At 35.0% G+C, this 72,089-nt stretch overlaps 3 protein-coding genes and 2 long non-coding RNA genes across 24 annotated transcripts in view; 3 read left to right on the top strand and 2 right to left on the bottom strand.

The window, feature by feature from the left end:
* Positions 1-12,773: 12,773 nt before the first annotated feature.
* Positions 12,774-16,638, bottom strand: LOC112703582 (uncharacterized). Its single transcript, XM_025755105.3, is given in 11 exon segments — positions 12,774-13,108; positions 13,111-13,135; positions 13,528-13,614; positions 13,688-13,864; positions 13,945-14,025; positions 14,129-14,266; positions 14,367-14,415; positions 14,713-14,855; positions 15,442-15,508; positions 15,630-15,715; positions 15,814-16,638. Coding segments are annotated over 11 exon segments (1,158 nt in total). The 5' UTR covers positions 16,084-16,638; the 3' UTR covers positions 12,774-13,073.
* On the top strand, positions 16,382-29,929 carry LOC112703584 (protein HEAT INTOLERANT 4). Of its 11 annotated transcripts, none has more exons than XM_072199747.1 (16): positions 16,382-16,519; positions 17,203-17,241; positions 17,347-17,400; positions 17,501-17,564; positions 17,693-17,751; positions 18,100-18,224; positions 21,825-21,883; positions 22,078-22,157; positions 22,355-22,393; positions 22,811-22,873; positions 22,950-22,997; positions 23,081-23,206; positions 23,678-23,694; positions 23,785-23,851; positions 25,285-27,950; positions 28,277-29,929. In XM_072199747.1, the coding sequence occupies exons 1-14, from the start codon at positions 16,382-16,384 to the stop codon at positions 23,786-23,788; spliced, it is 915 nt and encodes a 304-aa protein (XP_072055848.1). In that variant the 3' UTR covers positions 23,789-23,851; positions 25,285-27,950; positions 28,277-29,929. The 11 variants fall into 11 exon arrangements, with proteins under 11 accessions (XP_072055848.1, XP_072055844.1, XP_072055850.1 ...); XM_072199743.1 differs by having other exon boundaries at positions 23,678-23,851; positions 25,285-25,397; positions 25,497-27,950; XM_072199749.1 differs by lacking the exon at positions 25,285-27,950 and having other exon boundaries at positions 29,329-29,929.
* A 2,703-nt stretch (positions 29,930-32,632) lies between these two features.
* Positions 32,633-35,469, top strand: LOC112703581 (uncharacterized). Its single transcript, XR_003154649.3, has 3 exons — positions 32,633-33,036; positions 33,138-34,362; positions 35,123-35,469. It is a non-coding gene; the product is annotated as an uncharacterized lncRNA (long non-coding RNA).
* A 21,397-nt stretch (positions 35,470-56,866) lies between these two features.
* LOC140174253 (uncharacterized) lies at positions 56,867-58,580 on the bottom strand. The gene is made up of 2 exons (XR_011863525.1): positions 58,386-58,580; positions 56,867-57,673 (listed from the first exon to the last, which is right to left on the bottom strand). It is a non-coding gene; the product is annotated as an uncharacterized lncRNA (long non-coding RNA).
* A 4,066-nt stretch (positions 58,581-62,646) lies between these two features.
* The window catches only part of LOC112703580 (1-acyl-sn-glycerol-3-phosphate acyltransferase BAT2, chloroplastic), a 9,589-nt gene continuing 146 nt past the window's right edge, over positions 62,647-72,089 (top strand). Inside the window, exons 1-9 of one of the 10 annotated variants that reach the window (XM_025755095.2) lie at positions 62,647-63,038; positions 64,529-64,601; positions 66,890-67,149; positions 68,189-68,540; positions 69,270-69,327; positions 69,763-69,948; positions 70,038-70,447; positions 70,590-70,691; positions 71,846-72,089. The exon at positions 71,846-72,089 is cut by the window's right edge and continues 146 nt beyond it. In XM_025755095.2, the coding sequence (XP_025610880.1) occupies positions 68,445-68,540; positions 69,270-69,327; positions 69,763-69,948; positions 70,038-70,447; positions 70,590-70,691; positions 71,846-72,049 (1,056 nt within the window). In that variant the 5' untranslated portion in view covers positions 62,647-63,038; positions 64,529-64,601; positions 66,890-67,149; positions 68,189-68,444 and the 3' untranslated portion in view covers positions 72,050-72,089. Of the gene's footprint in view, positions 63,039-63,978; positions 64,602-64,773; positions 67,150-68,188; positions 68,541-69,269; positions 69,328-69,762; positions 69,949-70,037; positions 70,448-70,589; positions 70,692-71,845 lie in introns of those variants that run through there. The other 9 variants (XM_072199733.1, XM_025755100.3, XM_072199734.1 and 6 more) reach the window with 9 other exon arrangements.

The following is a 72,089-nucleotide window of genomic DNA, read 5'->3' as shown; positions in this document are numbered from 1 at the left end:
AGGAGGCTTGATGTGGAATTTGATATATTTAGATTGATTTCAAAGAAAAGGGATGAAAATGGCATGTTTTGATTGATTTTGAAAAGAGTTGGAAATGACTTGTTTTGAAAATGGCACTTTGTGGTTTTTATGAAAAACATGGTTTTTGGGTATACTTTGACGGGACATAACTTGGACTACGGATCTCTGTTTTGTGCCAAATCTATTTAGAAATGAAATTGGATCCGGGATGTCCATGCCGTTCGAAGAACGGGAGAAAAATGATTTAAAATGAGGAAGTTATGTTCGTCGGAAGATTGGGGTCTAAATCTGTGAATTTTGCAGATTTTAACTTAGAAAATTTTTAGCAGAATGACCCCTTGCGCGTGGGCGCACCTGGCGCGTACGCGCCGATCTTCCAGAAAGCGTCACCCACGCGAGCGCGTGATATGCGCGGGCGCGCCGATGGTGCTGCACCCAATGCCCAGCCATTTTCCAGAGAGTCATGCCAGAACTGTGCCAGTGTTGTGCCTGGGGCACGAGAACACCCACGCGTACGCGTGGTTGATGCGTACGCGTCGATTGGCAAATTTTTAATCCACGCGTTAGCGTGCTTGACGCTTGCGCGTCGATGAAGTTTTTGAGGTCATCCGCGCGTGCGCATGGAGTGCGCGTACGCGTGGACCTGTTTTCATCCCAAAGTTGATTTTTGAGTTTTAAAAGCCAAATCTCATACTTCTAAGCCTCCGATCTCACCACTTATATCTTAAATCATTATGATATGCCTAGCTATGAGAGAAGGAGCTAGTGGATGTGGTAACCTGCGAGTGAAGCAAGGGAAAATGAATAATCAATGAGGATCATTGATGATTATGTGAGATGTGGAGGATGGTGGTGGAAGTGCTTGTTATGCCATGAGCCGAAAGGCCGTATTTGTTTATGAATTGGCTGGTTCTGGATTGAACCGTGAGCCGGAATAGCTGTGTATGCTATGAATATTGGCTGGTTATGGATTTAACCGTGAGCCGGATGGCTGATATGGATGTTGATCCATGGATGAGAATTCATGCATGTTTATGCTGAATTATTGATAATTGTGATTTGCACTTCCACTATCTGAGATACGAGTTTCCCTGGGTAGTAGCAGTGGCTAGCCACCACGTGCTCCAGGTTGAGACTTGATACTCTGCTGACCCTATGTCGTAAGTGTGGCCGGGCACTGTGAAAGACCCGGATGAGCTCGCCCCCGTATATATTCACCAGTGAGGGTGATGGATATAGATCATGATTATGATCAAGTTTATGACGAGTATAACTCGAGTTGGGGATGCATGACAGAGGGACAGTCCAATGGTTAGCGACCAGGACTTGTCGGGTTGGCTCTATAACCAACAAGATGATATCATCAGCCACTAGGGACAGGCATTCATCATATGCATACTATATGAATTGTTTGAGATTGCCTATTTGACTGCATAATACTTGCTAATTGTCTAAATGCCTTAACTGTTCCTATTTGCATATTCTTCGTTGATATAACTGTGTTTGCTACTTTATACTCCTGCTGGTGGTTGGGAGGTCTGAAGGAATTGGAAAGGGAAGCGTTAGTTAGACTGAAGTATCCTTAGTCAGATGCCCTTTACGGTTTAGCTTGTTTATAAGCTTTGATATTATCTGGAGGAAGTTCTAGGATTGCCTTTGGCTTTCCTCCATTATTATGTATTATATATGTGGAAGCTGTTACCATGCTGGGGACCTCTGGTTCTCACCCATGCGGATTTTGTGGTTTTCAGATGCAGTACGTGAGGTTTCTCGCTGAGGCATGCTGGAGACTTCTAGATTTGCGAAGATCTTTTGTTCTCGGGGCTATGTTTTGGTTTATATGTTTCGCTTAGATACTTTTATCTCCATTAAATAATACAAACTGTGATGACTCCTCTTATGGGAAAATTTTGGAGAATATGTTTTATGTATTTGTGTCCCTTTGGGTTTCCTTTGGGGTTTTCCTTATTTTATCATATGTATATATTGCTATGCTCGGACCAGTTATCTTCGCAGCCGGATCTTGAGTCTTGATATTCCTGTTTTTGACACTCCTTTGTATATATATAATCACGCGTTGGTTATCCTTGTTCGTTACGTTTTCGATCGGAGTGTTACGCTTTCGAGTTGCGGTTTTTGTTTACCCTTTTTTTTTACAAAGGCTCCTAGTTATAATCAATCATTTATACTACTATATGTACTAAACTTTTATTTTAGAGGTCGTAATACCTTGCCATCTTTGAATTATGACTTAAGCATAAGACTCTGTATGGTAGGGTGTTACATGGTGTACTGAGGTTTCCTTGGGATACTAGTAGTGTCCAGTAGCATATCAATTACCTACAAAATTTAAGCAGTGAAGTGTTTAGCTCAAAGTACTAAAAAGGATGAACATTCCTAGGATCTAAAATTGGCTTCGTCAAGTAAAATTGGAAAATGTCATAATACACATGCGGCCATCAGTCATCAGACAGGAATGACTTTACCGGACCGTCTTAAACGACGAACAAGGCAACAGCAAAACAAAATTTTAAAGTGATCTAGTTGAGAGTTTTAGGCACCCACATTTGGAGATTCCAGGCCTTTGCCAATCATGAATAGAACAGCAACCATGCAGCAAACCTGGTGCCATAGGAAAGCACTACCTCTAATTTTAATCACCCAAAGTTCAATACCACCATACCTGCAGATAAACATGAAAATGATACACAAGCTTCAAGCCCAAAAACACTGAATTCTGAAATGAAACAGCTTTGGGGCTTCACTCCTCATATTACATAGGATTTACCAATTGCCAACAAAAAAAGTCTCGGCTTGATTATAACATGTGATTTCTATTTAGAATTTTGAAAGGTTCCATTTTAAAAAAACTTATAAACTTAGATTCTTGCTTAATGTGCACCATGTACAACATAATATGAAGTTAGTTTGTCCTTAGAATGAGCAACTAAGCATCTATCTACCTTATATGCCCTGTTTTGAATATTATATAACATGGACATGATAGTATAGGGCTTGATAATACAAAATTGGATTAGTAATACAATGTATATGCTTTAATACTAAATGTTTGATGCACTACTTATGCAGTTGCGTAAAACGTAATCTACAAGCGCATCACACCATAGATGCCACCAAGGGGCTACTTTACAGAACAAACCCAATGAAATATAAATACAATAAACCTAATGTACATAGGAGAAAGAAAGTAAATATCTAACCCCTCCAACTCCAGCTGCCATTGCAGGAGCAACAAGAATATTAGCTTTTCGTAGATCTTGAATTGGCTCCGGGGTACAAGGCATGTTTCAACCTAGGATTTACCAACAAGTGGCTTCCATAAGTATACAACAAGTGGCTCCATGAGTATATATTATTAATAATATTACATTACATATGAGAATGAGAAAAAGAGGTAAAGACCCAAAAATATATTATAAAAATAACTACCTTTTACTAGTAAACAACAACCTGAATTAACAAAATTCATGGCATCGAATGGATTAATTTCATTCTGTGAAGCACGTGCAAATGCAAGATTGTTCCTTTCATTCTAAGGTTTTACTTCATCATAGTATTTGGACCGAGCATATGTCTTTGAATAGTCTTTATAAACAAAATCCATAAAAATATGTACAGTTTTAAAAAATGAAGCACAAATGAATGAATGATAGAATTAATACAAACCTCAAACTTCTCTGTTGAGCTTTGATGTCTCCCAAAAATTGTATTCTCATGTAGTCAAATTCATCCTCATCAACCAAATATCCTTTAGAATCTGAAAAATGCTTTTGATAAGAAATATTCATATTTCTTGACAATAATGAAATGGAGTTAACTAAGGATTCTTAATTATGATTGGTATTAAGATGAAATATATCAAGAAATAGTGAGGTAAATGGTTATGTTCTTGTTAGAATGAAAGAATTCATGCAGCCTCACAGCCAGTGCAGTAGCCTCCTAACATCATAACACAGAAAATCACCTGATACGGAAACAGGAAGAGCACCATAAGCAATTAGCTTCTCCAAAACATGCATTGCAATCTTTCCGGAACGACTCACCACGCATCTGCAAGAAATAACAAATTAGATAAGTATTCTAGAATCAAGAAAGCATTAAATCAGTTTAAAAAAAATCGAATCTTAATCCTTTGAGTTCTTTATTCATGTCAGAAAGCATGAGCTGCGCAAAGAAAACCTGCAGTTGAATCACAAAGTTGTCTGAAATAATAGTTTTAGAGAAAACTATCTTTAATTCTTGATCATAATTAGGAATAATGGATGAGCATTTTTTTCCTTGAAATGATAAGCTGGCAGATCTACATATAAGCAATAAAATATTTCAAATCTCATTAAGAAGAAGCATATGAAGAAATTTGATATGAACTACCACAAAAGGAACAAACATAACAAAGCCTAAAATCAGAAACAACAAGGCTGCAGGAGAGCGGTGATAACAACAACTACTACAGTGACGGTGCTTGAACGACGTCATCAAGGGCTGAGAGAAAGCAGAAACAGAGATCGAGTGAGAATGAGTTAAACCTCAAAGTGATCCCTGAACTTGCACTTGACCCTCAAAGTGGTCCTTTTACTTGCAATGGCCCCAATATTATCCCCGAATTTAACACATGTGGCTCACGATCGTCCTTGAAGCCTTTTTCGGTGATGGAAAGATGACTTGGATTGATGGATGCCACGCTGGACGCCAGGCTGGACTCCCAAAACGACGTCGTTTTTAATTTGGCGCCCAAATTGCCTTGAAACGTCATCGGTTAGTGTTTGTAGAAGGGATTTAACATGCAGTGACTACTTCTCTCTCAATCCAACACAGTCTCTTCCTCTCCTCCTTATTTTCTTCAATGGTGCCACTTTGAGAGGGATTTTCGCTGGCCTTCTCTCTCAAGGAAATCAAGCATATTGTGATTATCTCGTCTCTATCCCACACGTAGTGGTCTGACGGAAAGCACTTTTATTGTTAGAGGTAACCAAAATAGAAAGGATAAACAAAATAGCTATCATCTACTCCTCTGTTTTTGTTGATCATGACTTTTTGTACATTGTTAAGTCGTTATATATTCATTCGTTCATCGTTTTGTTATGTGGTTTTTTTTTTGGAAATTTTTGTTAGGATTTTCTCCGTATGTTGTGGTTGCATTTTTATTGATTATTTTTTGCTGTAACGATGGTAGCTATGGATTGTAATGTGCTAAAAATAGAAGTATGTAGGTTGTTTATGCATGCAGTTTATGTGTGTTCATGGATGGTTAGGGATTGAGGTTATTGTGCTTTCCTGGTTGATGGCAATTTTGATGATCATTTGTTATTTGCAGATGGGTCTCATAACTATTGTGTGTCACCATGGGATATCCTTTGTGAGGAGTGAAGACGATGTCGTGTCACACATGAACCATATTTCAGAGATTCCGAAGCTTGACCCTGATAGGCTAGATGTCTTATTCATCAGGAATTACTACAAAGAGCTTGGGTATGATAAGACGAAACACTGTTGGTGGCTGGTTCCAAACAGACCTTTAGAGACTGACCTAAGGAAACTTAATTCTGATGTTGAGCTCCTGGAGATGTGCTTCCTCGCTAAAAGCAACCACGGAGAGGTGCATGTGTACAATGAATATGGGGGTATCTATTCCAACGTACTTGGAAGAACCACCATTCAAAAAGGACAAGAAGGAGGTGGTGGTTGAAGTCCTTACCCAACCAGTTTTGCTGAGAACAGGACCAAGCTCCAGGGCTATTCCTCCAGACCCAGTTCCAACCTCATGTATCAACCGTCCGAGTACTACCGAACCCACCCAGGAGGCAACCTCTACGAAAACTACCCCTGCCCTACCCAACCAAGACATGGACCAAACTGAAGTACCAGCTGCAACCACCAAATCAACCCCAAATCCCAAATCCACCATTCTGACCCCAATTTATATGGCTGCTACCCCTGCCCACCCAACCAAGACATGGGTCATACTCAAGAACCAGCTGCAACCACCAATCAACACCAATTCCCAAAAGTACTCCAACACTGGTGCCTAAGCCAAAACAGGGTAAGATTTTCCAACCGAAAGTGCGCTCAAAGAATGGGACAGAAAAGAAAGGTGCTGCTTTGAAAAAAACTGCAAAGAAAGGCGAACCAAGAACAATATTGAATAGGAGATTTATAACTAGGGGTCTAGCCAAAGGTCATGTGGCGAGGCAAACAACTAGGGCAAGGGAAAGCAAGCTGATACGGTTGTGTTATCAAAATCAGACTCTTCGGACAGTTATGAAAGTGCAAAGGATAGTGCTTACAAGCCCAGAGCTGAGGAAAGTTCCAGTGATGAAGAGGTCACCAATACAATACTGCAAGGTAAAAGGAAAGAGGTAAACAGGAAGCATCCTAAAAAAGTTAAACTCCGTAAATTGTGGAAGGAGATACTAGAACCTAATGATGGACTAGTACCTAAGGATGATTCCGGTGAATATGATGAGTTCTTTTTTGGAAAACCGACAAACCATAGTCCTGATATTGGGGGTTATGATGCTCATGATGAATATCATGATGAGTCAGATGGGGCAGATTCTTGGCATTCCGATGAAATGAAGACACTTCCTAACTCAGAGGATGAATTTGCTGAAGTTGAGGATGACGACGCATTTCCTGTTTTCAGAGAAGGAACAAGGTTTGGAGAACTCCGATTAGAAATGGGGATGAAATTTAACACGAAGATGGATTTTAAGGAGGCTGTGAGGGAGTATTGCATCCAGGAAGGTAGGAGAGTTAGATTCAAGAAAAATGATAAAATACGATGTAGGACTTTATGTAAGGGTGAGGACTGTCCATGGGTTATCTATGCCTCTAAGGATAGTGAGAGTGTTTGCTGGAAAGTTAAAACCTTCAATGATGATCATACCTGCCCAAGGGAGACAAAAAATAGATTAGCTAATAGAGGGTGGTTACCTAGCAAGTTGGTGAAGAAGCTTAGGAAATTTCCGAATCTAAAGCACTCTGAAGCTTTAACATACTTTAAAAGTAAATGTGACTTGGAGTTGAACAAGTCTTCCCTGACAAGAGCACTCGGAGATGCAAGACACATTGTGTATGGTGATGCTGCTGCACAATATGGGATGGTGAGAGATTATGGTGAGACTCTCCTGAAGTACAACCCTGGTTCTACTGTGCGCATCACAATAATTCCTCATCCCAACCACCCAGAAGAGCCCACTTTTGACAAGATGTATATTTGTCTCGATGGATGCAAGAAGGGGTTTAAGGCGGGATGCAGACCTCTAATAGGGCTTGATGGAGCATTCCTGAAAACTATATTTGATGGACGAATCTTGGCAGCCATTGGACAAGATGCCAATAATCACATTTACGTAATTGCATATGCCATTGTACCATGGAGAACACAGATAATTGGAGGTGGTTCCTTGAGCTGCTGCATGATGATCTAGGGAGCTACACCCAAAATGGATGCTATTTCATTTTGGACATGCAAAAGGTAACGACGAATTTGTTATTTACTAGTTATTGTAATTTAGAAATGGTTGAACTCTTTAGGTTGATGTATTTTTTGTTGCCATGTTTTTCTTTCATGATTCTGTTTCAATATGCACTAGTTTGTTTCAAACATTGTTGTTGCCATATTTTACTTTCATGATTCTGTTTCAATATGCCTGTATTAATAGAATGGGATAGAAGTAGAACTTACTATCTCGTCGGAACGAGTTTACTGTCACTTATGTATGTGTAGGGAATAATTTTATATCACTTATGTATATGTAAGGACTAAGTTTATGTCACTTATGTAAGTTGAGGGACCATGTTGGGTCCCGATATTATAAGTCAATAATTTTTGTGGTTTCCTGCAGGGACTAATCACAGCTGTGCAGGAGGTCTTCCCTGCTGTCCACCATAGATTTTGTGTATGACACTTGTGGAGAAACTTCAATAAGCAGTGGAAAGACAACGAACTCAGAAGATTACTGTGGGAGTGTGCAAGATCTACCACTCAAGAGGGATTTGTTGAGGGGATGATGAAAATTTAGAGAGCTAAGAAGGAAGCCTGGGAGTACCTTGCCAAATGGCGAAGAGATGCATGGAGTCAGGCCTTCTTCCCTACCCAACCAAAATGTGACAACATCTGTAACAATGCTTGCGAAGTATTCAATGCAAGAATCAAGGAAGCAAGGGCTAAACCAATTATCACACTACTCGAGGAAGTTAGAATGTATATCATGAGGACGATAGCCCGAAACAAAATGAAATTCAAGAACCATGTTGGGTTACTACTCCCTATTCAACGTAGCCGCTTAGAAAAGATCAGGAATGCTTCAAAGAATTGGGTGCCAATGTGGTCCGGAGATGCGGACTATGAACAATTCGAGGTACATGGGTGGCCAACAAACATGATAGTGGACTTGGGAAAGGGAATATGCACCTGTGGACTTTGGCAACTGAGTGGTATTACTTTAATTGTCATTACCGTTCTAATACTTATTCTGATATTGTAATTGTTTTTCTTAATTTATTGTGATTGCATACTGGAACTGGAATTGGTTACTTAGTAACTTGGATGCATTTTATTGATTTGAAACAGGGATGCCCTATGTCCATGCTTTTGCTGCAATGGCTAGGGCAGGCAGGCAATCCGAAAACTTATGTCATAGATGGTTGACAATGGATGCATACAATGACACATATGCATTCCATATCAATCCTATTCCTGGCCAGAAACTATAGGAGAAGTCACTTTACAACATACCACAAGCACCCAAATTTAAGAAGATGCCAGGGGCACCCAAGAAGAAAAGAAGAAAGGGAGTTGATGAAGGCCCGGTTGGAGGCAAGAAGCATAAGATCACCAAGATGAAGAGGATATATAAAGAGGGTTCATACCGTCATTGTGGTGGCAAGGGTCACGCCAAGAGAAATTGTGCTAAGAAGAAGGCTGACGACGAGGCTGCAGCTGTTGCAGCTGCTGCAACTGCTGCTGCCAGTGAAGCTAATACATGAAATTAGCAACAACCTCTCCCTACTGCACCTGAAGTCCCAGATGAGGGCAATGCTACTGAGATTGAGGTAGGCATGAGTCAACCAACGGTGTCAGAAAATAAAAATGAAGAATCCCACCAGGTAAATTAGCCCGAAGCAAGGCCACCAAAGCTCCCTCAAAAATGAAGACAACCTCCACCAGCTGCAACAGCTTCGATTCCTCCAATAGCAACCACTACTCCTCCACCAAGTGTTTCAAATGCTCCTCCACCAGCCACTGTTCCAATTTCAAATACTCCACCTCCAACAAGTGCTCGTATCGATCCAATGGTTGGTGCATCAGCAGCTACAACTTCAAGGTTGCATAACGCCATGCATTTTGTTCCAACTCCGGGGTTCAAACCACCAAGAAAATTTAACAAATGAATATTTTGCTATTTTTCTGTTAAGATATTTTGCTTTTAAACATTGAACTTTATGGTTTCTGAGTTCCATGTGTCAGGGTGTATGTGTTTTGGATCATGGTAGTTAAATACTCTATGTTGTCTTTTGATCGTGTCTAGTTTGACACAGACAACTTTGGAAAATAATTAACAATGTGGGAATGTTATTGTTGAATGTTTCAAATTTTATTACACTTCCTTAGCTACATAAAATAGAATTACACAAATCTATTCATTTGTTCATCATAAGGTACAGCAATTACAACTTTTGTTTTACACAATATTCAACTGGAAATCACTGCTTCCATACTACACAAACAACAATTACAATTACTGTAACAACAACCAACAACAAACAAAATGCTAGTTTTAGAGCCCTAACTTTAGACTCCAAGCTTCCAAGCTTCCAAGCAAATTTCATTCTCCACTCCTCCATTTCAAAGCCAGAATTACCTCTGTCACTTTCTTCTTCTTCATCAGCAACTTTTTCAGCCCACATAAAGAGACCACACCACCTCTTGCCAACACTCTGCAACCACATTTCATGCCCATGGAGAAGAAATGTTACAAATTGAATAAGCAACGACGCTAGGTATATTCATTAATAAAAATCACTTACATTGTAGTTAGGACAACCATAAAATGATCTCTCTGGATTCACTTCTGTTCCTGACCACTTCAGGACGGGTCGGCTACCACACCCACACCTATCTAGAAGTCATTCGTGACTACTTCTGGTGGTTCTCCTCCCACAGCTTCTCTCGGATCATCGGTTACTGGAGCTACTAATATGGTTGCTGCCTCCACCCATCATGACCCACTCAAATCAAGCTCAACGGTGCCAGAAAAGATGAAGGAGAGAAGAGAAGAAGAAACAGTCTGGTTTCTAGTGATAAATTGGGGATTAGGGTTATAAATGATTTCAGGGACTAAATTGAGTTAAATAAAGATAACAACCACGTCAGATAACCGTTACCTCTCCAACGTGGCGCCTCTCCATACACGTCAGCGCGCCGTTAAGGAATATTCCTCGAAAAATATTTTAGGGATGACCGTGAACCACATGTTTCAAATTCGGGGATAATATTGGGGCCATTGCAAGTAAAAAGATCACTTTGAGGGTCGAGTACAAGTTCAGGGACCACTCTGAGATTTAACTCGAAGGATACCTGAGGACGGCGACGCTGCTTGTGACGACAGCAGCGGCAATGCTTTGGAGATCAGCGACGGCACGACAGACAGAGAGAACGGGACACCTAACGAGGCAGTTATGCTCGGGTGGCGCGACGGCGGCGACAGAATGGAGGAGGAGCTACAGAGAATTAGGGTTCAATTTGGGAAAGAAGCAAATATTCAATTTTTAATATTTTAGTAAATTATATAATTATCTATTTTGGACTATAATTTAATTATAAAATAATTTAACCATAGTTAACATAACAACTAATTAAAGAGTGATATGTCATGAAAGGTAATGTACATACTATTATAAGAAGGATAGAGTAGAATTTATCGATATATATATTATCTGAAAATATTATACATTAAAAAGTTAATAATAATAATAATAATAATAATAATAATAATAATAATAATAATAATAATAATTGCACATTAGAAATTTATAGCCAAATTAGGATTCCAATAGATATTTCTATGCGTTTTTGTTTTTCTTTAGAAAAAAGTTTACCGATTTCATCCTTTCCAAACAAGATGTCCAAGAGATTACAAATTTGGGTTGGATCACCTTCCATCCACACTCCTCCACAATAATTTGCTTGTAGTTTTGATGTTATATAGTGCACCTTATTATGTTGTTGGAAAGAAACCACTTTAATAAGCTAATGGGCTTATTCATTTCAAAAATCATAAAAATACTAGTCATTTTGGATCTAATTAATTTGGGTTATCACAAAAAAATCCTAATCAAAGCAAAATTCCCAATATTTTTCTAGCCGAATTTATGCCAATGATTTATTGAACTTAGCCAAGTCAACTAATAAACATTATTGTTTCATTCTTGTTATGCAGTTTACACTCATCTTGCTTGTAAGACATCTTTTTGCAGCGCTTACAAGTGGCATGGAAGATTATCCTTTTACTATTCATACTGTAAGTACTTGGTTTCCACCATTATTTATTTATTTTGAAAAGAAACTTAAATAAATATCTGTTTTTTGAATAATGTGTCTAACTTCTTTTTTTATTTTTATTTTTTTAGGTGTTTATATTAAGGGCAAGTGGAATTATTGTGCCCATGTACATAATAATTAGGACAATTGGAGGCATACATAGTAGTATTCACCGCCACTATCATCAGGTTTGAACAAACCACCTTTATTTTTATTTGGGAAAATAATACAAATAAAATAACCCCCTAAGTCCCTAACTTAGCTTTAGTTTTTGAAATGTGCAATTTAACACATTAAAGTAGTCAAATGATGCAACACATCTTTAAAACTTTGGATTCAACTTTGCACATGAACCAAAGTTCAAGAGTTATCTAAAACATTCCACTTATTACTTAAAAGTTAAAACGATACTTTAAGATATTTTAAAGATATTTAGGCATGCAAGAAAACATTTAGAGAATGATTTGTTCTGTGTTTTTTAGGATTCTGACGATGATGACACATCGACAATATCTGATGGAGATGATGAAGAAAACGAGACAAGCCAGGATGAAGATTTAGAATATTCATAGTTATGGTTGTCATGGTATGCTTTAATTGTATCGGAGCATTGTGCTAATGCTCGTCAAATTGCACGTTTTGGTGTGCCACAAATTCTTTGTTATAATCAAAAGAATGAAACTTAGATAGAAATGCAATTTATCTGCTGCCATAGTTTTTACCGTCTCAAGTTTTATCCTAGTGTCTATTAATCCAACAACAACAATAATTTAAAAGAAAAATATTAAGTATCAATATTTTTAATGTAAAAAAAATTATTTAGTATTAGTTCAAAATATATGCCAAAAAAATGTTAATCACTTAATATCTCTCTATTTAAACTTAGGATTTAGCTTAAAGACACATATTAACGTTATCAATTTTAAAAAAAAATACGTAAAATAATACAATATTTAAATCTCCAATACATTTATTATTTATGTATTAAAATAAAAATTTAAGAACTTCTATTAGTAATAATCTTTTTTAACTTGTCAATCGAATGAATTTCCTAAGAAGTAAAAAAAAAGTATTGTCACCAAAGCATTTTCTTTATCTCCACCTAACCATCCAATCCTCAACTATGATCTTACTAACAAATGGTTGATCCAATCGAACTGGGAAGCTTAAAAAAAGGAACACCAACTATGACAATGTTTATTAGGTACATATCTTTTAATAAATAAACCCATTATTCAGCAGTCCAACACGTTCATCATGATAGTGTCAATTCTTAAAAGTTAAAACTAAAACTGAACTTTAAAATTGGCATTCAAATCCAACTGTACCTACTCTATGTTTACAAAATTCCCAAGCTCCATGTTCTCTTGATTTGGGGATGCAACCTTTTCTCCCACATTGTACGAGACAAAATGCTGGTTTACTATTGGGTTGATTGGAATTTGGAAGTCACAGAAGGAGCAAGGTTTCACTGCCTTCTCACTTCTCAGACAGCTATATTCTCAATATCAGCACCTTTTCCACTCTCTTGATAATACCAGCAATTACCTGAGAAGAGAACAACAAAACAAATGTTAGCAGATTTATAAAAATCAGGTTTAGTTGTACTTTACTTCCAGTCCTTCACATCATGTGAACTTTCCATCAACTTTCCTAAATATGGAATTTTGATGCTCTAAATTTTGTTAAATGTGTTAATTTTGTTAATTTCTGGGAAAAGAACCAACATGGTTAATCCACACATTTAGAAAAATTCAAAACTCAAAAGGTTGATTTTCACATTTTTAAAATCCAGTGGCTTAAGTGGACATCGTGTGGTCATGGAGATAAAGTGTACTTAACCCTAAGAACTACAGGACTCCACCTTTGAAATGCTAATACCGGTTCCCCCATTGCAGTATTTGTTTACCATAACAGTATTTGTTATCTATGTATCCTACCTTTCCAGGTCCTAGTTCATAACTTTTCTTCAGCCCCTTGTTTAGAAGAGTCTTCACTGTTTTTTCCCATTGAACAGGGGAAGTAACCTGCAAATTATAGTATAGAATGCAATTATTTCCCGTTCATGTATTTCTGCATGATGGAGTTTCAGCAGCATACCTGACGTGCCAATATCTTCTTGATAGTGTCGGGATCTGCATGTGGTTGTGCATCCACATTGGAGATGACTGGTATTCTTGGTGTTCTGATTTCTGTTGCTGCCAATGTTGCTTCCAACCTTGACACAGCTGGTTCCATAAAACTAGTGTGGAATGCACCCGCAACAGCTAAGCGAACCTGCAGAATAGAGTGAAAGGCATTAAAACTTTTTAGGAAAGTTAGCATTGCAAAGATAAGATTTGGGGATATGTTCATACAGTCATTCGAGCCTTGAAAGACTTTGCCTTAGATTCCAGCACTTCTACTCCTTTTAAACCCCCCGAGACAGCATAGTTACCCTAAGAAAACAAAAAAACATCAAAAAGAAGCTAGTGATGAGAAATTTAGACACTAAATTTTGTCTGCTAAGCTTGTTAAAAATCAGATCCATAAGAACCTTACCGGACAAAGGTAATTGGCAATTTGAACCTTCTCAGCTTCGGGAACTTCCTGATTCGCTGCATCACACAATTGTTGGACCTTCTCTGAGTCCAGTCCTATGACACTAACCATGGCACTTTTAGCAGCATCAGCAGCATCCTAGATAAAGGACGTAAGTTATTTCTGTGAATAAAAATTACGAGCTTCTATCCAAACAAGTTGATGTAAGTCAGACAAGAAATTGGAACACATTGTTTACCTGCATGGCTTCTCCCCTCAATTTGACCAACTTAAGTCCATCTTCAAAGCTTACAATTCAAATAAATACATGGGTTGATCGCAAGTCAATTAAAGAACAAAGTTGAACTCCAAACAAAATCATACTTTATTGATGGTTCATAAATAATGGTTCTAACAGATGGTATTTTTATGACAGAATAGGTCACTATGACCAAAAAGAAGGGGGCATATATGTCGTACTTGCTATTCCTTTGGTTTTACAGTGATTTCTTGATACATGGGAATAATATGAAGAAAAGAGGGTCATAAGGGTAAAGCATTACAAAATCCAGTTATATATTAATTACTAATACTTGGCAAATCACCTGAAAGCCCCAGCAAAAGCAAGAGCAGTGTATTCTCCCAAACTTAGACCACATGTAACATCAACAGAATCAATAATCTGTTGTCCTCCATCTCGTGCACGGAGTAGCTCCACAGCAGCGAGACTTGTGACATAAATAGCAGGCTGAAGAAGTAGAAAAAAATTGGTTAACATTATGCCCATGTAAATCTTTATATGCGACAAAAATAAACATGGAGAACAGACTGGTGGATAACTATGTATGGACTCACTAATATAATACCATAATCATAAAAGATCTCTATTAAAGGCGAATTTGTTTATTACTTCACTAATTCTTTTATTTTATTCTTGAATATAAATAAAGACACAATGAGGAGGAGAAAAATTCTTGGTGGGATTTGACCCAGGAATGAATTAACTGCCAAAGTTATTTAGTATTTGCACATTATAAAAATGTTGAATGAAATACACATGCTGGAGGCACAAGTTAACAACAGCAATCTGTGAATTGACTGTAAAAATATCCATCCAACCAAAACTAATTACCCTCCTCATGACAAGCAATCATTTAACTAAAGTTGCCTAGCTCAATTATTTGCACATAAACCAACTCCATAATACTCCACTAATTATTTTAACGATAAAACTAAGATGAATGTACCCTATATTCTAAATTCATGTTCAATAGATTGTTAAAAAAACAACCACGACTACCCAAAAAGAAGTAAAAAAAGATTTACCACTTTACCTGGCTAAGAACAGTTGAATCTAACTTATCCTTTGGGCCATTGATGCATATATCAAGAAGATCATACCTGAAGGCAGAGAATACACAATATCAGTTACAACAAGGAACCCAGAATCATAGAATTTAAATAAATAAATAAAAAGACAAAGATGAGAAAATAATTATTATAAAACGAAATCAGCAACTACCCCAATATCTCATTTGCCTTCTTATACAGAAGAGCAGCAGCAGGCACATTCTGAGCTTCTTTTCCCATTCCAACGGCTTGTGCACCCTGCAATCAATCAATACAGAAATTCATAAATCGAATAAAAAAATATATTATATTCATAAAAATGAAATAAAAAATGCGGATCAGAATTGTCCGTTTACCTGACCGGGGAAAAGAAAAGCGTTGGAGGGTTTGTAATCGGAGAAGGGAGCATCGTTGAGAACGGAGACCTGAGATCCGGAAGCGACGTTCATGAAAACCGTAGATCGAAGGAGGGGAAGGTTGAAGGTTCTAGAATGTGCATTTGATGAGGAAGAAGGGAAGTTGTTGAGAGAGAGAGAAGGGAGAGTGAGGGAAGAAGAAGAAGCCATAGCTGAGAAGGAAGAATGTGAGGTTCGGATAAGAGGGGAATGGTGAAGCAAAGCTTGCATTCGGTTGCAGAAATAAGAAAAAATGTTGCTTGGGGGTATTATAGTGAGACGGAGATTTCAAAGATGTTGGATTGTTCCTCTTCAAAACCAAAGAAACCACAAACCAGGGTGTCAATCTCTCAACTACTTCACTCCCTAGTCCCTATTGAAAGTTCAGTAGAGAATTTAGTGAATTCGATTGTGAATTGGAGTGAGCACCCAACTCAAATAGGGGCATATTCTCTGTACCGTTTTTCCTTCGTTCATCTCCTCATCTATCAATACAATTCATCTTTAGTTCAATTGCATTGCTTCTACAATGAGGAATGCAACCAAGAGGAAGAGAGAACCCCAACATGGCCCACAACAAAACAAGAAACATTCCACGAAATCACCTTCTCGATCTCCAGCTAACCCTAAGCCCCACGAGGAGTACTTCGAGGAGAAGCGCAACTTGGTAACCACGCTTTACTTGCTTCTGCTTCCACAATGTAGCTTTTATTTTTATTGGGAAAGATATATTGTATATGCTCAACATTTGATGATGATTTCAATTTTAATTTTTAAGTTTTATTTCGATTCAATTTTACCCCTAATGTTCTATTTTGTTTCAATTTTTTATGGTCAAAGATTAGTCAATTTTGTTTTTCATTTTTACCGTTATTCTTCATCATCATCCGGCCCCACCGCCATTAAGTCCCCTATCAAGTCCTTTCCTTTCCCCAACCACCAGGCACCAGCATTGCCACCACTACCATTTCTGCCACTGCTACAACCCCAATGCCACCAACAATACTGTTTCTTCTCCACCTCAACGTTGAGGAGCAGATATTGAGGAAGAAGATGGGGTGTTCTTCAATGCACAGAAGACAAAATTGAAGGAAAAGGTATAATTGAAACGAAATAAAACATTAAGAGTAAAATTGAAGCGAAATGAAGCTTATGGGTGAAAGTGAATCAGTTTTTAAGATATAACTCCTAAAGTGAGCACCACTTGCATTATCAGCTTGTTGAGAGACTCGTAGATTTGATATATAGTAAAATTCCAAATAGTAGATAAATGATTCTCTTGAATTTATCCATCAGTATACATGTATGCTTCTACTGATAAATAAATATTTGTTGATTTGTGTTTTATAGGAAGATTTGTGGAGAGAAGTTTTCCTTGTTGGAACAGAGGTTTGTTCATTTGTTTAGATTTACTAGTTTCTTAAGTTGATTATTGAATTGTCCTCCTTTTTTGCCTTTTTCTTTCTTACCTCCTCCATCGTATTATCATGCCAGTGGGACCAATTGGATTCTGTATATCAGTACAAGTGGAATTTCTCTAATCTGGAAGTGAGTTTAGTTGTCAAATACAAGTTTTCCTTTGATTTTGTAGTTCTGTATTTGGTCTTAAGAATTTAGCTTACTAATTTGATCTCTAAATTGTTTTCAGGATGCATTTGAAGAGGGCGGTGTTCTACATGGGAAAAGGGTTTACCTTTTTGGTTGCACTGAGCGTAAGTATTTCTAGCCTTTTATTTGTTTCGTTTCATTACTTTGCATCCCTATTGACGATATTTATGTAGGTTAACATTGTCACTTATTTTGGGCATTCATCTATATATGCTTTTGACATGGTATGCAGCTCAACAAGTCTGCTTTAAAGATGTAGAAAAAGTTATCTTCGTACCTATTATTGTCGCTGTAAGTTTCCTACTCAAACTGAGCTCTGTCTTACATTAAAATCTTCTAGCTAAGTTGATCATTGCTTGAGGTATCTTTTATTTATTCTTTTATCATGAAAAATTAAATTCTTTATTAGGCAAATATCGATAGCTTGATTCGTGACTTGTGATTTGATCCAGGTATTGGGCATAATATGAAATACTTATGTTTAACTATGTCTAGATTTGCTGTAGAAATTCCTGTGCACCTATTGTTGGTTAAAAAAATTGGGATTATTTTTGTAACTATATCAACTTTGATAATTACAAATGTAATTTTCACTTTTGTTTTAATTTTAAAAATGCTCCAACTTCCTTGTGTAAATAGGTAGTATCACCTTTCCCACCATCTGATAAAATTGGGATTACCTCTGTTCAAAGAGAGAATGAAGAGATTATTCCCATGAAACAAATGAAAATGGATTGGATCCCATATATGCCCTCAAAGGACCGGTAATTTGTCTACCCTTGGTGTTTTATTTAATTTTGTTGCTTGTCTTTATATATTGTATTCAATGGTGATAGATTGAAGTCGCAAATATTTAGCTTGAGGTCTTCGGCAACCAACGTAAAAATATAGCCGAACCCCCCATGACATGAATCAAAGACATTATTGCGCTAAAGCTAGGTCGTTACCCGGAAGTAACGCGCCGTATGGCTCGAGTACGGTGTCAAAGCAAGAGCTGCTGCATCGGTGCCCGGATGTAGTGTTAAATGAGCAAGGGTTCTCGCGTTTTCGTGAACGGACGAGGGTAAATAAGCTAGTTCACAAAGGAAAAGGTAAAGGTCGAAGCGACAAAAGGTTGAGATTTGGGACATGGAACATAGGCACTCTAACAGGAAAGTCCATGGAGATGGTGGACACCATGACAAGGAGGAAGATTAACATTATGTGCCTACAAGAAACGAAATGGGTTGGTGCAAAGGCTAGGGAGTTGGATTCTTCTGGTTTCAAACTTTGGCATACAGGAAAGGTGAAGAATAGGAATGGAGTTGGAATAATTGTGGATAAGCAGTGGAAGAAGGATGTAGTTGATGTCAAGAGGGTGGGAGATCGGATCATCTCTATCAAACTTGTGGTGGAGGGAGGTGCTTTCCATGTGATTAGCGCCTATGCACCGCAAGTGGGTTCGGACGAACAACACAAGATAAGGTTTTGGGAGGATCTAGAGAGTTTGGTTCAAGGCATATCTTTGGGAGATAAGATTTTCTTAGGAGGAGATTTAAATGGCCATGTTGGGAGAGAAGTGACTGGATATGGGAGTATTCACGGAGGCCATGGTTTCGGGGTGATCAATGCCGAGGGTAAAACTATTTTGGACTTTTCCTCAACTTTTGATCTTCTCATCGCAAATACATGTTTTAAAAAGAGAGATGAACATCTTATAACCTATAAGAGTGGCATGACAAGCTCTCAAATCGACTTCTTCTTATTGAGGAGAGTCGACCGGAAATTTTGCATTAACTGTAAAATTATCCCGGGAGAGAGTTTGACAACACAACATAGGGTGCTCGTCATGGATTTTCACGTTGAGCAAAAGTTGAGGAAAAGACATCATACGAAGAACCCAAGGACGAGGTGGTGGCGGATGAAAGGTGAGGAACAAAGAAGCTTCCTAAGACGGGTAGGAGAAGAGGCAAAGTGGGATGGGAATGGAAGCGCGGAAGAAATGTGGAGGGAGATGGCAGAAGTTATTAGAAGAACAGCAAAAGAAAGTTTTGGTGAATCTAAAGGAATAGGACCAAGAGACAAGGAGTCCTGGTGGTGGAATGCGAGTATACAAGAAAAGATAAAGATAAAAAGAGAATGCTTTAAAGAGTGGTCTTTATGCCGCAATGCAGATAACTGGGAAAAATATAAGGCGGCTAAGAAAGAGACAAAAGTGGCTGTAAGTGAAGCAAGAACAAGAGCATATGAGGGTCTCTACCAGTCTTTAGGCACGAAAGAAGGAGAAAAAGGTATATATAGAATTGCAAAGAGCCGGGAAAGAAGAACGAGAGATTTAGATCAGGTTAAGTGCATAAAGGATAAGGATGGAGAGGTGTTGGCTCAAGAGGAGAAGATTAATGAAAGGTGGAAGAGCTACTTCTACGAGTTATTTAATGAGGGACAGAAGACTCTTCCGAGCCTTGGTCGATTATGCACAAGCGAAGAAGATCAAAACTTTGACTACTATCGAAGGATTCGAGACTTCGAGGTAAAAGAGGCTCTAAAGCAGATGAAAAATGGCAGGGCAGTAGGACCTGATAATATCCCGATTGAAGTTTGGAAGGGTCTTGAAGGAAAAGGCATCAACTGGTTAACCAAGCTTTTTAATGAGATTTTAAGGTCAAAGAAGATGCTTGATGAGTGGAGAAAGAGCACCTTGGTACCTATCTACAAGAATAAGGGGGATATACAAGGTTGCGAAAATTATAGAGGGATTAAGCTTATGAGTCATACTATGAAGTTATGGGAAAGGGTGATAGAACGGAGGTTGAGAAAAGAGACACAAGTAACAGAGAACCAATTTGGATTTATGCCAGGCAGATCTACCACTGAAGCGATATACCTATTAAGAAGGATGATGGAGAGGTATCGTAGTAATAAAAGGGATCTACACATGGTGTTTATTGATTTGGAAAAAGCGTATGATAGGGTACCAAGGGAGGTCTTATGGAAGGTTTTAGAAAAGAGGAGAGTAAGGATCGCATATATTCGGGCAATTAAAGACATGTATGATGAGGCCACAACTAGTGTGAAGACTCAAGGTGGTGTGACAGAGGAATTCCCTATTGGTATAGGATTACACCAGGGATCATCCTTAAGTCCATACCTTTTCACATTAGTCTTGGAAGTACTCACAGAGCACATCCAAGAGCCTGTGCCATGGTGCATGCTTTTTGCCGATGATATCGTCCTTATGGGAGAGTCAAGGGAAGACCTAAATAAGAAGTTGGAGTTATGGAGAGAAGCTCTAGAAGTGTATGGTCTGCGCATAAGCCGTAGCAAGACGGAATATATGGAATGTAAGTTCAGTCTGAGAAGGGAAAACTCCAATATAGAGGTGAAAATTGGAGAGAACACCCTACGAAAAGTTAAAAGTTTTAAGTATCTCGGGTGCATCATACAGGATAATGGGGAGATTGAACATGATGTAAATCATAGGATCCAAGCAGGTTGGTCAAAATGGCGGAGTGCATCTGGTTTTATATGCGACAATAAAGTGCCTTTAAAACTTAAAGGTAAATTCTATCGCACCGCTATAAGACCGGCGATGCTGTATGGTACGGAGTGTTGGGCGGCTAAAGGGGAGCACGAACATAAGCTGAGTGTGGCAAAGATGAAGATGTTGAGATGGATGAGTGGTCATACGCGATTGGATAAAATAAGGAATGAAGATATAAGGGAGAGAGTTGGAGTAGCACCCATTGTGGAAAAGATGGTTGAATCGCGTCTCAGGTGGTTTGGACATGTGAGAAGAAGACCGATAGAACATCCAGTCAGGAGGGTGGATGAGATGGAAGATGGACAAAGGGCGAAAGGCAGAGGAAGACTTAAGAAGACCATCCATGAGGTGGTCAGACGAGATCTACATGTAAACGGTCTCACTGTAGACATGATACATGACAGAGCACAATGGCGTCGTTTGATTCATGTAGCCGACCCCACTTAGTGGGACAAGGCTTTGTTGTTGTAGTTGCACTCAAAGGAGGTACGGCACTATCTTCTCTATTCCCCCCCGGTATCAATAGCTTGCTTCACAATTTCAGGTTGCAAAATGAGTATGGTATATCCATTGAAAGTGAGTGTGTTAGGATGAATATGTTACTCTGGTAAAATGCAGTAGTGGAGCACAAGTTTTTATGTTCTCTGTTGTTTTATGATGTACCTTCCATCACTTGTTTTCTTGTTTAACTGACTGGACCCCAATCTGAAAGCCATAACGTTATTATGTGCCTAATACAGATATCCTATATTTTAAATGAGATACTTATCTCTCCCATAAAATTATTCATCTGGTATGAAAATGTTGATGACTTTTATTTTGTGTGATATACTCTCTGTTTCAGGTCTGCTTCAAAACATCTAAAGTTGGAACAAGTAAAAAAGTATGAGTACTGCTTGCCATGTGAGTTTCTGGCTTTCCTTTACAGTATCATTGATCACATTAATTTGTTGACCATTTCTATCTGATAGAACAAAGAAGATAAGATGCCGTCTTTCTATTATTATTATTATAAAGAAGATTAAGATGCCGTCTTTTTATTATTCTTGTAAAGAAGATTTGATTAATTGTGTCCTTTAATATCATTCTTTCTGAAGATTTCTACCATCCATTCAAGGAAGACGAACTTGAACAAAGTACCGAGGTTCAAATATTGTTTCCAACAGAGCCGAAGCCGGTAACTGATTGTTGAAACTTTTGTCTATTGAAATGGCAATTTTTGTGATGCTTGAGATCCCCACTTTATATGCATGTTTACATATTGATATCACTGCTAAATTTTGTCAAGAGTATCATTGTATCAAACAGTAGTAGAAAGTTTAGTGCCATATATGGTTTTTGTTCTCCCATACTATTGTTTACTTTTTATCGCAGGTCTTTGGTACATTCGATTGGAAGTTTGACGATCTTGAGGTAACAGATTAACTTTCTGATGTTTATGATTTTGTCGGGTTAAACTTGCTAGAAGATAAATTCTAATGTGGAAACTATAAAAGTTGACATTTCCCCATACAATCATATAATAATAGCCAGTAATCATGATGCCTGGAGTTTTCTTTTAATTTGCAGCGCATTCTTCAATTATATTCTCTTTACAGATAAGAAACATCTATTTTTGAAATTCAGTCTAAAGAATCTTGACATATCTTTATTGAGAGACGGGAAGCTTAAAGCTTGAGGAGAGAAGCTTCTATTTGTCTCTTTTTACCCCGATCCTTTTACTTTCTCTGCATTGAACCTCCTCGTAAAGTAGCATCAAATAGAAGATAGCTGGAAAATAATATGATAATAGACAAATCTTTGAGTGCATACTTGCTTTATAGTTCACAGGAGTTCACTAATGCTGTCATACAAGATGAGGAATTATCAGCAGATCAAAAAGATGCCTTCAAGGTACCTAGTAAATGAGAAAGGTGCATATTTCCAACTTTTCCAGGCAGGATTTTGGCTGATCCGTTCTTTGTTATAGGAATTTGTCAAGGAAAGAGTACGTGAAGCAAAGAAAGCTAATAAAGAGGTAATTTTCTTTGGTTTTGCACACCTTGTTTTGTTGCCATCTGCTTCTGCTTTTTTCATTTTTCACTGATTTTGTCTTCGTAGGCAAGGGAAGCTCGGAGGAAAGCCATTGAGGAAATGAGTGAGGAAACTAAAGCTGCATTTGAAAATATAAGATTTTACAAATTCTATCCTGTGCAAAGTCCAGATGCTCCTGATGTGTCAAAGAAGGTAAGTGGACATGCTAATATGAAGATATTTAAATTCTAAGTTATCTTGCGGACATCCTAATAATTTGACAAGCATCACTTGTGAACATTAAGGAATCAAATTGTGTCCTTAAAACTGGTATTCTTTCATGTAACATACTCTGATAATGAAGATAAAAAAGAGTGGCAAGCAATTTTAGTCAATCTCTTGTGAACTCTATCATTTACATGGATATGTACCTGATAAATTACAATGAAGTTATCAAAGTTAACTGATGGAAATAAAGATTACGTTTCTCTTTAATCTTTCGATTATAAATGTGAAGTAAAGAATTGGTCAAAGATCACTAGTTCTTTCTCCAGATTTATGATGTGTGTGTGTGTTGGCATGTCTTTTTGGTATCCATGAGAAATACTGCTGAATTTATGATACTTTTCTGTCATTAGTTTCTGTCGCATTCAAAATGATGCTCTGTAATTCTTTTATTGGCAGTGTGAAGTCATTAACAGGTATTATGGAAAGGCTCATGAGTATCTGTGATTTGCTCCCAGACGACGATGTTGACGGCTTAAAACTTTTCATGCTTGTTTTGCGTGTAGCTAGAAGTGGTCTGGTTGTTGTTTACCGTAGTATCATCTCAGTGGCGTAGTTATTAAGATGGAACAGGTAATTAACTCTTATCAGACCATTGGGTTATTGGATTACTAGTGCAACCATTGAATCACTGATTGATCTGTTAGTTCGGTTATAATTAAATAAGCATATATAATTATATTTCATTTTTTTTTCATAATAATTATTTTTTTAATTTTATTTTGGTATTAATTTAACCATTACTTTTTAATTTCAATAATGATTAGACAGTTTATACCTATATAATTTTATATAGGTATTATTCATTTTAACAATTTTATATAATTTATAAAAAATATAGTTAATTGGAGAAAGCATAAGTACAAAACTAAAATTAAATTTTATTTTGGTATTAAATTAACTATTACTTTTTAATTTCAATAATTCATTACGTAGTTTATACTTATTATACTTTAAATATTTATTAAAACAATATCATATAATTATAGAAAGAGAAAATGTATTATGAGTAATAGTGTTTTTGTATTTTTCTTTTAATTTATAAATATTTAATAAAATTTATTATTCATTTTAACAGTTGTATATAATTTATAAAAAAAATTGGTTAATTAGAGAAAGCATTTTGTTTATGGTGAGGGTGTCACATTTTTTTTTTTTTGGGTCGGTGGATTGAACAACCCCCAATTTTAGGTACCCCAATGGATTGGACAACCCCCAATCTTAGGTACACAACTCACCTACACACTCCTTACATATTTATCACATTTTTTTCTCAATTGCATCCTCTAGGGTTTGAACCCTAGACCTTGAGGTGGGGAGGGGGGAGAAATGCCACTAGAGCCAAGGCTCATTGGCGGTGAGGGTGTCACGTTGATGTTGATGTTGATGCGGCTGCTACTTTTATTTTGGGCCAAGCATTTTTAAGCCCAGTGAATAGTTTTCATTTTTCCCTTATTCATAAGATGTGTTTTTGACTTTTTATCCTTTGTTATTATTTATTTACTTATTTTTTGTTTTTATTATACATTAGATTTTTTAAAATACTATTTCTTTGTGGCTATTTTTTATTTTAAAAAATTCATCATCCCATATTAATAACAATCCACCAGATGCACCATTAGATTCAACAAAATCTCAACCCGCACCACTATTTTCCCAAATATTTTTTACATCAAATTTAGTCACTAACTGTCTCTTAATCTCTATCAAACCTAACATGTTTAGTCTAAAAATTCTTCTCAAGTCCTTTATCATTCTAAGCTTTTCATCCCCCCTCAATCCCTTAATATTCCAAGAGCTAAAAATTATTTAAATAATTTATTGCACACCTTTTTATGAGATTTGGGTCTGCTTCGCCTCGATTTTGCCTTTTGTTTTGCCAGCTTTTTTTTCAGAGCAATTTCTTCGTTCTGCTGCTGAAGGATCGCCATAATGTCATCTTCTTCGTTACACAGCATTGCTCCTGATTCCTTTGCTAAGTCCCATGTTCTTTTATTTTCTAACAGCTGTTCTTCCAATGTTAAACCCTCATTGTCACTGGCTTCATCATCAATGGCCTGAGCTACATCCTCCAAGCCACGGTCATCCACGTCATATCCAGCTTCATCATTAGGCTCTGGTAAGTCTCTATTATCCACAGCCTTTAAACCAGGCCTAGTCTCTCCAAGCTCTTCATCATATTCACCATTTCGTTCATCATCATCACTGTGTTAAACAGTGTCTTCCGCGTCCACAACTTCTGGAATCCCATCAGCCCCTCGTCCATGGACTGCCCGTATGCATCCTCCCTCCTCCATCATGCGTGTATCCGGCCGCGTCTCATAAACCCCACCAGCCTGCGCCGAAATTGGCATGTCACAAGGGAAAGTTTGGGCGTTTTTTGACTAGGATACCAACGCCGCCGACGCCCTCACGCTGCCCTGCCCTTCTCGACCTCCTTCTCCCTGGTCTCCTCCAACCGCGTTATCCGAACATTCGTCCCCAACAGTATGAGATGCCCAACGCAGAGCTCCTGACCCGTGGCCGCCATTCGTTCTTCAATGGGGCAGAGTCGTGCTGTTTCAGCCCTAGGATTCACAGCCCCCGTCTCTCGATGCATCCTATGCGCAGACGATTCCTTTCCTGGTAGAGTGTAGCTCTTCCTTCCCCCAATTACCCGACCCGCTGGCTATAGAACTGACCCGGTACCGCCCCGGTTCGAGGTCCCCAACTTTAGCCCATGCTGGACATCCGCTTCACCCAATTCCTTGCTTCCTTCAGCCCATAACCCTTCAAGGCCCAAAACAAAATTATAGCACCTATGACTATAGATGGGCTTCCTTGTCCATACAGCTACATCACGCTTATTTTCCTTTCTGCCTGGCCCATCATGTTTACAACTGTAATCCCATAGAATGGTCATTTCTGAATCCACTTCGTCATATCCCATAAAATTCGCTATCCCTTCATTACCACTTTTATTAGATTGATAAGTTACCAATTTCGAATGATTGTGCCTTAAATTATCATAACTCTATTCATTCAAAATTTTTTCTGAATTTACCAGTCTACCCTCATCTTCAACCTCCTCTCGCATCACTTCGATCATCACTTCTGCTGCCTGATCTGCACTGCCCGTCGAACTCATAGGCCTTGGTGCCGTTGTAACTACGTCATCACTAAGCTTTGTAGTTAAATTCCTGTGCTGTTCACCGCTATCCTCACCATCCCTCGTCATTTCCACCTTAACACCCACTCCATATGTTTCACAACCTACCTCTTTTACCAATATGTCAAAGCCACTAGTGCATATTGTAATATGGACCCATTCTTTGATCACGTCCATTGCACACGTATCAATTTCTACGCGACTAGCACTAAACGAGGAGCACAATTCTGTGGCGTTATCACAGCCAACCACCTCACCCCATTGACTGCCTATTAGCCTGAAAGAATCCCCAGACCATGCATGTAATGGCACCCCGAAGCACTCTAGCCACACCCTTCGAGTTTCACTTCTCTCCGATTCATCCCACCTCCATACACTATGGAAAAACTGCAGTAGGCCATTCATATTGAAGGTGTAAGCCTCTTCTGCATTCAAGAGACTGTCAAAGGTCAACAGTGCTTTATAAGCACCCATCTCTTGCACCTGGGTAACATAGGGGAAAATTCTCGCAATCGATTCCCTCAGCGCTTTGAAGTCAATAGCCTTCGTCGATCCCCCAACCAGACTTTTCTGCAACCAGTCCAGGTTTTCTTTTACCACCATTACTTCCACCTTCTTCGTCCACCCATTATTATGTGGATCCTGTACTGTGTTATCATTCATCAAGACCTTGTTGGGAGAATCTGTGTTCTTCTTAGCCTCTCCTTCTTCTTCTGGTACTTGTCGATCCATAGCATTTCGGTCGTCCCCTCGTGGAGGAATTCTGTTTATGTTTTTCACCTCGGACATTCTTCTGTATTTAGCTTCCTCCACAAAAACAACTTTACCTCTTAACCTCGAATGATTCATCTCCGCTATAGCCTTTGAAGCTCCTCCTTTCGTGGTGTATCGTATGAATGCAAAGATGTATAGTCCACCATTCTTGTGTTTTCTTGATAAGTATATGTCATTTATGTGTCCAGTCCAACTAAACAGTTGGAACAGCTCTCGCTTCGATATGTCTAATGGGAGATTATCCACGAAAATTGAGAAATACTCGCTCTCTAAGCGTCGATACTCATATCGGTTCCAAACTCTAGGATCCTTGACCTGACCTACCGTTCTACCCCTCCCTGTGTTTCTCGCCCACACTCACTCTTCTCTTCAACTTCTTCTGCAATGGCTGCCACTGAAGAATTGCTCCGCATGGGCCTCACCGAAAAGCAATCTGCCTTCGAGGTTCAGGGAAATGCTATCCGTGAACTCAAGGCCGTCGCAGCACCCAAGTCTGACATCGATGCGGCCGTCCAGCCACTCAACGCACTCAAGCTTGAGAAGAACGACGTCGAGTGCCAGCTCCAGTCAATCCTCTTCGCCGACGGTGGACTAAGCAGGGAGGCATTCTGTCAGGCAGCTGTCAACAAGCTCGAGCGCCGCCTTTTCTACATCCCATTGTTCAAGATCTACCATGGTGTGGCCGGCCTCAATGACTACGGCCCTCCCGGATGCACTGTCAAGTCCAATGTTCTCGCCTTCTGGCGCCAGGTATCCACAATTTGTTCAATAACTGATTTGATTTAATTGAAAACTTAGGGCTTTCGAATTTCAGTTTTGGTTATGGAATTTGCATGTTGTGTATTGTAGAAGGAATTGAGTGAGACTTGAGTTATTTCACTTATTTTAGGTTGCTGATTGGCACATGCATGTGGTTACAAAGTTAATCGGTATGGTTACGATATTAGCTTTGTTACTTGAGCTTTCAGATGATTAAGTTCTCGGACGCTTAAAATAGAAATAGAAATGGATGTGCTTATGGTTTCATTGTTAAGTTGAGAGGTTTATGTTTTGTGTTGTGTAATTGTATTTGGCAGCATTTTGTTCTTGAGGAGAATATGTTGGAAGTTGACTGCCCCTACGTGACACCTGAGGTTGTCCTCAAGGCTTCAGGTCATGTGGATAAGTTTACAGACCTCATGGTTAAGGATGAGAAGACGGGGACATTTTACCTGCCGATTACTTGCTCAAGGACTTTTGCAATGCGAAGCTGCAGAATTTTGGTGGACTTTGTGGTTGCCAGGATTTGGAACAAAAACATGCGGGAGAAAAGGAAAGAAATGTATTGGAAATTTAACAGGAAAAAAATTCAATTTGGGGTTTCGAAGGATTTCTACTGGGCGATTGATAGAACCCTTTGGGCCTTTCTCATGGTCTAAAAAAAAAAGAGAAATTTAAAAAGAAAACCTTACTACCCTAAAGTCGACTTACATAATAATTATTAATTTTTTTTAAATGAATAATTCCTTGCGTAGTTGCGTTTACATGAGATATTAGACAATGACACAATGAAAGGAGTGAAACTCATTCTTCGGTGGAAGCAGAGGAGTGATGAGGGAAAGTTGACCACACATCTTGCCATGTCTTGTGGCCTTCAGTTACCTCGCGAACAACAGATGCAACCTTTTCGGCATCAACCTGCACTTGATCCTTGTTGTCCCTCTCCCGAATAGTTACTAAAGATGTTGAATCTACCGTGATTTCCAAGGGCACACCAAGTTCATCTGTTCTTGCATACCATTTTCCTATTGATGTACCTGTTAATATTTTTGACATTAGTCTTAAGCATGTGAACTATGATATAACTTGTATAGTGTCAATCTTATTAGAACTTCTATTTATTGACTAACCCGTAATGTCAATCTTATTTGATATACCCCTGATAAACCCCAATTTTGTGGTTTATCTTGTGTTGAATTTAGGGGATTTTATCAACTTATCTCACATTTATTCAATGAAATAGCATGGTTTTGTAAAATTCTCCTAATTTGTGCTTAAAGTGAAAACACACTTTTTAGGCCTTAAAATTGATAATTTAATTCACTTTAATTCCATTCGATGCCTTGATATGTTTGTTAATTGATTTCAGGTTTAGAAGGCAAAGATTGGGTTGAAGAAATGAAGAAAAAGCATGCAAAAATGGAAAATTCATAAAGAAATGAGATTTTGGTAATCTGCCAGCGATGCGTGTACGTGGCCCATGCGTGCGCGTGGAAAGGAAATATGCCAGCGACGCGTGTACGTGGCCCACATGTGTACGTGACCCACTGGTGCGCGTGGGAAGGAAATCTGCCTGGCGACGCATACGCGTGACCAACTTAAAGGCAATACGCTGGGGGCGATTTCTGAGTTCAAGGAGGCCCAAATCCAACTCATTTCTGATGCTTTTGAACCCAAGAATTGGAAGGGAATCAGGGTGGAGTAGTCCTAGTGTAGTTTTTCACCATGTTTTAGGTTAGAATTCTAGAGAGAAGCTCTCCCTTCTCTCTAGAATTTAGGGTAGTTTAGGTCAAATTTTCTTAGATTCAAGTTTTAATTCTTGTTTTTAGTTCAACTCTCTTTATATTTTATTGTTCTATTGCCTTTATCTTCTTAGTTTTTCTTATTAATTTCTTTATGTTGCCATTTTTGCTTTCATGAACTCTTATAGATTTTAATTCCCTTTTAATGCAATTTCATGTTTTCATGTCTTTTATGTTTATCTTAATTGCTATTGTTGATTTCTTGCTTATGTTAGTAATAGCTCTTATTAATTCTTGCAATTTGTGATGTTTACTTTTATTGCACTCTAAGTGTTTGATAAAATGTTTTCACTAGTGTTAGAGTAGTGTTCCATACTTTTGGCCTAGACTAACGGAATTGGGTGACCTTGAGTCATTGGGTCTAATTGAATTGGTGATTTGAGAACCCTTAGTGGTCAATTTGATACCCATTAACACTAACTTACTACTAAGTCCATTAGTACTAGGTTGGGACTTATGGGTTGATGTTGATCAAGCCTATTTGACTTACTTCAAGCATAGAAGTAGACTTTATGGGTTGATCCCTCATAATCGTCAATATATGATTTGTAGATAAGGATGGTGATCTCAATTTCCATGCCTTAGCTAATAGTTCTTTTCCTTTCCTTTATTTGTTAATTGTCATTTACTTTCTTGTTATTTACTTTTCTTGTCAATCACCAAATCAAACCCCCCTTGTTCCTTTATAGCCAATAATTGAGCACTTCATTGCAATTTCTTGTGAGACGACCCGAAGTTTAAATACTCTCGGTTTTTATTAGGGTTTGTACTTGTAACAAATAAAAATTAAACTTTGATAAAAAAATTATTAGTTGGTTTGGAACTATGCTTACAACGAAGTTCTTTTTCTATTGAGAAATTCTAGACCGACGATAATTCTTACATCAACCCGCAACAGTCAATGACTTAGAAATGTATTTAGCAACATCTTCATACTGTTTATTCTGAACCAGAGGAAAAACTGTGCACTTAATAGAAGCCACAACTGCAGGAAATCGAAATACATTTAACTGTTCATTCCCAACTTTACTTGGCTTCATGTAGAAAGAATGCTCAAAGAGACAATAAATAATCCATCCAATTCCAAAAGATGGTTCAATCACGAATGGTGTAAAAACTCGTTGGTGCTCCTTCTTTTTCTCCTTCTGAATAGTTACCATTTTGTTTGTAACAATCACAGTTTTACCAAGTGTACAAACTTAAAAGTTTACCTCCTCTTTTGATTCAAGACCAGCCTTCATATCCAAAGCTTCTTTCTCCTTCATCGTCTGCAGAAAAAATTAATGTGTCATAAGTAACCCCAATAGCTGTTAAAAAGTGTCACCATATTAAAGGCATTACCTCAAGTGCTTCAACCACATTCTTCTGACTCCCCTTGAATGCCAAACCCAACTCTTTCTTGACTGGAGTTATAACCAATTTCTGGCATCTTACATAAACCATATCAACTAATGGGTACCACAGATTTTAGTGTTGCATATCAAGTTTCAGTGACTATATATATATATATATATATATATATATATATATATATATATATATATATATATAAACACTATTAATGTTAAAACGTACCTCCACTTCCTTAGGCTCTAAAAATTTTTCATGAGCCACCAATGTAACCCCACTTTTATCCTGAAATATCAAATAAAATATTGCAATTAGAATGAAACAAAAACAAACTACAGGCGTGTAATAATATGCTAAAAGATTTATTTAGTGATTATGATACAACAGAGTGTAAAATGTAGTATACAATATGACCCGTTAAGTATAGCCACTTCTAAACTTACTGCCCTTCCAACTTTTTGCGATCATTAAAGCCCCATGTAAGTTGTTTCAAAGTTGAAAGTTTTGCTTTATTAATTAAATGCACAATAAGCACTAGACAGTCAAAAACGAAACTTCAATAGTAGAATAAGTGATAGATCAATCAGTTTATCGTGTAATGGTAAAACAATGGAGGAATGAATTTTTCAATGACAAAAATTTATTTTACTCAACAATATGCCAACGTTAACAAAAGCACATGAATTATAGTTATAGTATACACATCAAATTTCCTTAATCTTATAGTTAACATACACAATTTGAATTATACCAACCACCAAACTTACCATCCTATTAATCTATTATCTTTAATTTAATTAACTTTTGGGTCTAATTTTATTTTTATTGCCAAAAATGTAGTAATTTATCGTTAGAAAAAGACATTGGTAGTCTTCTCTAAAATATTTAGACAATGATACGTATATCTATTTTTAATTAAAATTAGTGAAAAAAAAAGAAAATATATGAATGGTGATAATTGCATTTTGATATAAACATATTTCATGTTTAAATCTTATTTGTGGGTAAAAAACTTTCTTTACCTTTCATGTGATGGTTTTGGTGGTTTGCTTTGCTTTTTCCACAAATCCCTCTTTTGCATATTGCTCAAGGTATTTATAGATTTATGAAGTAAATAGAAATTATCTGAAACACTTTGGTTCTTTGTGCTATGATTGTACAAGTGAGGATGTTTATATTTTTAAAGCTTTACCAACCTTTCTATTTGAGATTCTGATTTACATACAGATGGAATGGTAAATTCGGAAATACATGTTAATATTAATATATTATTATTAGGTTATGCATTTTTTCCAATATGTTATTAGTATGGTTTCATAAATGTTTTTTAAATGCTATTTTGTCCTTATGCAATTAATATTTTTAAAAAATTATATGTTTATATTAATGTTAGTTCTTCTTATTAGTTGTTGTTATAATTACATTAAGTATTTTACATATTGCATTCTCGTGCTTAACACAACTTTGAATCCAACACCTGTCTTTTTTTCTATAGAAATTATAATGTTATCCTACCTATCCATTGTTAATTACAAAACACCTTATAACACACACTTTTCCTACCACCGGTCCATGAGAAGAGCAAAGGAAGCCGCAATTTTTCTCCCAAATTCTGAGATCTCCTTCTATCCGTTGTGTTTAGCACATGTTAGAACATCAGCAATCTTAAAACGATGGGATTAACTAATGATACTTTGCTCTGATTGGTTGAGTCTGCTTAACCCCGGATTGCCAAATAATTTACTCCACTGTGAAATTCAAACACGGGTGGAGAATTGTGAAGCTGAAAGGGTTGAAGAATTGTTTTACCCAACATATTGAAGGAAGATGTTGCTGCAGCAATCCCAATTAATTTTTCCACCTAAATTTAATTCTAAAAGAAGGGGTTGGATATTTGATTGAGCGGTAACTTGCAGAATATTCTGGTAAGTTCAAATTTCAAATCTTACCCTACCAATTCCAAATTGTTCATCTCTCTCTCTCTCTCTCTCTCTCTCTCTCATATCCAATTTTGCTTCTCTCTCAGATTCAAATCTCAACTCGATCACTACATGTCGCCGACGATTCTCCCTCTTCTGCTGCTGTCGGAATGTTTCGGACCCCATCGATCCCTGTGACAACACCTCCACAGACGACACTACTAAAAATGCCCAAGCATCGTCATATAGGGTGGCCGCTACCGCTACCGGCGCGGGGAGGCTAAGGATCTTCATCGTATTTTACTCAATGTATGGGCACGTGGAAGGCCTAGTAAGGAGGCTGAACAAGAGTATGGACGGCATTGAGGGAGTGGAAGGTGTCCTCTATAGGGTGTCGGAGATTTCTTGGCAGAGATTCTGCAGCAGATGAAGACACCGCCCAAAGATGATGGAATACCTGTGATAACGATAGAGGAGCTGGCGGCGTTGAACAAGGTGTTGTTTGGGTTTCTGAAGAGCTACAGGAGCATGGGGGCATAGATAAAGGCTTTCTCTGACTCCACTGATCAGCTGTATGAAAATACTTTTGTTTGCAAGAAAAAAGTAACAGTAAGTGAGTAAGTGGGAAAAAATAATTTGCAAATGATGATGTTGTTGCAACAATTGATGAACTCAAAGAACTTGGAAAGCCACAATATGGATATATTTTCTTTGATTGCATATTTTTTTATTAGTAGTTGAAATCAAGATGATGAAATTGTTTGATTGTGTATAACCTTTTCTATGTATTAAGTGTATATGTCAATTCAAAATTTTTCTTTAATTTTTTTTTCTGCTGCTGGGAATTATGTTTGATTGTTTATAACCTTTTCTTCAATTTCAATATTTTTATTTGCTAGGTTTATTTGATTTTGTAATTTTGAAATGTGTCTTACACAGTAATGCTAAAGTTTGTATCTCTCATGGACGAGATTAATTAATTTCTTTGCGATCAAACTCACAGCAAACAGGAGGACATTATGATATTTGGTATAAGTTGTAACTACAAAACTGCAAGTCTATTTATGAGGGTGATTAATGACCATCTTTATAGTCTCATTTTTTAGGATAGAGAACCATATAATTCTTTGATGGGGGTTCACTAGCTAGGAAAATGAGAAAACACAAACCAGGGTGCTTAGAGATTACAATCAGTCTTCTTAGGTGTTCAAATATGTTCCTATGAATGCCAATTTTCAGAAATTATGAAGTTAAAATCTTTGTACCAGTTTGAAGAGAACTCATATTGAGAAGCAGTGAAATAGCAACCGTTGGTGCCATCTTCAATTTCGGGTAAGCCATTCCTCTATGTTCCTTTTTTTTCTCCTATTTATCATTATCTCCATTGAAAGTTGTTCACTTTTGTTTATAATATTATTATTTTAATGCAAATTTTAAATATCTTAATTTAAGATTTCATATTTTTCATTATTGCATATTTGTGCAGTGGAAAAAAGCCTGATTATCTTGCAGTGTAGAAAAATCCTCCATCTTTAGCTTTGTGTCCAACAACTAAGAAATGCATATCAATATTTGAGAATGTCATTAATATCATCCATGATGCTCCTCTTCGTAAAGTTCCCTTCTTTTTGTTTATGTTAATCAAACCATTGGTTTTCTGGTATTTAATAATAGGAATACTAAAAAATTTCAAATCAGAGATACTTTAAGAAGGTAAAAGCAATAGAGTTGATCAAAAGATAGAAAATATTTGTGATTTATATTACAACCTTTCTTTCACTCATGTTATTATTGGGGACCATAGATGCATAACGCATATTATATATATTGTAATCAGAGTCTGCTGTCAATTTGTTTGCTGGGAACATATTTGCAAATCTAATACTAAAAACAAGTTTTGCTGGCCTGTGATGTGTTTTGCTCAAACTATAACTGAGTTTCTCATTATTATCTCAAATTGATTGGGTTGTTGACATCCATGTTGCAATTGGGGATCTAGATATATTTTTCTTTGAGCAATGTTAGTGAATGCCCTTACAAAAAGTGTGTTGATTTATCTCACATTTCTTTTTATAATTTTTCCTAAAAGCAGCAACTTGCATCGGATTTTCTTTCAAGCTGTGTTGCTGTCTGTTGGAAGAGTTAGTTCAAGCTATGTGTATCTTTACTGTACTTCAAGATGTTATTTTACCATTATAAATTGGTTTACCCATGAGTCTTCAGTAAACAAAGTTCAAAACTGCAAGAATGCACATTTATGTCAGAAGAGGCGGTCAAATTATCAGGTTGGTGTAGCAAAGATACGTGTACTGGGAGAGAAACTAGGAATACAAATTCAGGTAGGAATACAACAATTTTTTCATAAATCTTGGATTATGAATTTATGAAACATAAATGATATGATGGAGTCTAAAACAGAGTACATCATTTTCTGTCAGATACGTTGACTATGTGGCTAATTTACAAGCATGGAGGGTAAAGTTTTTGAAACATAAAATTAAAATTAAATATCAAAATACATAGACCACTCTGATTGCAAAAATATATGGACCACTAAGTTGAACATTAGTATGCCATTGTTGGAGATACCACCAAATTTTTATGAATATTTTGAGCATTTTTTTTCATTTGTTTTAGAATATGTTTTTTGTTTTTGAGATGATGCATGATGATAGGATACTATTTAGTATTTTTGAAGAAATAAATTTATATATAGAGAGAATATGATTTTATATGTGATTTTGCAAAGAAATTTTAAAGACTATAAGGCAAGGTATTAATTAGCCTTTTAATTATATATATCTAACACTGGGACTGATTTGTTTTTCTCCTTTTTTTCTATTCACTTTTCTTTGGATATCTGTTTGATTCTACACAGTGTGATATCAATGCAAGTTTATAGATGGATTAATTTGTAACAATCCATTCAAAATTCTCAAACAATAGGAAAAAGAAAAATAGTTAATATTCAAAATGATTCCTAAAGAGATCATGTATATGATAATGAATTTTTTCAAAAACTATAGTGTCTAAATTTATTTTATCAAATATGTTAATATTAATGTAAATTATGTTTGTCTTTTAATTAACTTTTTATTTATATAAGTATTTTTTATTAAATTGAAAGTTAAAATTTAAAAAATTCAATTAAATTACGTAAATTAGTTTTGTATAGCTATAAGGTTGGTGATATGCAATGATATGGCAACAGATCGGAGAATTTACATATATGAGGGGAAGAAAAAATATCTGTGATTTCTATCTTGGTCAAGGGGAAGAAAAAGTTGCTTGGTGCAATTTCCTACTATGTGGTTTAATAACAAGTTGTGCCCTATAATTCTGTATTTCAAAATTAAAAATAAAAGACAAAACTAATTGAATAGATTGCCAACGAAGTCCAAAGCTTCTTTGTGTCCTTTGTTGTGTTTGTACACGTATGTGATCGTGGTAATGTTTTGGTTTCATGTTTATAACTCAGAAGCTTCAATGACTAGCAATGTATTAACTTGCCTTCTCTCTCTAGAATTTTGTAGAATTTTTTCATTAGTATTTAATTAAGTACAGTCTTCTCCATGAGAAAGATTAGCTATGATTTTTTTCATTGGTATATTAAAATACTTACTTTTAAAAAAAACCCTATAACTAATGACCATGGTTCTCTTCCACCAATTAAATTATTAGATAAATTAAATATTTAGTTAAGCACAAAAAATTATAATGGAATTTTAGTGAGGTTATTGCAATTACAATTTTTTTAGAATCCCGGTAGGGAGCCAATAGAGTATTTATACAATGTGTACAATGGGCTATTTATTTGGCCCAATATGAGTTACAAAATGAACATCCAAAGTAAAATACTACTAATTTCTCAAACACAATACACCCATACTATCCAGAATAACCATCTGGGTATCAAGGACAATAAACATCTGATATCCTACTTATACCCTATTGTACACATTGTATAAATACTTCATTGGCTCCCTATACTTCCTCTTTTTTTATTAGATATTATCCCCGTTCTCGCAGAAGCATAATGAGTATGGTTGTTGCAATTGCTAGAGAGTTACAACAATTTCATGTATTGATGGTTGATGACAACCTCATGGAGAGGAAGCTTATTAACAGACTTTTCTTATCAAGGTACATTCTTTTATGGAGAGTTTTTAGATGGAAAAAGTATTTTTTGGTGTTTAAAGGACCAAGTCCTATAAAAAAAATTGTCAATAATTTTAAGGCTGATTTGTAAACATAGTTTTTTACTACAAATCTCCATAATGGAGCAGATAGCGGTTATTTTTGGAATTTCCGCCACTAATGTTAAATAACAAAAACAACAAATTAAAATAAGTGCAAAAAATTACTCCATTTTTTACTAGTTAAAAGTATAAAAGTAGCTAATTTAATAAAAAAAGAAAATTGGTCGTTCATATTTTTAAGAAAAAATAGTTTTAAAAATTAATTATCTCTTTAACGTATTTAATTTTTTATGTAGTTTAATTTTAGACATGCTTGATTTTTAAAAAATTGTTAAAAATATTTTTGGGTTATATATTTTAAATAAATATTAAAATATTTTTTTGGTAAGAGTATGGAACTATATAGCTCAAAAAGTTTTTTTTGAAAAAAACACTCAAAAAAATACTTAATTTTTGGTATATGATGGGGCCACATTCCCAAAGTAAAGAAAAAATCCTAGAGAGAAAAAAATTGGATGCCTCAGTAGTGCCTCTCTCAGAAAAATATTGCTTCCATATGTCTAGGCCCCGCATCTCAGTGGCGTTCAACATAGCGACGTGTCTAGCTTCTTCGACGTGCCTTGCTTCTTCCGACATCACCTAAATTGGGGCAAGGATGGTCGCCGTCAGCAGCAGTGTCTCATTTAATCCCGCCAACTGAAGCTGTTATCTTCACCTAATTCCTCCTTTGAATTATGCTCAATTCATTCCCCTAATTCTTTGCTAAAACAATCCATCAACTCGTCAAATACGCTTTACTCTTGTTCCGAACACATATAGCATAATAGAGTTGGAGATGATCTGCTGGAGCTACTCCTTACCCTCCTCTCCCAACTCCTTCCTGACTAGAAAAATGAGAAGCCTTGAACAGAGCATGAGTATGCTGACTCTATATAAGATAATGAAAGAATCTAATGTGCATATATGTCATGGAAAAAAAAACCTCCTTTCACGGGAAAGAAATAAATTCTTCGACCTTTTCCTCCTTGCTCTGGGTTGCATTGTTCTCTACATTAGTGTCAGTTGCATGTTTGACTTTTTCGGGTGACGAAGCGATATTGGAGGGTTCGGATAAATATAAATATTGATATATTTTAATCATTACAAAGTAATTTAGTACCCAAAGATTATATATTAATACATAGTTAAAAATTGAGTTCTGAATGTGTATAATATTTTTACTTAAAAAAGATTGTTCGAATTCATATTTTAAATTCAATCACATGAAAAATAATTTCATACAAATTTTTAGATACAGTAGACTTAATAGGAATTAACACTCTAAACTTTATATTAACACTAAATAAGAACAATGGTAAACTTCACACGAAATAACATTCTGAAAAGCATTTTAAGAACGAAATATCCTTAACTATTTGGGTAAAAATACTCAAACATAAACTCGTATTTTACGTTTAATTCAAATGATTATATGATACCCAGTTAGACGTGTGCGGGCATATGCCATACCAAACTTACTGTTTAAACTAGTGCTCTAAATTTAAACTAAAATGACTAATTTAAACTAGTGCTCTCAAACAAATTAATAATTGTTTCATTTGTGATGATAATTGTGAAATAGATTTTTGCATGATCAAATCATAAGTTGCTTTAATATTTGATTATATAAACAAAGTCTTATAACTTTTCACGTCGTCCTTTACTTCTACTTTATTTTTTTCTGGTACCAAATATAATATTATTTGAATACGTCACATGGTGCAATAATTTGTCTTCAAAGGAAAAGGCCATAATCCATTAAGCACTTCAGAATGAAATTTTGATGTCTTTTTCGTGGATAACAAAAAAACAGCCATGCTAGGATACAAAACTTAGAGATATGTGTGCCTTTCAACATAATGTTAATGTGTGAACACCCATAGAAATGTCAGGAAAAAATATAACCAGACATAAAGGATCAAACTATATTGCAGTCCGTTTTGCATAAGTTATACATGAGCCAATATTCTTATGGATGTAATATAAAGATAGGCATTACATCAACATAGAGTTCATCACATCGTTCTTAACTTACACACATAACTTACATAAACATAGTCACAATGACACCCATGCTTGATACTATAAATACCACCCTAAGTTAGCACAGACACCAGATATAAGTAATATAATCAAAAGGGTTTGGTCTTATCCACCGTCATTGCAAAAGGGTAATGTGTTGATATGGGTGCTCCTGCCATAGTAGAGGGACCACTCATTTCCACACTTTACCACCCAATTAAGATCAGCTACAGTTCTTGACTATATACATAGCATACCTTATTAATATATTTTACAAACCATTATAATCATTCGCAACATATGCACATATGAGAAGGCCATGTTGCATGCGTCCATGGCCATGGAATCTAGTCAAGAGCGCGCATGAAAGTGTGCCACAACTTCTCTGCCTCCTGATCCACAGCCCGCTTCCTCTGGTTCCAGTAAGACAAGATGATACTTGTTGCAGTTTTCATTCTCACATTTCTGCTCATCATGACACCAAGCCTCCTAGGGTCAAGTAACCCATCATTCAACAGCCTGTAAAGGCACCACACAGCGGAATTGTCCCTGGTTTAGAATTTTACAACTTGTTAGGCCCTCAATAGTAGACAAATTACTAGTTTGGCAATAATATCATTACATGTAATACTCAATCACTAAAGAAATTATTAAATCACCTATCTAGTAGGCTGAGCACTCCTTTGGGATAAGTAATGGGTCCCTAAGTTGTAGAATCCGGCGAGACCTCTCTGAAACTGCCAGCATTCTGCTCTTATTTGAAAATTTGTGATAAAGTTATCATCTACATAAAACACAGTCCCAAATTAGCTTGCTTAGCAAAGTAATTATACACCACATGAACATCACAAGGTCATTAGAAAATTATAGAAAAGGGCATGCCACTCACGATTTAACGTATTTAATTATCTCTTTAACGTATTTAATTTTTTATGTAGTTTAATTTTAGACATGCTTGATTTTTAAAAAATTGTTAAAAATATTTTTGGGCTATATATTTTAAATAAATATTAAAATATTTTTTTGGTAAGAGTATGGAACTATATATCTCATAAAATTTTTTTGGAAAAAATACTCAAAAAATATTTGATTTTTAGTAAACGATAGGGCCACAAGCCCAAAGTAAAGAAAAAACCCTAGAGAGGAAGAAGCTGGATGCCCCAGTAGTGTCTCTCTCAGAAAAATATTACTTCCATATGTCTAGGCCCCACATCTCGGTGGCGTTCAACATAGCGACATGTCTTGCTTCTTTCACGTGCCCTACTTCTTTTGGCATCACCAGAACTGTGGCAAGGATGGTCGCCATCAGCAGCAGTGTCTCATTTGATTCTATCAACTTTTGTTGTTATCTTCACCTAATTCCTCCTTCCAATTCTGCTCAATTCATTCGCTCAATTCTTTGCCAAAACAATCCATCAACTCGTGCAATATGATTTACTCTTGTCCTGGACACATATAGCAGAATAGGGTTGGGGATGATCTGTCGGCCCTACTCCTTATCGTCCTCACCCAACTCCTTCCTGACTAGAAAAATTAGAAGCCTCAAACTGAGCATGAGCATGCTATCTCTATATAAGAGAATGAAAGAATCTAGTGTGTATATATGTCATGGAAAAAAAGCCTCCCTTTCACGGAAAAGAAATAAACTCTTCGACTTCTCCCTCCTTGCTCTGGGTTGCGCTGTTTTCTGCATTAATGTTAGTTGTGTGTTTGACTTTTTCGGGTGGCGAAGCAATACTGGAGGGTTCGGATCAACATAAATATTGAAATATTTTATTCATTGCAAAGTAATTTAGTACCCACAAATTATATATTAATACATGGTTAAAAATTGAGTTCGGAATGTGTTTAATTTTTTTACTTCAAAAATATTGTTCGAATTCGTATTTTAAATTCAATCTCACGAAAAATAATTTCATACAAATTTTTAGATACAGTAAACATAATAGGAATTCACATTCTAAACTTTATATTAATACTAAGTAAGAACAATGGTAAACTTCACACCAAATAACATTTTAAAAAGCATTTCAAGAACGAAATATCCTTAACTATTTGGGAAAAAATACTCAAACATAAACTCGTATTTTACGTTTATATCAAATGATTAGATGATAACCAGTTAGACGTGTGGGGCGTATTCCATACCAACCTTACTGTTTAAACTAGTGCTCTAAATTTAAACTAAAATGACTAATTTAAACTAGTGCTCTCAAATAAATTAATAATTGTTTCATTTGTGATGATAATTGTGAAATAGATTTCTACATGATCAGATCATAAGATGCTTTAATATTAGATTATATAAACAAAGTCTTATAGCTTTTCACGCCGTCCTTTACTTTTACATTATTTTTTTCTTGGCACCAAATATATTATTTGAAAACATCACACGGTGCATAATTTGTCCTCAAAGAGGAAGGCCGTAATCCATTAAGCACTTCAGAATGAAATATCGATGCCTTCTTCGTGGATAACAAAAGAACAGCCATACTAGGATACAAAACTTGAAAACATGTGTACCTTTCAACATCATGTTAATGCATGAATACCCATAGAAATGCCAAGAAAAAAAGATAACCAGACATAAGGGATCAAACAAGATTGCAGTCCATTTTGCATAAGTTATACATGAGACAATATTATTATGGATGTAATATAAAGTTGGACATTATGTCAACATAGAGTTCATCACATCGTTCTTAACTTACACACATAGCTTACATAAACATAGTCACAATGACACCCATGCTTGATACTGTAAATACCACCCTAAGTTAACATAGACACCAGATATAAGTAATATAACCAAAAGGATTTGGTCTTATCCACCGTCATTACAAAAGGGTAATGTGTTCATATGGGTGCTCCTGTCATAGTGGAGGTACCACTCATTTCCACACTTTACCACCCAATTAAGATCCACTACAGTTCTTGGCTATAAACATAGCATACCTTATTGACATATTTTACAAACCATTATAATCATTCGCAACACATGCACATACGAGTAGGCCATGTTACATGCGTCCATGGCCATAGAGTCTAGTCATGAGCGTGCATGAGAGTGTGGTACAACTTCTCTGCCTCCTAATCCACAGCCCGCTTCTTCTGGTTCCACTAAGACAAGATGATACTTGTTGCAGTTTTCATTCTCACCTTTCCGCTCATTATGACACCAAGCCTCCTTGGGTTAAGTAACCCGTCATTCAGCAGCCAGTAAAGGCATCACACAGCGGAATTGTCTCTGATTTAGAATTTCACAACTTGTTAGACCCTCAATAATAAACAAGTTACTAGTTTGGCAATAATATTATTACATGTAATACTCAATCACTAAAAAAATCATTAAAGCACCCATTTAGTAGGCTGGGCACTCCTTTCGGATAATTAATGGGTCCGCAAGTTGTAGGATCCGGCGAGACCTTTCTGAAACTGCCAGCATTCTGCTCCTATTTAAAAATTTGTGATAAGATTATAATCTACATAAATCACAATTCCACAGTAGCTTGCTTAGCAAAGTAGTTATACAATACATGAAAATCACAAGGTCATTAGAAAACTATGGGAAAGGGTATGGCACTCACGATTTAATGTATTTAATTATCTATTTAACGTATTTAATTTTTTATGTAGTTTAATTTTTGACATGCTTAATGTTTAAAAAATTGTTAAAAATATTTTTATGCTATATATTTTAAATAAATATTAAAATATTTTTTTGGTAAGAATATGAAACTATATAGCTCATAAAGTGTTTTGGATAAAACACTCAAAAAAAATTCTTAATTTTTGGTATACAATGGGCCACGGGCCCAAAGTAAAGAAAAAAACCCTAGAGAAGAAGAAGATGGATGCCCCAGTAGTGTCTCTCTTAGAAAAATATTGCATTCATATGTCTAGGCCCCGCATCTCAGTGGCGTTCAACATAGCGACGTGTCTTGTTTCTTCGACGTTCCCTGCTTCTTCCGGCATCACTGAAACTATGGCAAGGATGGTCGCCGTCAACAGCAGTATCTCATTTAATCTCGTCAACTTGAGCTGTTATCTTCACTTAATTCCTTCTTCGAATTCTGCTCAATTCATTCTTCCAATTCTTTGCCAAAACAATCCATCAACTTGTGCTATACGCTTTACTCTTGTTCCGAACACATATAGCAGAATAGGATTGGGAATGATCTGCCGGCCATACACTTTACCCTCCGCACCCAACTCCTTCCTGACTAGAAAAATGAGAAGTCTTAAACAAAGCATGAGCTTGCTGACTCTATATAAGAGAATGAAAGAATCTAGTGTACATATATGTCATGAAAAAGAAATAAACTCTTCGACCTCTCACTCCTTGTTCTGGGTTGCGCTGTTCTCTGCATTAGTGTCAGTTATGTGTTTTACTTTCCCGGGTGGCGAAGCGATATTGGAGGGTTCGGATCAACATAAATATTGAGATATTTTATTCATTGCAAATTAATTTAGTACTCACATATTATATATTAATACATAGTGAAAAATTGAGCTCAGAATGTGTATAATATTTTTACTTCAAAAAGATTGTTCAAATTCGTATTTTAAATTCAATCTCACGAAAAATAATTTCATACAAATTTTTAGTTACAGTAGACTTAATAAGAAATAAAACTTTAGACTTTATATTAACACTAAATAAGAACAATGGTAAACTTCACACCAAATAACATTCTAAAAAGCATTTCAAAAAAAGAAATATCCTTAACTATTTGGGCAAAAATACTCAAACATGAACTCATATTTTACGTTTAATTCAAATGATTAGATGATACCCAGTTAGACGTGTGCTTGCGTATTCCATACCAAATTTACTGTTTAAATTAGTGCTCTAAATTTAAACTAAAATTACTAATTTAAACTAGTGCCCTCAAACAAATTAATAATTGTTCATTTGTGATGATAATTATGAAATAGATTTCTCATGATCAGATCATAAGATGCTTTAATATTTGATTATATAAACAAAGTCTTATAACTTTTCACGTCGTCCTTTACTTCTAATTTAATTTTTTTCTTGGCACCAAACATAATATTATTTGAATATGTCACACTGTGCGATAATTTGTCTTCAAAGGGGAAGGTTGTAATCCATTAAGTACTTCTAAATGAAATATCGATGCCTTCTTCGTGGATAACAAAAGAACAGCCATGCTAGGATACAAAACTTAGAAACATGTGTGCCTTTCAACATCATGTTAATGCGTGAACACCCATAAAAATGCCAGAAAAAATATTACCAGACATAAAGTATCAAACTAGATTGCAGTCCGTTTTGCATAAATTATACGTGAGACTATTTTTATGGATGTAATATAAAGATACGCATTACGTTAACATAGAGTTCACCACATCATTCTTAACTTACACACATAGTTTACATAAACATAGTCACAATGACACATGCTTGATAGTGTAAATACCACCCTAAGTTAGCATAGACACCAAATATAAGTAATTTAATCAAAAGAGTTTGGTCTTATCTAGCGTCATTGCAAAAGGGTAATGTGTTGATATGAGTGTTCCTTCCATAGTGGAGAGACCACAAATTTCAACACTTTACCACCCAATTAAGATCAGCTACAATTCTTGGCTATATACATAAAATACCTTAATAACATATTTTACAAATCATTATAATCATTCGCAACACATGCACATACAGAAGGTCATGTTGCATGCATCCATGTCCATGGAGTCTAGTCATGACCGCAAATGAGAGTGTGCCACAACTTCTCTGCCTCCTGATCCACAGCCCGCTTCTTCTGGTTCCAGTAAGACAAGATGATACTTGTTGCAGTTTTCATTCTCACCTTTTCGCTCATCATGACTTCAAGCCTTCTATGGTCAAGTAACCCATCATTCAGCAGCCAGTAAACGCCCCACACATTGGAATTGCCTGGGTTTAGAATTTTACAACTTGATAGACCCTCAATAGTAGACAAATTACTAGTTTGGCAATAATATCATTACATATAATACTAAATCACTAAAGAAATAATTAAAGCACCTATCTAGTAGGCTGGGCACTCCTTTGGGATAATTAATGGGTCTCCAAGTTGTAGGATCCGGTGAGACCTCTCTGAAACTGCCAGCATTCTTCTCTTATTTGAAAATTTGTGATAATGTTATCATATACATAAAACACAGTCCCACAGTAGCTTGCTTAGCAAAGTAATTATACACCACATGGAAATCTCAAGGTCATTAGAAAACTATGGGAAAAGGCAAGACACTCACGATTCAACGTATTTAATTATCTCTTTAACATATTTAATTTTTTATGTAATTTAATTTTAAACATACTTGATTTTTAAAAATTGTTAAAAACATTTTTGGGCTATATATTTTAAATAAATATTAAAATATTTTTTTGGTAAGAGTATGGAACTATATAGCTCATAAAGTTTTTTGGAAAAAACACTCAAAAACAATACTTGATTTTCGGTATATGATGGGCCACAGGCCCAAAGTAAAGAAAAAAATCCTAGAGAGGAAGAAGCTGGATGCCCCAGTAGTGTCTCTCTCAGAAAAATATTACTTCCATATGTCTAGACCCCGCATTTCGGTGGCGTTCAACATAGCGACGTGTCTTGCTTCTTCGACGTGCCCTACTTCTTCCGGCATCACCGGAACTATGGCAAGGATGGTCTCTGTCAGCAGCAGTGTCTCATTTAATCTTGCCATCTTTAGCTGTTATTTTCTTCTAATTCCTCCTTCGAATTCTGCTCAATTCATTCCCCCAATTCTTTGCCAAAGCAATCCATTAACTCGTGCAATACGCTTTACTCTTATTCCGGACACATATAGCATAATAGAGTTGGAATGATCTGCCCGGCCCTACTCCTTACCCTCTTCACCCAACTCCTTCCTAACTAAAAAAATGAGAAGCCTTGAACAGAGCATGAGCATGCTGACTCTATATAAGATAATGAAAGAATCTAGTGTGCATATATGTCATGGATAAAAAAAGCCTCCATTTCACGGGAAAGAAATAAATTCTTCGACCTCTCCCTCCTTACTCTGCGTTAGTGTTAGTTGTGTGTTTGATTTTTCCAGGTGACGAAGCGATATTGGAGGGGTCGGATTAACATAAATATTAAGATATTTTATTCATTGCAAAGTAATTTAGTACCCACAAATTATATATTAATACATAATTAAAAATTGAGCTCGGAATGTGTATAATATTTTTACTTCAAAAAGATTGTTCGAATTTGTATTTTAAATTCAATCTCACGAAAAATAATTTCATACAAATTTTTAGATACAGTAGACTTAATAGGAATTAACACTCTAAACTTTATATTAACACTAAATAAGAACAATGGTAAACTTCACACCAAATAACATTCTAAAAAGCATTTCAAGAACGAAATATCCTTAACTATTTGGGCAAAAATACTCAAACAGAAACTCGTATTTTATATTTAATTCAAATGATTAGATGATACCCAGTTAGACGTGTGCAGGCGTATTTCATACCAAACTTACTGTTTAAACTAGTGCTCTAAATTTAAACTAAAAATGACTAATTTAAACTAGTTCCCTCGAACAAATTAATAATTGTTTCATTTGTGATGATAATTGTGAAATAGATTTCTACATGATTAGATCATAAGATGCTTTAATATTTGATTATAAAAACAAATTCTTATAACTTTTCACGCCGTCCTTTACTTCTATTTTATTTTTTTCTTGGCACCAAATATAATATTATTTGAATACGTCACACGGTGCGATAATTTGTTCTCAAAGGGGAAGGCCGTAATCCATTAAGCACTTCTGAATGAAATATCGATGCCTTCTTCGTGATAACAAAAGAACAGCCATGCTAGAATACAAAACTTGGAGACATGTGTGCCTTTCAACATCATGTTAATGCGTGAACACCCATAGAAACGCCAGGAAAAAATATAACCAGACATAAGGGATCAAACTAGATTGTAGTCCATTTTGCATAAGTTATACATTAGACAATTTTCTTATGGATGTAATATAAAGATAGGCATTACGTCAACATAGAGTTCATCACATCGTTCTTAACTTACACACATAGATTACATAAACATAGTCACAATGACACCCATGCTTTATACTGTAAATACCACCCTAAGTTAGTATAGACACCAGATATAAGTAATATAATCAAAAAAATTTGGTCTTATCCACCGTCATTGCAAAAGGGTAATGTGTTGATATGGGTGCTCCTGCCATAGTGGAGGGACCACTCATTTCCACACTTTATCACCCAATTAAGAGCAGCTACAGTTCTTGGCTATATACATAGCATACCTTATTAACACATTTTACAAACCATTATAATCATTCGCAATACATGCACATACGAGAAGGTCATGTTGCATGCGTCCATGGCCATGGAGTCTAGTCATGAGCGCGCATGAGAGTGCGCCACAACTTCTCTGCCTCTTGATCCACAACGCGCTTCTTCTGGTTCCAGTAAGACAAGATGATACTTGTTGCAGTTTTCATTCTCACATTTTCGCTCATCATGACACTAAGCCTCCTATGGTCAAGTAACCCGTCATTCAGCAGCCAGTAAAGGCACCATACATCGGAATTGTCCCTGGTTTAGAATTTCACAACTTGTTAGACCCTCAATTGTAAACAAATTACTAGATTGGCAATAATATCATTACATGTAATACTCAATCACTAAAGAAATCATTAAAGCACCTATCTAGTAGGCTGGACACTCCTTTGGGATAATTAATGGGTCCCCAAGTTGTAGGATCCGGCGAGACCTTTCTGAAACTGTCAACATTTTGCTCTTATTTGAAAATTTGTGATAAGGTTATCATCTACATAAAACACAGCCCCATAGTAGCTTGCTTAGCAAAGTAGTTATACACCACATGGAAATCACAAAGTCATTAAGAAACTATGGGAAAAGGCATGGCACTCACGATTGTGCGCATGTTGCGCTCTCTACACTCCATATTGTCATCGGTCTTGGTAATATCCAACGAGTAAACCTTGCCTTGTTTTACGTGGACCCCCATGATGTACCATGAATGATTAGGTTCACATATAGGGATTATCACTTGACATGTACACAAAATGGGGAATTACCACATCCTCCTACCACCCCAACATTACAGAATCTAAATGTGAAAGCAAAGTTCTTTAAGTTATACCTTCTCCAACTTAGTTGTGGTAAGCATCCAATGACATAGGTATTTTTTTATTATGGCATCAATGGGCCTCAACTGAATGACATCAACGGCGAAGGGACTTGGGAGGAACCAAAAGCGAATAGGAGTGTCTCTTAATGCTCTCTGAGAAGCAAACACAACAACAATGTTCACAATCTGTTGCCATAGAAAATATGAGGAAGCCATTAACCAACAACAATATATTAGTCATCACCAAAAAAGTACCTAAATAAGCATGTCGTTTCAATTTAGCTGGAATCACTTACATCAGAGCGTGGAACAAATTTTGGGATCAGGGAATGGAAGATGCCCCTAACGACCTCCAACTCATAAAATTTGAAGAGTACCTCACTACAGCATAATGGAGTTAATTATATTACTCATAACGGGTTTGGCTTTATAGTATGGCAATCAGATTAAAACAATAGAAAACTTTGGAGGAACTTACTCAAGATCATCTGTCTTAGCATAGACGTAAGTAGCGATGTGGCATTCGTTGTAAGTTAGATCCATATTAGCAGTTGGGTCGAAGACCATCTCATGGCTCTACAATCAACAGAAAAATTACAGCGAATCACAGACCATACTTACACCTATGTTGTTAAGATATGCACAGTTTTCATTTTTTTACCATGGGTATGAGAAAGATAGGGGACTCATGCCTTGAGATGAGTTAGGAGGCCTAACCCCTCTCCTGCCCTGACTCAGTCGAGTTATCGACTTTTCCGCTGACTCTGGTTGGATTGGGTTTGTAGCTTCCACGGTAGCTATCAGATGATGGGGCTAGTCTGAGAAAGAAACTGCCTGCTCCACTTTAGGTATCTTGTTTGCGCGCAAGGGTATAGTTGAATGCGCGAACACCTCACAGACGATAATTGTGCAGTCAAGTTGTTCAAAACCTGGAAAGTCATTAAATGCCTACATGATCTACTAATAAATTAGCTTAAATCAAATGCTAGAGGTGTCGTATTCAAAATTATGTGAGACAACTGGAAGACATGGAGAAAACTTGGGAGTTATATATGTACACCTTATCAGTCGACTGTTGCTCGGTGCAGGGGCGCAATATGTTCCCACCGAGGGTCAGCTTAGGTGTGCCAACTTTCCAATGCATCATAGCCCCAGATTGCAACCCCATGCGCCTCCACCAACAACCGGAGGTAGGGTAGAGAGGTTCTCATCGATGACAATGTCACCATCATAACCAGGGGAATTGGGGATGATCACATTCCACATGTACCTGGAATCGTTCTCGATAATACCCTTCCCTTTGTCAGCTACATTGGTTAGGTGGATGAAGTTTTGGTTTTTCTGATCCCTTTGACTTATTGCGGCAATAGTTCCCTTGTCAGGGAAGGCATGTAGTTGTCCAACACTGTGATTGTTTTCTGCAAAGCCTGTGATAGCAGTGGTGGATCCTGAAGTCCCGATCAATGAGGTCGCACCGCTTGAGTTTCGCAACTTCACCAAACGTTGAAGTTCACCCAGGTTTGCCTCCAGAGTAAGTGATCTAGATTCGATCCTATGCATGAAAAAAGAAACAAACCTTTTCTTAATGGGTTTCACTAATTTTAATGGTACAAGGCACGAAGAAGACATATGTATTTGAGAGTGAACATGTTCACAGAAGACACCAATACTTCATGAAGACTTCCTTGGGTTGGCTTTCATAAAAATTTAGTTTCGCTTAAAACAGGCCCTTCAAGGTCAGACTCCCATATTATGTACGCTACATGTATTGGGACCAAGTGTTGACCAAAATTTATCCTAAAGTTTAAAACTTTTGTGCCACCCCCATGTACACTTTATGGATAATCACCGTTTATATTTTATTTTACACAAACTCCATTGACCTTACTAAAACAAGTAATCAAACAATGGAATAGGGCATGAACCTCAACTGCGGCCAAGATGCTCCAGAGAACGTCAGAGATGACGCTGGCTCTACCCTATTGACCTTCACTAGTAGTTATAACTCCCTCAAATGGTTGCTATGTTAAACAAATCACACATAAAAGGTCTTAGGTCCGTTACTAAAACAATATCTTCTACAAAAACAACAAATCAATACGAGTTTCCAAGGGTTTACGATTCTTATCGCGTTGACTAGCAACTCTGGGTTGACGTCGATGTTTCCCATGTCGGGGGCTGATTGTGCATTGGTCGGGCACTGAGTCAAGGGAACTAGCTTAAATAAACGAAAGAGAACGTTAGTTCGAAATAAACATTCGCATCTTGCTGGGTGGGAGTGCCAAATAAGAATCTCTATTTGGTTAGAGAATGTACCCATTGGGAGCTGATAATCGGTTGGCACAACTTGTTCATCTTCCATTACTGACGACATAGTCAGAAACACAACATCAGAAGTTAGGAACTAGAGAATGGGAAGAAGATATGGAGTATGCGAATGTGGAAATGCAATGTGGGATCCTTATATAAGCAAATTTTGCTCCATACACCATGTAAAGCGTTTTCTTCTCCGGACAAGACGTGTACGGCAGAGCATGGCCTATAGATAGGGTGTGATGACTATGATCCAATCTGCAACCGCTATACTTTTCTCCGTACCCACTAGACTCGGCAAATATCATTTTCTCTCTTCCCATGAAAAGCGGGATTTCGTTCCCGCCATCGATGAGGTCGGGTAGATTGAAAATTGGGTTGCCAGTGTTGCCTTACATAACTCCTCTCTACATTTGTAATGATTATTCTATTCTTGAAGGACACATCATGCCATTTATGCAGCAGATAAAATTTGCCCAAGATTTGCTACCTGCCCTCTTACAATAGGGAGGTTGCTTTTGGCGTTAATCCAGTCATTAATAGTAATTTTCGCTGTTAACTACTCTTCACACCTGCACTGATCACATCTGTGTTAACGTGTCTGTACTACAACACAGGTATGAAGATAAATTTGAATGAAATAATACTAAATTAGGAATTTTCTTAGTTTGTGCAGCATTCTCTTTTGGCAAAATGAAGAAACTGATGTCAAGATAAACTAAAGATAAAACACCATTTGAAAAAAAAATTAACATATCAATCGACAAAAGACAAAAGTTAAAAGTTAGTGAAATTTATGTAAAAAATAAATTTCATATAATCTTATTTTATTTAAAAATATAAATATTATACCTAAATGTATTTGAATTTAATTTAAAAAATTTGAAATTTATTTTTATAATTCAAAAACAAAACTCAACTTCATATTGTCCACCTTCTTATATTTGTGCTAGCGAAATTGAAATGCACACTAATTTTTCGCACTCACAAAGTTTGCCATTTCTCACATGGCGCAGGTGATGGACAACAACAACAACAACCATAATAATAATAATAACAACAATAATATTAAAGGCAAGTAATAATTGTAATAATGCTAATAGTGAATATAATAGTTATGAATAAAAAAATATTTAAATTAACAATAATAATACTGTTTAAATTAACAATAATAATATTAAAATTATAACAAAATAAAATATCACTATAAAATATATTGACATTTTTAACTAACTATGTAAAAATATAATGCTCTTCTATCCGATTAAGATTTTTTTTTCGACAAATGTTCCACTAAACTTAGCATACATATTATTGAATTATTCCTATACGCTTTATTGTTAATTTTTTTTAACTGAAAAATATATTATGTTATTCATTGGTGTGAATAAAGTAAGTATTTATTTTATTGTTGAAATAAGAAATTGGAGGGTCCAACTTGATAATAAAATTTGCCAAATACACAAATCTGACTCTCGAATTTGAGATCTAAAAAAATTTATAATTAAATACAAATCTGACTCAAATTTATGAAATCTGACCCTTAGATTTTTGCTTTTTAAATCTGATTCTCTGATTTCTTTTACTTCACTTCCAGAATTTTGTGATACACTCCTCATTCCATAATGCACCTTCTTCTTCAATATTAAAAATAAAAAGTGTTTATCTTTAACATAAGCTTTTGGCACGCTAAATTGATGTAATCATGTCAAACTTCACAGTTTACTACCGACTTAAATCTAACATTAGCCTAATAAAATACTGACACAGTGTGAAGTAATCATGTTTTAGCCAAACACTCATACCAAAGCCTAATCTAACAATACTAATGCTTCATTGGGTAAAACTTGTTTGGAGAGGTAGGTGTTTGGTAAATTAAGGTAGCGTTTGAAAGAGAGATTGAGACTGAGAGATTAAGATTGGAAGACAGAAACTGAAATAAATCTCAGTATTGTATTTAGTGTAAAAGTGTACAGAACTGAGTTATGTCTTAGTATTTATTTGGTTCAAAATAAAACAAATAATAAAATAAATAAAACGGTTAAATTGCCCTTGCGATAATCAGAGATTTCAACAGGAAAATAATCTTAATCTTCAAGCCACATACTAAAAAATTCAGATTCAGATCAATCAATCAATTGTATAAATTCATACACAAACAACATAGAAATCAATCAATTGTATGAATCTATTCAAAGTTAAAGAAGAGCAGAGAAATCATAAACAATCAATACAGAAACGCAAAGAAGAACAAAAAAATTGTAAAAGATAATTTCCATGAGCTACTTTTGAAAAATAAAGATTTTACTAAACCAAGCCTAAATAATCAGTCTTTCTGTTTGCCTTAAATTAATTACTATCAAAAGAAACTAAATTACTCCTTGCTTAACATGTATTACTCCATGTTTAATATTTGTAAAAATACATCTGCTTTCAGATTGAAGTTTGTAAATGGAAGTTTACGTAAAATTGATTTTGTAAAATTGAATTGGTATTAATGTGATTTATGTTTGACAATTTTTACATTAACATCGATTGTAATAAGCTAAATATTGTTTGGATTATATTATTCAAAATTCCTTTTAGACAAAAAAACTAAAAAAAATAATTTAAATAATTATTTTATTTTATCTTATCATTTTAATTTAGATATTTAAATAAATTTTATTCATCAATTTTATAATAAAAATTAATATTTATTTATTAAATTAAAAATAACATATACTGATTGACAAAATATACTTTATATCAAAAACAACAATCATATATGAATAATATATCAAAATATACTTTATTAAATTATATTATTCATAATTTTCCTATTACTCTCACTACTATTTTATTTAGTTTTATTTTATTTATAACTCTATTGTTCATCTTCAAGAGCAAGCATCATGGCTCTCAGGGCCTCAGCAACCCTGGATCCTTTCCTACCTCCTTAGTAATTACAATAATATGCAAAAACCCCGTTAAGTTTTAGCTGGCTATCACAGGGCCTTGGTCCAATAAAGATTTCCATTTTTTTAAGAGCAGTAGGTTAAAGATAATCTCCCTTGAAATTCCCCGTGTGGATCCGGGCTTCTGCGCTGGCTTTCTACTCATCCTATTCCTATTAACTGAATATCAACAATTCATGTTATAACAAAATTATAATAATAAACATAGTATACAACAATTATACTTACAAATTTTAATAGAGTAAAAAAAAAAATTTATACAAAATATCATTAAAATACAGTAAAAAGAATAGAATAAAAAAACTCATATAAACAAAAAAAAATGAAAATTCTATTAAACATAAAATTATATATACGAAAGATCCGAGTAATAAAGAGGCTACAAAGATAAAAATGAAAAAGCAAAGTTGGTAGGAAGAAAATAATTTCAATCAGTGTCGAACCTAATTTTCTAATTACACAAACTACAACTTTTTGTTTCACGTGAACACGAATTTAAGATGTGAAATTACATATGTCTCCAGAAGAGGAAAAAATAACCAAACACAAAAAATAAGCGTTCAAAAAAGATAACCATTTTTTCGCCTCAATATCTCTAACTAACCATTTTTTCCAATTGTTTATGATATTGGCTGACACACCACGCAGCGAGGAATTCAAAAATTTTTAACTGCGGACAAATACTATACGTATCTTGACAAAAAAAAATACTATACGTATATTATAATAGAAATTTTTATTATTATAAAATATAATCAAATTTCAAATTATTTGACTAATACATTAATTTTAAAGAACATAATCTAAAATGATAAAATATTATTTAAAATGTCTTTATTTGTTATTTTATATTTAAAAAATATAAAATAATCTTTTATTGTCAATATAATCAAGTTTCTTCGTTTTAAGAAATAAAATCTTTTAATGTGAAAAAATAAGATCTAAATCACTATTATATTTATAATTTTTATAATATGTGAATTTGTTATCTTAATTTAAATTTAATTAGAACACCATTTTTTATTTTGCCAATCTCTTTTCTTTAAGGATGCATAATTTTTTTCTTTCTATATATACTAATAAATAATCATTAAAATAAATTTATCTTTTATATAATTACAAAATTAAAGTAAAAAATTTTTTCAACTATATATGATTGTCAAAATAAAAGTTAACTTTAACATAAAAAATATCAATAGATAAACATATTATTTTTAGTTTTAAACAATTTTAAAAAAATAAACACGAATTCTATTTAAGTTTGATCATTCATATTTAAATTGTATATACATCTAATAAAGAATTATCAACTTAATTAGTAGGTTTCAAAAGTTGAATTAAAAAAAACTCTAATAAATAAAATTAAAATAACCATATCATTTCTCGTTATAAATACTAAATATAATTTTTTTAAAATTTTTTTGTCCTTTTCTAATTATTTCATCAATAACCTATGTTTAATCCTCCGTAAATAACATCCTTCAAAAACTTATTTTAACAGTGATCTCAATTAAAATATTCCTAGGACAACTCATTAGAATAAATTAATTGAATAAACATACATCAATATAATAAACTTAACCCATTTTTTGTATTATTATATCAATCTTTATATTTTTAGGTGACATAAGACAATCTTAACTAATTTTCTAGGCCACAAATAAAATTATACTCCAATGTTAAAGAAGAGCTCCATTACTTTGGCCCAACCCACACAAACCTAAGCAATTAATGCTAAGACATTCTCCACTAAATAGCTAGCTGAAACACAAGCCGTTCATACTTCATAAGCCACGCTGGCAATCATACCACCAGAGGTCAGAAATAACATTTCGAACCTTTCTTCTTGGATTAACAGAGCAGCAGGGCAGCTCTCACCGTATTCTACATATTAACATCCTCACATGAAGAATTTATATTTACATCATCATCTTTCATATATTTAATTCATTATTTGGACAGAAAAATTTCACATGTACCAGATCACTTTACTAGTACATTGCTATTCCAAGTACGAACAGTTTTTAAGTTAACCATTTATTTGCTAGCAACTGTGGCAATTACTAAAGGATGCCTGTAATGATTGCCGAAAAGACAAAAAGGCTAATAAGTCTAATATTAATTAGCGACTATGATAGTACCATGAAATTAAGCCAAGCTTGCTTGTGAACGGCTTAAAGTTGTTGAGCCGCACTGGTTCGGGGCTGTCGAGGATGGGCTGCGCATTCAACAATGGACCCTTGAATTTGGGCTAAGTGAGGTTTTGGTGGAGTTAAATCTCAATTTGACCCTGAAATTTGGCTTAATGTTTAGAATAACTCCCACAATTTCGTTGGCCCCAATTAGAACTCCCAAATTTATAATTGTGGTTTTAGCATATCCCTGCGATCATCTCCGTCACTGGAATGCTGGTCTAGCGCAATTGCATGACATGGTGGACACTACTTAAACGACTGCGCATTGGTTTTGCGCGCAAACTCTTTAGTGGAAGAATTTTCTTGATGTTTGGCAACTTATGATCGTCGTAGTGGAAAGAAAGAGAGTTTTAACTCACAAAAAACTGAAACGACGTGGTTTCCAAAGGGTTTGGGCGCGAAACCAATACGCCGTCATTTAAGTAGTGTCTACTGTATCATGCAATTGCATCAAATCAGCATTCTGGTGACAGAGATTATCACAGGGACAAGTTGGAGCCACAATTACAAATTTGGGGTTCTAATTTGGGCCAACGAAAGTGGAGAGGTCATTCTGAGTATCGGGCTAAATTTCAGGGGCCAAATTGAGATTTAACTCGTTTTGGTGAGTTATGTAGTGGTGTTTATTATTTAATAAAAAATTGTCATTTTAACCAACTTAGATAGGTCGAGCAGTCAGTTCACTCGTCTGCTTAAACAAATATCAGGGGTTTAAATCCCGAGCTCAAATCTGTGACGGATTAATCCTTGGCCTATCGAATTAAGGAATACCGTGAATGACGAAAAAAAGCGAGAAATTTTGCTCATCATTTAAATATTGTCATTTATTCGGCCTTTAAATTTAATATTTTATTATTTTAATTTTATAATTAATCATGTTTTCTATTTTTAAGGAACCGTTATCATTTTTATTTAATTTATTATTATATTTGTCACAGTAAAACTTGTAACCACTTTCGATGAAATCACGAAAATTTTTAAAATAAATTAAACTCACTTCAAAAATTAAATATACAAACTTGGGAATATAGGTAGCGTTTGGTTGATGTCCATGTTTCAATGACACATGGACATGGTGAGATACGTCTGCTGTTTGGTTTGGTGAGACAGAATTTTGAAGGACATGAAGGACATGAATGAATACGGAGACATTAAATTTGTGTATCTCCAATTTGTTGAGACACTAATACACAACTTGTGAGACACTATTCTTTTACTCTTATTCAATTTTTAAATTTTCTAGATGTGTCCTTCTATCTTCTCAAACCTTTCTCTTTCTTTTTCCTCTTTCAGATTCTACAACCACCTCTTCCTTTTTCACTGGTCACAATCCTCCTCGTTCTGCCTTCTTCAACCCTTACCAATGGACACTCGACTGTCGTCTCTTCCTCTCATGATGACGTTGCCGTCCGATTTGCCGTTCACTGTCACATTACTCCGCCTATTCATGGACACACATTCCTCTATGTTCTGCCTCGTCTCTGCCGTCGAGACTGCCTCACCACACTCCTCCTCTTTTAGATCCGTTCTGTCTCTCCACACCCTCCATATCCAAACTTCACCTTCCAGATCTGCTCTATCTCTCCCTCTTTCTCTCGATTTGCCTTTTTGGGTTCTTCCTCTGCTTCTTTTTCTTCAAGTAGTTGTCTCCTCATTCTCTTTTCTGCTATCTTCTTCTTCTGATTTTTCTGCTTCTTTCTTGCAATCATCTTTGTTTTCTTCTCTTTCTTTGGGCACTGGTTTTCTATTTTCTTCAAGAAAAAATTGTACATTTAATTTTTTATTTATTTAAATTTTGATTAATCTTTGATAAATTCTGGACTTTGGTTTTCTATTTTTTTTTCAAGAAAAATTGTATGAATGATAATTTGAGATGATATTGAAAAAAATACTGAAAGAAATAAAAATTTAATGGTGATGATGTGCAGTGTTTGGGGTGATGGGTGTGCAGTGATGGTGGTAGAATTTGTGGTTGAATGAATGATAATTCAATCTTTTTCAAATATTTGTGTGTCTTATTCATTATTTTCGCCAAACATAATATATAGACACATATTTTATGTGTATGTCTTTAATGTTTGTGTCTTTGTGCCTATATCTCATCCTATACATCAACCAAATGGAGTCATAAAGAACAACATAAACACGTCTAAAATAAAATGAATAATATAAACACATTCAAAATTCAGTATTGACACATTTAAATTACTTAATATTACAAGCTCCAAATCAAACAGATGAGCGCAAAAAAAATTATCACAAACATATTAAAAAAACGAAAAAACCACAGACACATATAATATTATGCATAAAGTGAGAAGATAGAACTTTTTATTAAACAGAGAAAAAGAAAAAAGGAGAGACTAAGAACTCTAATAATCTAGAAAATGTGAAGGAGGTAACAAATTTTAAATCAAATAGAATAGTAAAAAAAAAATTGTCAATACAAACACATCCAAATACCTATGTTTCTGGCGTGGAGAAATGTGTCGCGGAGGAGGAAGTGGCGTGTAGGAGAAGCGCAGCGACGAGGAGGAGCTTGTCGCGAAGAAGGAAGCAGTGATGAGGATGAGCGCAGCGCGGAAGAAGCGGTAATGACGATGAGGATCGCAATACCTAGATTTTGTTGTTTTAGGAGGGAGGTGTGTTTTGGAATTTTAGGGATTTTTTTATGTGTTAGTATTTAAGGGTCTAAAATAAATTTGAATACTTGAAATTAAATTTTTGGATTTTAATCTTACTTAAACTGTTTTTTAAATTTGTATTTTAAATTTGAAAAAAAAGACACTAAATTTATTTAAATATATTTGTTTTATTTTTTTAAAATTAATATAATAAAAAATGACTAAAAAAAATTTTAAAAATACCTAGTTAAATTGAAAAAAAAAACATTCAATATTTATGGAAAGTAAGGCAAGTCAACCAAAAATAAAAAAATTGAAATTTTAGATATTATTTAAACTATTGATTTCTTGGCCCCTACGATTACCGTTTATTGAGGTGGGTTGTAATATAAAATCCCAAGTATTTTTAAACAAGGTTTAGATTTGCGATGCACATTATGTAAAAGTAAAATACATATGTATTTGGATAAAATATATAAATTAATATAAATTTTAATTATTATGCAAGTAAAAATTTATAAATAAATTTTGCTATTAATAAAATTATAAAAATATGAACATAATATATCATTATCTCTATTTTTTAAGTAGTCATTTTTTTATATTAGTTTTTATTTTTATTTTTTGTTATATTCAAATATTACGGTATAAGAATGAAACTATTAAATACAATATAAATATGAACATAATATGTCATTAACTGAAAGTAACATTCATTTTCATGAATCATGACGCTATGTATTGTTTTTAATATTATTCTTACCACTAAATAATATTAAAAGATGCAAATCGTTGAAAAAAAGTTGTGATATATAAGTGACAAAGATAATACATATATGATGAACACAATTAGGTAATAAAACATAAAAAAAATTGTAATGACACATATTATAAGTTTTAGGAGTTGGTCATCTAACATCTATGTTTAAATAAAGAACTATATATCATTATCAACTAAATTTTTTAAATAATTGTGTAAAATATTAGTTAGGATGAAAAAAAATAGTAAAGATATAAGATTATGTGAAAGAAGATAAAGTAAATGTGTAAAGTGAATATTAATTTATATAGTAAATATGAATAAAAGTGAGAATAAAAAGATAAAATGAATTAAATTTTATTAACCAGTTTATAAAAAGAAATAATATACCAGGGATGATTCTAAACATAGTATTGTAAGGATAATTGTTTTCACTACAATTTAAAATTTTTTTAAGTAGTATATGATGAAATTATTTAATTTTCGGTACTTAACATTCAATTTAAGAACTTTATATTAGATGTTCGTCAGAAGAATCAATTTTTAAATTTAAACAAGATTGATGTTCTTTCTTAAAAATCGACTCAAAATAATATTATTTATCTTCTTTTGAAATTAGCTTTAGTTTTTTCATAACAACTGTATTAATTGAAAGAACATTTCTAACTATGAATATCAATAAGAGTCGATTTTTAATTGTATTGGAAAGTGAATCTCTAAATAATTGTTTAGTGATATATATAAAAAGAGAAAAATTTTGATTGTACCGTCAAAGAAAAATTACTTAATTTTTTAAAAATATAAAATCTAAGGAAATAAAATTTTAAATTATACGTTATTATTTAAATTACTATTTTAGTGTTTGAATTTATAAATTAAATATTTTGAAAATTAATCACATTTTACAATAACAAAATATAATTATAACGACAATCGTGCTATATGTAGATAAAAAATAACTATTCGTATAAAATACATATTAAAATATAAAATACATGTTGAAAATAAATTAAATAATACATGTATTTATACACAAATACATAATAATTAATAGATGATTTGATAATTGATTTTTTATGTACATATAATATTTTTAATATAAAAATTATTATCATATTATATAAAAAAAATTTATTGTCAAAATTTTTTGGATCTGTGTCTAAATATAACCATTAAAGACATAGAGTAATATATATAGAAATAAAAAAGTAAAAAGAGGTGAAAAGGCTAAACACTACATACGAAGGAAAAAAATAATGCGATAATAAAAAAACTATAAAATAACAATTCCACCTAAATATTTATTATGTGACAATATTAAAAGCTATTTAATATGTCAAGAGCTCATTATGATATCACTTAAATTTTCTTTTTGTATGTTATAAATAAATAGATTTTTGTAAAAAAATTGTTTTTCAAATATGACATACAATATTAGAATTTAGATCATTAATGTAAATTAATATTTTTTATATTATAATCTTTTTAATAGAATTAGGTAATTTAATATATAAAATGGTGAAATTAATATTAAATTAATTATATAAATATTATTCTCTGTAGTATAGTATAAATGTAATTTTATATATAGATAAATATTTTTTTATATCATTATAAACTAAGTTTATAAATGATAGGACAATTTTATAGAAAACCTAAAAATTTATATGTGTTCACGTATTATAAGTTTATAACACTATTTTAGTTCTTTTTATATATTTTAATAAACATATAATAGATTAAGGTGCAAGTTAGGAGGCATTTTAAATTTAATTTCTTTTATTTTTTTTCAATGTTTTTTGTTTAAATTCCATGAAAATACCCATGAGCTACATATCCAATTTTTGTTCACATTTCCGTGGCTCATCAAATAAAAGAAAATTCACTAGCCCAATATTTCTGTTAGCTTCCCTAAACTGCCAACTAAGCCGCTATCAAAGAATGGCTTCCCACAATGAGAGAAACAATTGTCTCTGTCCACAAGGTAATTAGCAATGATATCTTTTTGATTTAAGATATTACAGGTCAAAAAATTCCTCTACACTCTTCTTTTATTAAATGTATCCTGCCACTCAATTATGGTCAATAGAATTCTTCCATATAAATCTTTACGTCTATGAACAATAGAATAGCAATATACCAATAAAGTGATATGATACATGTAAAAACCCTTTTTTTGACAGGAAAAAAAACGTTTTTCAATTATAGAAAAGTCAAACAGCAATTACAAATATTAAAGAATTATCAATTCTACATAGATAATAAGAAGATAGATATCCTATATATTGAACTAAAATCTGATAGCAAACTCAACATTTGATTACTAAAAATTTTAATAAAAAAAAACAGAGACTAAACAGAATCTTTTTTATTTCTAAATCTACACATATGTGTTGTAAGCTAATAAGATACATCTTCTTCTTCTCCATATAAATCTGAATATTTTTTGAATTTGAAAGTTTTCCTGTAAACAAAACTATTCCTTCATAGAATTTTCCTTCAAGATCTGAAAAGATCTGTATTACCAGAACACCACCAGCAACTATAACGGAAACTAAAACGCCACCATAAATAAGGGGGAAAAACCACATATAGGTTATAAAAATAGGAACACAGAACTAAGTTCAAGTTTGAAGGAAAGTTATTTTAGATCTGGATCTCAAATCTAAATCTCTAAAAGAAAAGTAGAAAATAGAAACAAAACAAGAAATAGGAAGTAAAGAGAAAAAAGAGAAGAAGTTAAAGAGGTGACGGAACAATGTGGGCGGAGGTGGAGGAGAACAGAAAACAGAAGAGAAGGAGAAAGGAGGAGAAAGAAGGGAAAGCAAAGGATACAAGAAAAGAGAGAGGTTAAGCAGACAGGAGCAAAGGAGAAGAGGTTATGAGAGATAGTAAAAACTTTTTTATTTAAAAGTTAGATAATCATTGATTTACTAGTATATCCATAAAGTATACTGGCACATGTAAAAATCTTTCTATATTTTTTAACCACTTATTTTTACTATAAGTTTTTTAGCCATTTTGCATGGTATATATGTAGATATAAATCCTACTCTCCAAGTTTTATAAATTGATACAGTTTGTAATTTCATATAAAATTACATATAGGTTGAACTAAAGTTCTGAAAATCGGTTTGAATCGAACGGTCGAATTGGTTAAACTGTGAACCGATACAAAAACGAATCAATCAAATATTAAAACCATAAATTTTAAAAACTTTTTTTTGAATTGTTGAACCGGTCAAGAACCAATCGGTCGAACCGAGCCGTGATTCAGCCGGTTTTTTGAATTTTGCTGAAACGCTGTCGTTTTTGTGGAGAGGATTCCCACCCTAACTTCAGAGTTCAGCCCTAACTGAAACGCGTTCTTTGCCTCTCTCACACTTAACCACTGTCCAGAGCTTCTCTCATCGACCTCCTGCTCTTCCCTCACTCCCTCACTTCCGTCCAACCACGGCCTGCTACCGTCGCGTCGCAACTTCCAACTTCGAACAGCCACCGCCTGCTCCCTCACTTCCCTTCCATCGCGCAGCAAACGTCGCAAACTTCCTTCCCTCCATCGCGCAACCCCCCCTTCTTCCCCCAATCATTCGTGCACTCCCTCGGGACCTCTGAAGCAAAGCAAAACCCTAGCCCTTCATCGCCGCCGCCGTCCCCAGGCCTCAGCGCTGCCGCTGCTTCCTCTTCCTCGTGTCGTTTTCATCTTCGCTGGCTTCTCCGCACGGAACCCAGGTTAGTGGCCCTGCTTTCATTCTTCGCCTCCGCTTCTTCCCTTTAATTTCTGAATGTTCGGTCTTCTTCTTCGTTTGAAGTTCTGAAATTGTTGTTCGTTTTTGTTCCATTTTTCTTGTAATGTTTTGTAAATTGTAATTGCCTGCTGCTGATGGATCTGTCTTGTATTTGCTGGTTGCTGATGGCTGTAAATTTTTTTTTTCAAATTTATTGATGGCTTGTTGGCTCTGTTAGTCTGTTGCTTTCAATTCTTTGTTCTGTTACTGATGGCTCGATGGCTCTGTTAGTTGCTGATGGCTCTTAATTTTTTTGTTCAAATTTACTGATGGCTTTGTTTGTAGTTGCTGGTTTTGCTGGGTGAAGGTTTAGTGTTTTGGAATGTTTTATAATGTGCTAATGTTTGTAATTGCTGGCCTTGTTTGTAATTGCTGGGTGAAGGTTTAGTGTTTTGTGATTATTGGTTAATGTTTTGGTTTAGTGTTCTCTCTTTTTCAGATTTCCCGACTCCCTGTATTTTTGCGTGTTGCTGAATTGGTAATCAATAAATTTGCCTTTTTGCTGTAAATCGGGACTTTACTAGGATTTGTTAAATTTGTTGCTGTAACTTGAATTTGTTGCTTCCCAGTCACAGAATCAGAACAGAATGCTCAGTCAGTGCTTGATTGATTGGCTTTGTTCACTGATTGTATTTGATGATAAATTTTAAATTGATAACTTTTAAATTTTAAATTTGCACTGCCTATGTTACTGATTCACTGTTCTTCCAAGTCACTTGCCATGGTTGTTCTCTGAGTCAAGGCTTTGTATGTGTGTGTGAGAACATGTGATAATGTTGAATGCTGTTGCATCTAATAGGAGTTCTTGGAGTACCCTCATCTTTGGTCCTTTGTAATTTATTTATTATTTTATTCTAAAACGGTTTTTCCGGTTGAACCACCAGTTGGACGGTTGAACCAATGAATTAGTGAACCAGTGACTAAAGCGGTTTGATGACCGGTCCGGTTTTCAGAACATTGATCCAAACTACGTGATTCCCCGATGGATGCCGCAATTCGATTGCAAAAGCGAAACTCGAAACCTTATTGTTCTTGATGATGTCCGGTCTCTGCATTTTTCTTTTGCTTCTACTCAGTCACATGCTTCATTTTAGGACTCTGCATTTTTTATTTCTGCATGTTTGATTTTTTGCATAGTTAGGCTTTGATTATAGCATCAGATTTAGCTTTGATTTACGTCTTTTATTTGATTATAGTTATTTCATTTTTATTTTTGCTCTTGCTCACTTTCTTTCTAAAAACTGTGCATTATGGTGAGAAGAAGAAGAATTAGAAGTTGCTGAATCTTATTTTTACTTTGTGAATTTAATTAGATTTTGGTTGCTGAATTTGTTTGTAGCTTGAGTATTTTGACATAATTAGTTGCTACTTTGATTTTGAATTTCTAATTTTTCGGTATTGATTTGATTTGATTCTTTTTTTCTTCAATTTTAGTCACAGATTTAAGATCAAAGGTTGCATTTATCTCGCTATTCTACCTCTGGAGAATAAGAAAGTTACTAGCAGGGTACCAATTTTCTTATTCTTACTATTGTTGTTGTTGATCCTTTGCTTTTACTTAATTTCTCATTTCTAAGCTTGTTTTAGTTCATCAGTGGTAATTTTTTCCCATGCTATTGTTGAATAAATCCAAATCATCTGAGCAATTTGCCAGTAGCTCCTAGAAATTAGAAAAACTTGTTTCTTGCATGAATTGAACCTTTGGGTTCGGTCTATATGCATGCTTAATTCATTGCCTGAATTTGTTTATAGCATAGTTGAGGTTTTGATTAATAGCATGAGTTTTAGCTTGCTTTAGGTCTTGTATTTGATTATAGTTGGGGTTTCATTTTATTTTTTGTTTCTTTTACTGATTTGTATTTTTCTTCCTTTTAAACAAATGTTGTTTTGGCTTATCGTTGCATCGGACTCAATTTTAGTTGCTGAAGTTTGATTTTGGTTAATGAATTTATTTCATGCTGTCATATCTAGTTTTATGTATAATGTCTTAAGGGTTATTTAATTTCATTCCCTTTGTTGTTCTAACATCATCTTGAGCGGCTCCCTTTGCTATTCAATCAGCATTGGAAAATTTCGTTGCATCTATATTATTATTTTTTAGCAGTAGATTCAAATCTGAGACTAACCGCATCACATAGATTTTGTAAATTGCCAACGTATAAAGTTTAAAAAATCAGTCTACCGAAGATCTAAGTTGTTACATGAGTCGAAAGAGACAAGGACTGCTAGAGGATCTTCTACATTTTCTTGAATGAGATTTGTCAATAAGAAGTGATACAATGAAGTTATCATCTTTATAGGACATTGTTCTGATGAATGAGCGGTTTCAAAAATTGATCACCGATAAAGAGAAGCTTTCAAGTTTCAAGATTTTTAATGCAACTCACCCAAGAATTTTATTGATTATGAAATGGAGGTTGCACAATAGATTTTACTTGGCAATTTTTGGATTTATTGAATCTTACAAATGGTTTATGCCGCATATGAAGGAACGGATTTGGATCTTTTAAATTTTGAATTTCACTTTAGAAGGTAAAGTGTGATCTTTCACAATTTATTTTATAGGTAGGACCAAGAAAAAATATGAGAGAAATTATTCAAAGGTATTTGTTGCTGAATTTGTTACTTCCCAGTCACAGAATCAGAACAGAATGCTCAGTCAGTGCTTGATTGATTGGCTTTGCTCACTGATTGTATTTGATGATAAATTTTAAATTGATAACTTTTAAATTTTAAATTTGCACTGCCTATGTTACTGATTCACTGTTCTTTCAGTGCTTTTTGTTGTTGTTAATCATTGTGATGAGCTTTGTTAAAATTTGCACTGCCTATATTACTGATTCATTGTTCCTTCAGTGCTTTTTGTTGTTGTTAATCATTGTGATGAGCTTTGTTAAAATTTGTACTACCTATGTTACTGATTCACGGATTCATCCCTCTTGTTAAAATTGGAACGAAAGCTGATTGGGACTTTTTCTTCTACTTAAGGTATGAATCAGAATGATGAGGCCAAGTTTTGAATGGACAAGTGTCAACGGACTATAATATATATTGAATTTGTGACATTAGAAGGGTGTAATAATAACAATAATGGAGTCATGTTATTTGAATATTGAGGTTTAACATTTAAACTCTCAGCTTCTCAGCCCTGATTGATTCTTCTTCTCAGGCAATTGAATCGAATCAACCAGGCCTTCCTTTTCTTTTTCTTTTAGTTGATTCTTAATTTTTCTAATATATGTAGCTTTCTGAATCAAGTGGATCAGATTATGTAGTTTTCTTGATTTGGGATATTTTCGGAGACGCATTAGAAGAGTTATTTTATTATTATGTTTGCTATAAAAATATTCACATGTTGTGTATGCTTGTGATTGTTTCGGTGTTTACATTTTCTTTCCAAGTCACTTGCTATGGCCTATGGTTGTTCTTTGAGTTAAGGCTTTGTATGTGTGTGTGAGAACATGTGATAATGTTGAATGCTGTTGCATCTAATAGGAGTTCTTAGAGTACCCTCATCTTTGGTCCTCTAATTTATTTATTATTTTGTTCTAAAACGATTTTTTCGGTTGAACCACCGGTTGGACCGGTTGAACCAATAAACCAGTGAACCAGTGACTAAAGCGGTTTGATGACCGGTCCAGTTTTCAGAACATTGGGTTGAACCAAAACAATATAATTTTTCTTGATAATCGTGATCCATTTGACAGATCCAATTTTTAATCTTTATTATTCATTTCCTCAATTGTGTCTTCCTTTCTTCATCATTATACGCCGTCATCCCTCACCTCTCTGCAGCCATCCCCCCTCGCTACTCTCCCTTCTCACTGCGTTATTCCCTCTGTTTGCGGCGTCCATACTCTTCTCCGGCGCAATTCTCCTCTACGCTGCTACTCCGTGCTCTCCTCTCCGCTCGCGTCTGCTGTGCCGTCCCCCACCTCGTCCGCTGCTCCGCGCTCTACATCGTTGCTTGTCGTCCGCTCGAAAGAAGCCTTCGTCTGCCGTCGACAGCGTCGCCGCTGCAGCCGTCGGTTGTCCCTCCTCCTCCTCCACTTCAGGTTGGATACTCTCCCCCTCTCAGTAATCTATTGCACTAAAGGTTTATTCTGCATTTTTTGTGCTTGTTTGTTTTGAATCTCGGTGATTTTCAACATGCTTGTGCTTTGAGCCTTGCTTGATTTTCCGCAGCTGCAGCATGCTTGTGCTTGTTTTGTGCATTTTTTGTGCTTGTTTTCCCCTGAATAAGCATTAAGGAACTAAAAGCTTTTGATTAAAAAAAAATTATTCAATAGGCTAAAAATTTCAAAAGAAATTTAATAGTACAACTCTTAATCTGAGCTCCTAGTAAAAATTATTTTGAAATTATTTGGGTGGCTAAGCCTTCTTAGTTGGTAATGGCTTGGCTAGTGTGCACGTATACAAGTTTTAAGCTTTTAAGTCATTTGAGCGTGCAAACAATGAATTAATTGTGATTTGGATTAATTTAGTTTGGTGCATTTTAAGGGTTAGTGAGGTTAGAATTTTGGTTAGGCAAGTTCAGATGGAAAATCAATAGAGTTGTTCCCTATTAATATGTGTTCACATGATAAACGTTTGGTCTTAAGCTATATCTGAAAAATTATCTATTTTAGTATCTGTTGTTTATGGTGCCAGAAAATGATTGTTCTAATGAAGAAGTAAAAAAGCTTTTGTAGCTGGTGCATGTAATGTATATAGTGTGTGGTTATTGAATTCCAAAAATAGTGTGGTAAAAGAAGTGTTTTTTTTCCTTTGGAAAAATAAAATTAAATTCCAATCGTGATAGTATTATAAATTCTTCATCTATTCTGCAGGTTGATGTAATTGATCAACGGTATCTCTTATCTTTTTCTTTGTGTTTTTTAATGGAACTTGTTATTCATTTTTACGATGCTAATGTGTGAACACATATTAAGCTCGACAAATTACAAATCTTTATGGTTGAGCAAAGAGTATTAGTCAACCACATGGTTTTGTTAGAAGTCAAAATCCATCAAGAGAAATTAAGTCTTTATACTTTAAATGGTGTTTTGTTTATGATGTATGTTGACACATTTATGTATTTCGTTTTTTTAACAGAGAACTTGAAGTTGTTTGTTGGAAGTTATAACCCCACTTATCACTTTATCACTCCTTTTCTTCCCTCCCCGTGCCGTCACTTCGCAAAGCAATCTCCACACTCCATTACTCCAGTCACCCACAAATCCTATCACCCGTTCCCCCCACAGTCCCTCACTTCTTATTCTTCTTCTTCAACCATCACCACGAGCAAGCCAGTTATGCTGTTGCCATGACAACGCTGTGAGTCCGTCACGCCATCCCTATTGCCATAGCTATGTCCTCTGTTCGCGCGCTCCTATCTACTTCACTTTCCCATTCACCATTGTCGTCGATGTTTCTTAATTCCAGTCCCTCAATGGAGATGTTTCAGGTAGTTTTTTTTATTATTATGCTGTTTTATTTTATGATTGTGTTTATGATGTTGTTCTGTTATGCATTTGGGTTGCTGTGAAGGATATGAATTCAAATGCGATTAAGTCAAATTCTGGTTTTACTTTCGGTTGCTGAGAAGCATACTATTTCGTCTCTGTTTCTTGGGTTTTATTAATGAAACGTTTTTAATTTCCAGAAGTAAATGAGTTCAAATGTCAAATTTATTTTCCTTAAAGTCAAATGCCGATTTTAATTTTCAGATGTTTTGCATTCATGCTTTGAAGTCTTAGCTTTCACATGAAATTGTTGAATACTAGAATGTATACATCTAGCATGCTAATTTGCTGTTTACGAGTATTAGATATTAAAATTAACTTTGTATTTTCCCATAATTTTCCCAACTCATTATGTTGATTCCCAGCCCACTATCAGTTATTCTTTTTCATTTAGTGCGACATTGTGCAACTCATGTTTGATGTTTTGCAGTTATAACTGTGGGCATTTTAGAATATTTTATGTCATATTTTTTGTTGAAAATATAAAATGCACATAGGACAGCTGGAACGGTTTTTTTACACCAATGTTACATAGGACAAGTTTAAGACAGAAAACCGATATGATCAAATCCATTCCAATTCAGTTCGGTTTGGCAGCTTGAAAAAACAGGATCATTTCACCCTGAATTGAACAGATTTTGTTTATGTTGTTTTACTTCCATTGGTTGCAGTTGTGTACATATAAACGACCAACTTATGATCATCGAGTTTTGAGGACTTCACTTAGTTGTAAGTGTTCTTATCACTTATCTCTCTTGTCTTTCATGGTATTAGTTCTCTTTTTCTAAAAACTACTTAATTGTTTTTCTCACTTGATATCTAGTGCTTGTTTATATGCAATTGTTTTTATTTAAAAAGATCTTTATATATATATATATATATATATATATATATATATATATGTTTGAATAGTTTGGTATGGTAAAGAGTAAAGAAACTAGAAGTTAAGCATCTTTTTAGATGTGTTACAAATAGACTAAATTGAGCCATGGCAGTTTCCTACACACATTAGTACCTTTGTTAGTTGAGTTGTGACGGAAGGACTAATGTGATTCATAGTTTTAAAACTCCTAACTTAGGGGCTAATTGATTTTCGGGTGAAAATTCATTTACCAAATTGAGTCTTATCTCAACAAACAGTGTTGATTGTTTATCTTTGTATAGATGCCCAAAGAAGATTGGTATGCATACCCAGGAAGCACCGAAATGCTTTGTGGGTATCTTTTTGTCCCAACGAGGAGTTATGTAGGCCTCATTGTAGTTGCAATTTGCGCTATCAGAATAAACATGCCAGAGACACGGTTGCAAGATGCGAACTTGCAGCAGCGGGAGATAGTCACTCATTGTCAGGTATAAAAATCCTTTGATCAGATTTCATGTGTAGCAACAATAATGTTTAAATGGAATGCCAATTCACCTATTGGTGTTTGCTTAATCAGCGAATCTGAAAATGGAATCAAAAGTTAGGGGAGCTTGTTTTTATGCTGTCACCGCCCTTTCCGCCGTATTTCTTTTTGTGCTGATGCTGGTTGGACATCCATTTGTACTACTATTTGATCGTCAACGAAGAAAATTTCATCATTATGTTGCCAAAGTCTGGGCTTCACTCACAGTTGCTCCATTTTATAGAATAAAATTTGAGGGGTTGGAGAATCTGCCACCTCCTGATACACCTGCTGTGTATGTTTCCAATCATCAGAGTTTCCTTGACATATATACTCTTCTCACTCTAGGAAGAAGCTTTAAATTCATAAGCAAGACTGGGATATTTCTCTTTCCGATAATTGGGTGGGCAATGTTTCTTCTAGGCACCATTCCTTTGAAGCGCATGGATAGCCGAAGCCAGATGGTATACTTCTGCGATTGACGCTGTGGATAATTTTAACTTGTTCTTGTTGATTCAGTACCAATGTCTTCCATGAATTTATTTCTAAATTGTGTTTATATATGATTTTCAAAGTCACAGTTCTGTTATGCTTCTTCACATATAGGATTGTGTTAAACGATGCATGGATCTTATCAGGAAGGGAGCCTCAGTTTTTTTCTTTCCAGAGGGAACACGCAGTAAAGATGGAAAACTAGGTGCTTTCAAGGTTTATATCTCAACTCATGTAATGATTTTCATCTGTCTATAATCATGTTTAAGGATGCAAACAATTTTAGGTTATTCATTAATGACCAATGACCAACAGTTCCCTAATGTATTTTAGTTTTTCATTTTGAGTAAATGGACAAAAGTACATATGAAAAGGTTTGTGGTAGACATAAGTACATACAAAAGATTGTAAATATCAAAGTATACTCGAAATATTGTTTTCGATGGACAAAAATGCCATGCCGTTAGTGGGTTAAAGGCCCGTGGTATACTTTTGTCCATCGAAATAAATCTTTTGGGTGTACTTTCATATTTACCAACTTTGTTTGTATTTTTGTCTATGTCAAACTCTTTCATGTGTACTTTTGTCCATTTACTCTTACTTTTTAATTCTTTTTCATTATGGTAAATTCTTAAGGGGGGATGTTGAATTTTACACCACATGCTAACTTACCTATAGCAAATTGAACCCCAATCTACTGGTTATAAAATTTATCAGCAACAAAGCCTTATCCTCTTGGGTGGTGTTAATGTTAAGTATCTAAGGAAAGTGAAAAAACCACATCATAAAAGCTAGCTGTTGAGGGAGAAAAATCACTCTCTTTACATACAACATCAAGCATTCCATACTACCTAATATGAGACTTTGGACACCCCATAATACCCAAGTCTCTAACAATACACCGCCCTTGGAGAGCCCACATCCTCGGCGGCTTCACTCTTCGACACCGACCCAGTGGTAGCAACTTTGCTACCCGCTATCAGCATCTGGCCTATAGGTAGCACTTTTCATGGCACCAACAACCAAGGCTTTGATACATTTGTAAGTACCTAAAGAAAGTGGAAAACAACACCTTAAAAGCTAGCTGTTAGGGAGAAGAACCACTCCTTAAATATAACATGAAGCATCTCATGCTATTCGATGTGGGACTTTAGGCACCCCATTATACCCAATTCCCTAACAGTTAACTTCATAGATCAGGCCATCTCACAGTTTAAATTCATCCTATTTTTACTTAAATCGCTTTTAATAGTATCATCCAAAGTTTTCTTGGGTTTCTTTCCACTTCGGGCTATTCAGACATGTTTGTGTGCAAGATTTTGTCAATGAACTAATTCTAAATTGTGTTATAATTATTTGGGGATTTTCAGAAAGGTGCCTTCAGTATTGCTGCCAAGACAAATGCACCAGTTGTACCAATAACCCTTATTGGAACTGGTCAAATCATGCCAGCTGGAAGAGAGGGTATAGTAAACGTAGGTTGGGTCAAAGTTGTTATTCATAAACCTTTAGGTGGGAAAGACGCTGAAATGTTGTGCAAAGAAGCTAGGACGACAATCGCAAGTGTATTGTAATCACTCAAACCTGAGAGATGCTATGCATGAGTTCTTTTTC

This window comes from Arachis hypogaea, chromosome 7 (assembly GCF_003086295.3).
Source record: "Arachis hypogaea cultivar Tifrunner chromosome 7, arahy.Tifrunner.gnm2.J5K5, whole genome shotgun sequence".
In the NCBI taxonomy this organism is placed as follows: domain Eukaryota; kingdom Viridiplantae; phylum Streptophyta; class Magnoliopsida; order Fabales; family Fabaceae; genus Arachis; species Arachis hypogaea.
This window is presented reverse-complemented; position numbering and strand designations above follow the sequence as displayed.

Coding starts and splice junctions, on each gene's coding strand:
- LOC112703584 (XM_072199745.1), top strand. CDS start 16,382: ATGAGGAATGCAACCAAGAGGAAGAGAGAACCCCAACATGGCCCACAA. Junction 22,394..22,810: donor GGAAGTTTGACGATCTTGAG/GTAACAGATTAA, acceptor TATAGTTCACAG/GAGTTCACTAATGCTGTCAT. Junction 22,998..23,080: donor CAAAGAAAGCTAATAAAGAG/GTAATTTTCTTT, acceptor TTGTCTTCGTAG/GCAAGGGAAGCTCGGAGGAA.